Genomic DNA, 72,089 nt, shown 5'->3' with positions numbered 1-72,089 from the left:
CTACATCTTTGCATCTCTCTTAGTTATAAGGAAGTGGCATTTGATCAAATTGGTCAGCACGACATTGGGTAAAATGTAACTATGTTTTGGTCTGACAGTTGAACTGATTTATTACCAAAGAAGTTGATTTTTTTAGTATGTGATATTCTACTATTTTCTATTTATTTAGGGAAACTAAACTGAGACAGCACGAAATTAAAATTTTATTTCAAATGGAAAATGCTTAAACTTTTTTTATAGTAACTAAAGCTAAAAATATTTTTGGATTTTTAAGTTAAAGAGCATCTCAAGTACTTCAATTTACCTTCCCCTGACAGTAGATTACATTTTACCTTATTGCTAAAATGGAGTTTGGCTGTCTTTTTTGGCTGTATTCATCATTTTCATTCTATTTTTTTGTGCAATATTTGCATCATGTATTTCACATTTTAATAGTTGTAGTTCATGTGATGTGATTTTCAAACAATTGTCCTATTTACGTGGCAAGCCATCTGCTTAATCAGCAGTCACTTTATTTTCAGTCTTTTCAAAGTGACTTTGCCCGAGGAGCAAAGAGACAATTCAACCCAGTGTGCCAAGCTGGTCTCCTCCAGTGACCATCTATTCAAATTCACACAGGTGATCTTTTCGTGAAGGAAGGAAGGCGCACTTCAACAGCATTGTCACAGCAATGTGGAACATATATTATAAAATACAAGATGAAACATTGCCTTCAAGAAAAAAAAGTTGATTTTTCTTATTTTGTGTACATGAGTATTTGATGGTTCTAAGGTTGAAAATAAAGAATAAAGTTGGGCCAGGCTCAGTGGCTCACGCCTGTAATCCCAACACTTTGGGAGGCTGAGTGGGTGGACCACAAGTTCAGGAGATCGAGACCATCCTGGCTAACACAGTGAAATCCCGTCTCTACTAAAAAGTGTAAAAAATTAGCCAGGTGTCATGGTGGGTGCCTGTAGTCCCAGCTACTCAGGAGGCTGAGGCAGGAGAATGGCGTGAACCCAGGAGGCAGAGCTTGCAGTGAGCTGAGATTGCACCACTGCTCTCCAGCCTGGGCAACAGAGGGAGACTCCATCTGAAAAAAAAAAAAAAAAAGTAAAGTTAGAGAAAGAAAACGCTTTACATTAGTAGTACCTTTTTGTTTGTCTAAAACATCCTGAATGGTTTTGTCAAGTATTAGGTTGCCATATCCATCATTTGTTAGACTCTGATAATCATTTTCTATCTTACCAGTGTAATTATGCAATTGCCATCATCCGGAGTTCATGTCTTTGATTCTTAGGTTCTCAGACATAAAACTATTAAATTATTATTGATAAAAATATTAGGTTTTATTTGCCTGCTTGTTTTACTACAGAACTTTTGATGCCAGTAAGCTTAAGTCCCTTGAACCTTTGAAAAAAATGCTTTAGCTTTTCCTGTTTGGAAAGTCAAATTTGGTCAAAAGCAAATATAACAATAAACTTGAATATAAATTATTTTTTAATTGAATCCAAAAATTGAATAAAACAATACATTGGATATTTACTTGACTATATGTCAGAAATTTTCAAAAAATTCAAATAGATACAAATTTGTGACTAAGCTGAAACTTGAAAAATATACCTGCTTCCATGACAAATCATTTTGTGATCACATTAATTTTCAGTTTAGCCATGTTTTATAATAGACTTCAGTAAAAGTCAGCTGTGGTCCAAATGTAAACACTGACATATTAGAGAAGAAAATGTTGGTGATAAAGAATACAAAACAAAGCATAATAGTACTTGCCTTGATTTATTTCCAACCAGCAACTCTAAGACCAAGATTTGACTGTTACATCAACGTTGTCCACAGTGGAAAAAGCAGAATTTTAAAATCAAACACATCTGAGCTTGATTTGGGTCATTAGCTGTGTGTCCAGGATAAATTATTCCACAACCTTGAAGGTTTAATTTTTTTTTAGATGGATTCTCACTCTTGTCAACCAGGCTGGAGTGCAATGGTGCAATCTCAGCTCACTGCAACCTCCACCTCCCAGGTTCAAGCAGTTCTGCTGCCTCAGCCTCCCAAGTAGCTGGGATTAAAGATGCCTGCCACCATGCCTGGCTAATTTTTGTATTTTTAGTAGAGACGGGGTTTCACCATGTTGGCCAGGCTGGTCGTGAACTCCTGACCTCAGGTGATCCGCCCACCTTGGCCTCCGAAAGTGCTGGGATAATAGGTGTGAGCCACTGCACCCTGCCTTAATCTTTATTACTAATAGAATTACTATTTTTTCCAGGGCTATTTTAATTCATACATTGTAGCTATAAGTATTTTTCATTAAAAGTCTTGTCTAAATATGGTAAATATTTGAAAATAAGATTATCATGTAAAATATTTTATTGTAATTGTATAGGTTCTGTTATATTTAATGTATTTTTTAAATGCTAATTTTTTATTTGTTGTGGCAAGTCAGGGACCCCAAACAGAGGGACCGGCTGAAGCCATGCCAGAAGAATGTGGATTGTGAAGATTTCATGGACATTTATTAGTTCCCCAAATTAATACTTTTATAATTTCCTATGCCTGTCTTTACTGCAATCTCTAAACACAAATTGTGAAGGTTTCATGGACACTTATCACTTCCCCAATCAATACCCTTGTGATTTCCTATGTCTGTCTTTACTTTAATCTCTTAATCCTGTCAGCTGAGGAGGATGTGTGTTGCCTCAGGACCCTGTGATAATTGCGTTAACTGCACAAATTGTAGAGCATGTGTGTTTGAACAATATGAAATCTGGGCACCTTGAAAAAAGAACAGGATAACAGCAATTGTTCAGGGAATAAGAGAGATAACCTTAAACTCTGACTGCCGGTGAGCTGGTGGAACAGAGCCATATTTCTCTTCTTTCAAAAGCAAATGGGAGAAATATCACTGAATTCTTTTTCTCAGTGAGGAATATCTCTGAGAAAGAGAATGCACCCCTGAGGGTGGGCCTGTAAATGGTCCCTTTGGGTGTGGCCATCTTCTATGGTCAAAACTGTAGGGATGAAATAAACCCCAGTGTCTTGTAGCACTCCCAGGCTTATTAGGAAGAAGAAATTCCTGCCTAATAAATTTTGGTCAGACTGGTTGCTCTCAAACCCTGTCTCCTGATAAGATGTTATCAATGACAATGGTGCCCAGAACTTCATTAGCAATTTTAATTTTGCCCCAAGCCTGTGGTCCTGTGATCTTGCCCTGCCTCCGTTTGCCTTGTGATATTCTATTACCTTGTGAAGTACGTGATCTTTGTGACCCACACCCTATTCATACACTCCCTCCCCTTTTGAAAGTCCCTAATAAAAACTTGCTGGTTTTGTGGCTTGGGGGCCATCATGGAACCTACCGACATGTGCTGTCTCTCCTGGATCCCAGCTTTAAAATTTCTCTCTTTTGTACCCTTTCCCTTTATTTCTCAAACCAGCCAACACTTAGGGAAAATGGAAAAGAACCTACGTGACTATTGGGGCAGGTTCCCTGATATTTATTGGCATAATAAACTAACGGTTTCTGTATTGTGACTTTGGTAATTTTTACAAATGGTTTTTGCCTGGTACCGTTGAAGTTAGGCTGAATTTTGAACCAGTAGATTTGTTGTTTACCTTATGTGATTTTGGATTCATTTGTTCTATATGTATAATGCATATTATTTTGGGGGTAATTTGGCTTTATTTCTACTTTTTTATTTTTACATCTGGGACTGGAGAAATTGCTAGAATTTCAATAAGGTTGATTTGAAATCAGGCAACAGAAAATCCCAGAAAACACTGAAGGTTGTATGTACTGGATAATGCCTTTAGGTGAGGTTTATACCTAAAACAAAATTCAGTAAAATTTATATAATCATTACAAGTTTGTTAAATTTGAGAACAAAATGCCTATGACATATTAGGCACTTGTCTTAATTTGTCTTTGACATCCCTATCTTGCAGAAGCTGATATTACATGAAAGGATATTGCTAATATAATATAATAAGATGTGGAACAAATACTTATGTGCTAGAAAAATTCCCCTTAATAACCCTTGAATACATTTTATTCTGTCTCAATTCCTTTTTTTTTTTTTAATTGATGGAATTTCACTCTTGTTGCCGAGGCTTGAGTGCAATGGCATGACCTCGGCTCACTGCAACCTTTGCCTCTTGGGTTGAAACTATTCTCCTGCCTCAGCCTCCCATGTAGCTGGGATTACAGCACCTGCCACCATGCCCAGCTAATTTTTTGTATTTTTAGTAGAGATGGGGCTTCACTATACTGGCCAGGCCATTCTCAAACTCCTGATCTCAGGTGATCTGCCCACCTCGGCCTCCCAAAGTCCTGGGATTACAGGGGTGAGCCACCACACCTGGCTGGCTCAAATCTTTTGGCACAACTATTTTTGATCCCAGAGGCTTCTTCCCACCAAATTTAAGCCATGGTGTTTTCAAGGTGTATTTTTAGTTTTATTTGCTTGTTTTGTCTTTTACTTTCTTGGAAAAGGGAGTGTGGGCTTACCTCTGTAAAATGAGATCAGCCTATTTGTAGTTTTAACCAGTAAGCTTCATAGTTGACATCATTATATTGAGTTTCCCCAGGCCACCCTGGGCTTCAGAGTTGACCATCCTACCTCATTCCTCTTGGTTTTTCAGGCTCTGATGTGAAGTCCCTGTCACTTCAAATTTGAGCTTTCATCATGCCTCAGTTCAAAAGAAGCAGAAGAATGTGTTGCCATATTTATTTGGGTGAGGATCAAGACTTTACATCCATCATTCACAGTACAAAGCAACACATTTAATAAGACATGTTTCACTCAAATTAAATATAAGCAGTTTTATCAACATGCCAATATAGTCAAAATAAATATCAAGTTAACCAAAATGTTCTGCTTTAGATTTTCCCAGCACGAAGATCAATATGTATGCATTGGTGGATGTTAGGGTTTTTTCAGTGTAGGTTTTTGTTTCTTCGTTTCTATTTTTTACAGATTTCATCCTACTATACATTGATGTAAATTTAACTACCCAAGGCTTATCAGAAGCTTTATTTTACATTATTTCTACCAAAAATTCATATTCTCAAATATTAAAAGTGGCATTCTGTATTACCATTTTTCAAGTAATGTAGTCTGCATTTATTAGTACATTTCAATATTTTTTTTACATGGGGTAAGGTTATAAAAATGCCTTGCAGTTGATTTTCTAGGTAACAATGGAATCTGCTTTCTCAAACAGTAGCATGAGAATTCTTGATATACCACCTTCAGATGTACTGAAAACAACTACATAATTTTGCTGAAATTTGGATTTTTTCATAATTGCTTCAGAGGCTGAGCCATGGCAACATATGACAGCTGAATTTATTCTTCTTGTCTAAATGTTGTGGAGCCATATCCATCTGTGTAAATAACACTAACTGGGTAAAAGCTTTTTTATACTAAGCCAGAAATCATACCTGGTGGTTTTATTTTAAATATATGAACAGTATTCTATAACATTCAAATAAGTAATAGAAATTTAATTCTATATATATGGGAAGAAAAGTTATACAGGCACACTGAGAATAAATTGGAATCTGGAACTGAATGCTGATTAGCATGGCGTATAAAATCAAAAGCAAGTTAATTACTTCTAAGATACAATGAGGGTACCGGCATTGGGTGAGGATGCTCCCATTCCAAAGGCCCCATGCAAGTCCAGAATCCAGCAGGGTAGTCATTGAATTTTAAAGCTCCAAAATAATCTCCTTTGACCCTGTCTCATATTTAGGTCACACTGGTGCAAGAAGTAGGTTCCCATGGTCTTGGGCAGCTCTGCCCCTGTGTCTTTGCAGGGTACAGCCCTATTCGAAGCTGCTTTCATGGGCTGGCATTGAGTGTCTGCAGCTTTGCCAGATGTACAGTGCAAGCTGTTGGTTGATCTTCCATTCTGGGATCTGGAGAACAGTGGCTCTCTTCTCACAGCTCCACTAGGCAGTGCCCCATTGGGGACTGTGTGTGAAGGCTCTGACCTCACATTTCTCTTCTGCACTGCCCTAACAGAGGTTCTCCATGAGGGCTCCACCCCTGCAGCAAACTTCTGCCTGTATATCCAGGCTTTTCCTTACATGCTTTGAAATCTAGGTGGAGGTTCCCAAACCCCAATTCTTGACTTCTGTGCACTCACAGGCTCAATGCCACATGGAAGCCAACAAAGCTTGGGCTTGTACCTACAGAAGCAATGGTCTGAATTGTACCTTGGCCCCTTTTACCCACAGATGTAGTGGCTGGAACACAGGGCACCAAGTACCGAGGCTGCACAAAGGAGCAAGGCCTGGACCGTGCACACAAAGCCACTTTTTCCTCTTAGGCCTCCTGGTCTGTGATGGTCTTCTGTGAAGGTCTCTGACATGCCCTGGAGACATTTTCCCCATTGTCTTGGTGACTAACGTTAGGCTCCCTGTGGCTTATGCAAATTTTTTCAGCTGGCTTGAATTTTTCCACAAATAATGGGTTTTTCTTTTCTATAGCATTATCAGGCTGCAAATTTTTCCAAACTTTTATGCTCTGCTTCCCTTTTAAACATAAGTTTCAATTTCAGATCATCTAAGTTCAAAGTTCCACAGCTCTTTAGGGCAGGGGGAAAATGCTGCCAGTCTCTGCTTAAGCATAGCAAGAGTGACCTTTGCTCTTGTTCCCAATAGGTTTCTCATCTCCATCTCCAGATCCAAATTCGCTTTTACCTTGCTGGGTATCTTTATAGCAATACCCAACTCTACCAGTACCAATTTACTGTATTAGTCCATTCTCACACTGCAATAAAAATCTTCCCAAGACTGGGTAATTTATAAAGCAAAAAGGTTAAAATGACTCACAGTTCCTCATAGCTGGGGAGGCCTCAGGAAACTTACAATCATGGCAAAAGGCAAAGGAGAAGCAAACTGGACCTTCTTACATGGCAGCAGGAGAAAGAACATGTGTGTGTGTGCAGAAAAAACTACCATTTATAAAACCATCAGAACTCATGATAATTCACTCAGTATCACAAAAACAGCATGGGGGAAACCACCCCCCATGATCCAATCACTTCCCACCAGGTGTCTCCCTTAACACCTGGGGGTTACAATTCAAGATGAGATGGGGGCACACAAAGCCTAACCATATCTATCATAAAGACATAGTCCCAATTCCCTGATATCTCTTCTTCCTGACCCCTGTATGAGACAGGCTATATGTGTCCCAGAATAGCCTGTTCCTCTTGATTTGGGGGTGAGTGTATTAAGCACCTTTCAGCAGAATTCACCTTCTCTTTATGAACTAAGTCCTAGGCACAATTCAAAATGCCAGCTCTCAATAAATTTGTTACTGTAATTTGTTTCCAGAAATGATATCAGAGCAGAAACACAAAGCAAAAGAAACCAAAATATAGGTAATGCTGAATGGTTGGAAAGTATATTTATGAAAGAGCTATGCTTCACAAAAGCATCTTTGCTATGATTCAAGGGAGAAATCACTAAACACCAACCCCATCATATCCACATAAATCCAGCAATCTAGAGACTGTTGGTCTTTTTTCTTTTCTGCATTATGTTTCTGCCCTCAGTAAAGCAAGGTTTTAATTGTAATATTGAAGCATTGGAAATTTAACACTGAGATATTTTCAAAACTTATGTGTTTTTTTGTTTGTTTTTGTTGTTGTTTTTTTTTTTTTTTGACAGAGTCTCACTCTGTCACCCAGGCTAGAGTGCAGTGGTGTGATCTCTGCTTGCTGCAAGCTCTGCCTCCCAGGTTCATGCCATTCTCCTGCCTCAGCCTCCTGAGTAGCTGGGACTACAGGTTCCTGCCACCACACCTGGTTAATTTTTGTGTGTGTGTGTTTTTAGTAGAGACAGGGTTTCGCCATGTTAGCCAGGATGGTCTCGACCTCCTGGCCTCATGATCCACCTGCTTTGGCCTCCCTAAGTGCGGGGATTACAGGTGTGAGCCACCACGCCCGGCCAAAGCTAAGTTTTAATTATAATAAGGAAACTAATGTGAGGCCAGAAATTATTGACTTTGTTCACAGAATGCTAATTTTCCCCAGACAAAATATGCAGAGCTATGATTCATTAATATGCAGAGCTATGTTTTATTACCAAAACACACTATTGCCAAATGCACAAAAGGAAAAAATATATTTGTACCCTGTGCTAAAATAGATTCATTTCTGGTATTTAAATGACAAAACTGGAATTATTTCAACCCAGAAATCATTGGTTCCAATTTCCATGGTTAAAGGTTTGCTCAAGCAAATCTTAAAACACAGGTATGTATTTCAGAAGATCAACCAAATTCAAGAGTTTGCATGCCATTTTGGGTACCTTATAAATAGAAACTTCAAAATCTTCCTCAAAAACATCTGCATTTGTTTTCCAGATTCTTGCAACCCAAAACAAAACTTCAAAGAAACTCTGCACAAGAGTTGGTAGACAGCTAAACCTTCTCCAAATTGAGTTATGGACAATAAGGTCTTGATTATAGCAGAACTGGAAGGTCTATTAACAAGTCTGCACACAGTGTTATATAAATTGGCTGCTGGGGCAAGTTGATTGGCAGGGAAAGTCCAGGGAGGCAGCTGAATCCCTGGCATTTTTCAAAGCTTTTTTTCCTAGTTTCATTATTCCTAGAATTTTGAAGCTTATTAAGACATTCCCTATCCTATGTCATACTCTAGAACACTCTAGTCAGAATCCTGATAGAATAAACTCTTTTTCTGGTTTTTTAAAGTGTACATTTCAATGATTTTTAATAATTTTTTCTTATACTTTAAGTTCTAGGGTACATGAGCACAACGTGCAGGTTTGTTACATATGTATACATGGGCCATGCTGGTGTGCTGCACGCATTAACTCGTCATTTACATTAGGTATATCTCCTATTGCTATCCCTCCCCACTTCCCCTACCCCACAACAGGGCCTGGTGTGTGATGTTCCCCTTCCTGTGTCCAAGTGTTCTCATTATTCAATTCCCACCTATGAGTGAGAACATACGGTGTTTGTTTTCTTTTCTTGTGATAGTTTACTGAGAATGATGGTTTCCAGCTTCATACATGTCCTTACAAAGGACATGAACTCATCCTTTTTCACGGCTGCATAGCATTCAATGGTGTATATGTGCCACATTTCCTTAATCCAGTCTATCATTGTGGATTTTTTGGTTGGTTCCAAGTCTTTGCTATTGTGAGTAGTGCCGTAGTAAACATACGTGTGCATGTGCCTTTATAGCAGCATGATTTGTAATCCTTTGGGTATATACCCAGTAATGGGATGGCTGGGTCAAATGGTATTTCTAGTTCTAAATCCTTGATGAATCACCACACTGTCTTCCACAATGGTAGAACTAGTTTACAGTCCCACCAACAGTGTAAAAGTGTTTCTATTTCTCCACATCCTCTCCAGCACCTGTTGTTTCCTGACTTTTTAATGATCGCCATTCTAACTGGTGTGAGATGGTATCTCATCGTGATTTAGATTTGCATTTCTCTGATGACCAGTGATGATGAGCATTTTTTCATGTGTCTGTTGGCTGCATAAATGTCTTCTTTTGAGAAGTGTCTGTTCATATCCTTCACCCACTTTGTGATGGGGTTGTTTGTTTTTTTCTTGTAAATTTGTTTGAGTTCTTTGTAGATTCTGGATATTAGCCCTTTGTCAGATGAGTAGGTTGCAAAAATCTTCTCCCATTCTGTAGGTTGCCTGTTCACTCTGATGGTAGTTTCTTTTGCTGTGCAGAAGCTCTTTAGTTTAATTAGATCCCATTTGTCAATTTTGGCTTTTGTTGCCATTGCTTTTGGTGTTTTAGACATGAAGTCCTTGCCCATGCCTATGTCCTGAATGGTATTGCCTAGGTTTTCTTCTAGGGTTTTTATGGATTTAGGTCTAACATTTAAGTCTTTAATCCATCTTGAATTAATTTTTGTATAAGGTGTGAGAAAGGGATTCAGTTTCAGCTTTCTACATATGGCTAGCCAGTTTTCCCAGCACCATTTATTAAATAGGGAATCCTTCCCCCATTTCTTGTTGTTGTCAGGTTTGTCAAAGATCAGATGGTTGTAAATGTGTGGTATTATTTCTGAGGGCTCTGTTCTGTTCCATTGATCTATATCTCTGTTTTGGTACCAGTCCCATGCTGTTTTGGTTACTGTAGCCTTGTAGTATAGTTTGAAGTCAGGTAGCGTTATGCCTCCAGCTTTGTTCTTTTGGGTTAGGATTGTCTTGGAAATGTGGGCTCTTTTTGGTTCCATATGAACTTTAAAGTAGTTTTTTCCAATTCTCTGAAGAAAGTCATTGATAGCTAAATGGGGATGACATTGAATCTATAAATTACCTTGGGCAATATGGCCATTTTCACGATATTGATTCTTCCTATCCATGAGCATGGAATGTTCTTCCAGTTGTTTGTATCCTCTTTTATTTCATTGAGCAGTGGTTTGTAGTTCTACTTGAAGAGGTCCTTCACATCCCTTGTAAGTTGGATTCCTAGGTATTTTATTCTCTTTGAAGCAATTGTGAATGGGACTTCACTCATGATTTGGCTCTCTGTTTGTCTGTTATTGGTGCATAAATGCCTGTGATTTTTGCACATTGATTTTGTCTCCTGAGACTTTGCTGAAGTTGCTTATCAGCTTAAGAAGATTTTGGGCTGAGACAAGGGGGTTTTCTAGATATACAATCATGTCATCTTCAAACAGGGAGAATTTGACTTCCTCTTTTCCTAAATTGAATAATTTTTATTTCTTTCTCCTGCCTGATTGCCCTGGCCAGAACTTCCAACACTATGTTGAATAGGAATGGTGAGCGAGGACATCCCTGTCTTGTGCCAGATTTCAAAGGGAATGCTTCCAGTTTTTGCCCATTCAGTATGATATTGGCTTTGGGTTTGTCATAAATAGCTCTTATTATTTTGAGATACGTCCCATCAATACCTAATTTATTGAGAGTTTTTAGCGTGGAGCATTGTTGAATTTTGTCAAAGGCCTTTTCTGCATCTATTGAGATAATCATGTGGTTTTTGTCATTGGTTCTGTTTATATGCTGGATTATGTTTATTGATTTGCATATGTTGAACCAGCCTCGCATCCCAGGGATGAAGCCCACTTGATCATGGTGGATAAGCTTTTTGATGTGCTGCTGGATTTGGTTTGCCAGTATTTTATTGAGGATTTTTGCATCAATGTTCATGAGGGATATTGGTCTAAAATTCTCTTTTTTTGTTGTGTCTCTGCCAGGCTTTGGTATCAGGATGATACTGGCCTCATAAAATGGGTTAGGGATGATTCCCTCTTTTTCTATTGATTGGAATAGTTTCAGAAGGAATGGTACCAGCTCCTGTTTGTACCTCTGGTAGAATTCAGCTGTGAATCCATCTGGTCCTGGACTTTTTTTGGTTTATGTCTGATCAAAAATTTATATCCAGAATATATGAAGATTTGTAGGAGATTTTTATATATTCTGGATATAAATTTTTGATTGGATGTAAACATTGCAAATATCTTCTCCCACTTTAACTTGACTTTTCTTTCTCTTAATGGTGACTTCGTTAATACCAATTTCTTAATTTTAATGTAGTTCAACTTATCAGACTTTTTCTGTGTAGTTAATGTTTATTTAGTCTTGCTTAAGAAATTTTTGTCTACCCCATTGTCGTAAACGTATTCTTCTGTGTTACAGAAGTTTTTTTTTGAATTTTTAACCTTTCAGATTGAGCTTTATAACCCACCTATGATTGACTTTTGTTGGTGACATAAGATACGGGTTAAATTCTTTTATTCCCCCATATTTATATGCAAATTATCTACCACCATTTATTGAGAAGATTATTATTTCCTCACTGCACTACAGTTTCACGTTTGTCATAAATCAGGTGATGGTATAAGTATGAGTTTGTTTTTGGTTTCTCTATTTGTATGTCCTGCTAGTACCATCTTATTTTAATTGTAATAAAGTTGGAAACATCTGATGGCATACATTCTTGAGCTCTGTTCTTCTTCAGAACTTTCTTGGTTCTTCTTGTCCTTTTAAGTTTTCAAAAAAATTTTAAATTAGCTTGTCAATTTTCAAATTACCTGAAAGGATTTTGAGTTGGATTGCATTCAACCATAATTTAATGAGCAGAAATGACTTATTTACAATATAACGTCATTCTATTCATAAACATTGTGTGTCTTTTTATGTATACAATATTTATATCTGTTTTAAAAATTTTACTTTAAGTTCTGGGATACATGTGCAGAATGTACAGGTTTGTTACATAGGTATACATGTGCTGTGGTGGTTCGCTCCATCTATCAACCTGTAATCTAAGTTTTAAGCCCCACATGCATGAGGTATTTGTCCTAATGCTCTCCCTCCTCTTCCCCTCAACCCCTGACAGGCCTCTGTGTGTGTTGTTCCCCTCCGTGTGTCCATGTGTTCTCATTGTTCAACTCCCATTTATGAGTGAGAACATGCACTGTTTGGTTTTCTGTTCCTGTGTTAGTTTGCTGAGAATGATGGCTTCTAGTTTCATCCATGTCCCTGCAAAGAACATGAACTCATGCTTTTTTATGGCTATATAACTTTCCATGGTGTACTCTAATTTGTACATGTACAAATTAGAACTCAGGATTAAGAAACTCACTCAAAACCACACAATTACATGGATATTGAACAACCTGCCCCTGAATGACTACTGGGTAAATAACAAAATTAAGGCAGAAATAACAAAGTTGCTTGAAACCAGTGAGAACAAAGAGACAACGTACCAGAATCTCTGAGACACAGCTGAAGTAGTGTTAAGAGGGAAATTTATAGCACTAAATGCCCACAACAGAAAGCTGGAAAGATCTGAAATCGACCCCCTAATATCACAATTAAAAAACCTAGAGAAGAGTAAACAAATTCAGAAGCTACCAGAAGACAAGAAATAACGAAGATCAGAGTAGAACTGAAAGAGATAGAGACACAAAAAAGCCTTCAAAATATTAGTGAATCCAGGAGATTAAATCACGAGGTCAGGAGTTCGAGACCAGCCTGGCCAATATGGTGAAACCCCATCTCTACTAAAAATACAAAAATTTGCTGGGTGTGGTGGTGTATGCCTGTAGTCCCAGCTACTGGGGAGGCTGAGGCAGAAGAATTGCTTGAACCCCAGAGGTGGATGTTGCAGTGAGCCAAGATAACACCACTGCACTCCAGCTTGGGTGACAGTGAGACTCCATCTCAAAAAAAAAAAGAATGATCAAGGAGGTATCACTATTGATCCCACAGAAATACAAATTACCCTCAGAGAATACTATAAACACCTCTCTGCAAATAAACTTGAAAATCTAGAAAATATGGATACATTCCTGGCACATACACCCTCCCATGACAAAATCAGGAAGAATTAGAATCCCTGAATACACCCATAACAAGTTCTGAAATTGAGGCAGTAATTAATAGCATACAAACAAAAAAAGCCTGGGTCAGATGGATTCATAGCTGAATTATACTGGAGACATAAAGAGGAGCTGGTACCATTCCTTCTGAAACTATTCCAAACAAAGATAAAAGAGGGCCTCCTCCCTAACTCATTTTATGAGGCCAGCATCATCCTGATAACAAAACCTGGCAGAGACACAACAAATAAAGAAAATTTCAGGCCAATATCCCTTATGAACATTGACTAGAAAATCCTCAATAAAAGACTGGCAAAATGAATCCAGCAGCACATACAAAAGCTTTTCCACCATGTGCAAAACTTTTTTAAAGGCATGCTTCAATAAAGAAACACTTCCATTTAGTCAGGAGACTATCTCTTTGAGTCTAACATAGATTACATCCTTGGCATGAATAAGATTCTTCTTTTATGTACTCAATAAATGTTTACTTACAGCGTATGTTATGCTGGGTAGTATTATGGGAACTGGAGAGAGAAGGTCTATCTTTATGGAGCTTGCAGTGTAGTGACAGAGATAGAACATAAATGCATAAACAGTTGCACACTAAAGTGATGGGTGTACTAAGCGCTATGAAGAAATATATTAGCCAAGTGTGGTGGTGCTCACCTGTGGTCCCAGCTACTTGGGAGGCTAAGACAGGAGGTCTGCTTGAGCCCCAGAGTTTGAGGCTGCAGTGATCCATGATTGTGCCACTGCACCCCAGCCTTGGTGACAGAGTGAGACCCTGTCTAAATAAAAAGTATAATAATACAAAGAAAATAAGGTAGGGTAATCACATTCAGGGTGTCAGGGACTGCTACTTTAGGTAGGGAGCTCTGGAACAATCTTTTTGAGGAGATGACACTTGAGCAGGTCAGAATGGCATGACAGAGTGAGTTAAGCAAATGTCTAGAGGGCAGAGAGAAGAGACACTGTGCAGAGTCTGAATACAGTCAGTACTTGATGAGCTCACAGATCACTACAAAGACCAGTCAGGCTGCAGGCACTGGGAGGAGGAAAGGAGAATGCACAGTCTGAGGAGCAGATAAACACAGACCATAGTAAAGAGCTTGGATTTCTTTGTTAATTGTGATAGGTAACAACTGGAGGATTCAGGGCTGGGAATGAAATAGTATAAAATATGTTCTTACAGGAATAGTCCAGCTTTGTGGGAGAATAGATTACAGATTACCATAAATAGAATAATAATAAATGCAAAGGCAGCTTAGAAATGATTATATCTGTCCAGGGGTTGATACTGGTGGTGTTAGAAATGTGAGTTCCAGTATGATAGCCACCAGCTGCATTTAGTTTTTACATTTAAATTAATTAAAATACCATAAAGTTTATTCCTACCAGGGACTTGGGAGGAAAGGGAGAATGAGGAATTATTGCTTAATGAGTACAGAGTTTCAGTTTGGGGTGAAAAAAATTTTGGAAATACATAGTTTTGATGATTGCACAACATTCTGAATGTAATTAATGCCTCCAAATTTTATGTTTAAAATGGCAAAGCTTATTACATATGCTTTACTACAATAAAGCATTATAAAATTAATCACAGAACCAAAACTCTAAAACCATTTTTTAAAATTGTATATATTTAAGGAGTGCAAGTGCAATTTTGTTACATGGGTATATTGGGTAGGAGTGAAGTCTGAGTTTTTAGTGTGTTTATCACTGGAACAATGTACACTGTATCCACTAAGTAATTTGTCATCACCCTTCCCCCTCCCACCCTCTTACCCTTCTGAGTCTGCAGTGTCTTATCATTTTACACTGTTTGTTCATGTGTACACATTATTTATTTCCCATTTTTAAGTAAGAACATGCAGTATTTGATTTTATGTTTCTGAATTGCAAAACTATAAAACTCTTAGAATAAAAAATAACAATAAATCTTTATGGCCTTGGATTTGGCAATAGTTTCTTAGATATGGCACCAAAAGCACAGTGATAAAAGAAAATGTACTGGGCTTCATCAAAATTAGAAACATTTGTGTTTCAAAGGATGTAACAAAGAAAATAAAACGACAACCAGAAAAGTGGAGAAAATGTTTGCAACTTATATATTTGATTAGAAATTTGTATCCAAAATGCACAAATAACTTTTACAACTCAACAGTAAAAAGAAAAAATACATAAAAATAGGCAAAATATTTAAATAGACATTTTTGTGAAGAAGATGTGAGTGTCCAATAAGTGCATGAAGAGAAGCCTAACATCACAAGCCATCAAGAAAATGCAAAATCAAAACCACAAGCAGATATCACTTAACAACTACCAGTGTACCTAAAATAAAAAATGACAAATGGTTGGGCGTGGTGTCTCACGCTTGTAATCCCAGCACTTTGGGAGGCTGAGGTGGGCAGATCACGAGGTCAAGAGATCCAGACCATCCTGGCTAACATGGTGAAACCCCGTCTCTACTAAAAAATACAAAAAATTAGCCGGGCGTGGTAGCAGGCGCCTGTAGTCCCAGCTACTCGGGAGGCTGAAGCAGGAGTATGGCGTAAACCCGGGAGGCAGAGCTTGCAGTGAGCTGAGAGTGCGCCACTGCACTCCAGCCTGGTGAGGCCATAGAGAAATTAGATCTTTCGTACATTGCCGGTGAGAAAGTAAAATAGTGCACACTTTGGAAAACTGTGAGGTGATTGCTGAAAAGGTTATGTATAGGTACCTTATGACCCAGCAATTCCATTCCTAGGTACACACCCAATAGAAATGAAAACTTATGCATGAAATATACAAAAGTTTGTACCTAAATATTATAGCAGCATTATCATAATTTTGAATAATACATACTAAATCGAAGGGATATTAAAAGTAATATTGATGAAATAAAATTAGAAATATAAAAATTTTACCAGCGATTGATTGACCTGGTTCAAATTACTTCTTACAGTCTTCAATTCCGTATTTTGTATATTCGGAGAGCAAGTTCAAGTTGCTTCACTTCTAACTTTTTCTTTTGTTGCTCTTCGATTTTTCCTGATTCTTCCCTAATTTTTTCATTTAATATATTGACATTTCTTCTCTTCTCTTCTTGGTTTAAAGTCAATCTGCCACTAAATATACTTATCTTAAAATTCATTTTGTTAGAAAATAGAATTCACTTTGAGATCTACTTCTTCCTATATTCGTTTATTATTCCAATAAAATTCCTATATTATTGAATATATTTTTCCTTTCTAGTTCTGAGGTATTTAATTTATTACTGAACTCTCTTCCAAATGATACACTTACTTGAAAAATAGTGACAAAAGAACATCTTCCAGTTAGACAGGTTCTGTTACTAGTAACTTCAACAACTGTTATGGAAAAGAATACTGGAAGCTATCCAGTAAAGTTATAAGTTGAAAATTATTATTTTAAAAATATAACAGTCAAAATTACTCCTCAATGAGGACAGATCATTTAGAGTTAACTAATTAAAATGACATTACTTTTTATAAACAAGTTTACATATTCAGTAGACATAAATATTCATCTTTATAAAATAAGGCAAGTATCCTTAAAAATAATTATAATATTAAAATCTGAGACTAGGATGAAGAATCTAATATCTGTTATCCCATATATCTTTTGCTTCTTTTTTTAGTAATACTTTGAATGTATCTTGTTGATTATTATATATTTTATCAACAAATTTTAAATCTCTTTTAGAATAAGACAGAATATAATATTTAATTAAAAAATAAAAATAATAAGTATTTTAAATATAGAACTCTGAATTAATTTTATTTATGTAGGAGAGAGAGAGATGTTGAATATACTAGTCATGAATTATTCTATATTTTTCTTTATACTCCATGCATATTAAGATTACAAGTGTATAATTAAAGGAAAATGATTATTGGGGGTAAAGGAATGGCCGTTTCACACTCTCTTTGTTGAACTATAAATGAATATACATTTTCTTGAGAACAATTTAGAAGTAATGAACAAAGAGCTTCTTAAAAACTTCCTATAATTTAACCAAATACTTTTATATTGAAGAATTTATTCCAAGTCAATAATTAGAATGGTAGAAAAAGATTTACATGCAGTTATGCCTTGCAGCACTTATTATAAGACAAAAAAATGAAAAAATTAATTTGTTAAGTAAATAATGGGGTTTCCAAATAATGGCCTTCTATGTAGCCATTAAAATTGTGATTTAAATAAATATGTATTTAATTATCAGGAGATGTATTCACAGTTAAGAACTTGTGTTATTTAAATGAATTTGACACTCTACAAGACAGAGATTTCTTTCTCCAGTTAAACCTCAGAAGGTAAGTCAGCTAGTACAAAAAGTATCCTATATACTAGTATGTCATGCCTCACACTGCAGAGCTCTTGTTCTCTTTTAACTTTTTGATTCCCTATGATTTCATTTCTTTTGCTTCTGATAGTTTGTTTTGTAGTACATGAAGCTTATTGTTCATTTGTTTCATTTTTGCTGTAAGTTGTTCACAGGGATTTTTTTTTCTTTTTTCTTTTTTTTTTGACAGAGTCTCGCTCTGTTGCCTAGGCTGGAGTGCAGTGGCACGATCTCCACACACTGCAAGCTCTGCCTCCTGGGTTCACGCCATTCTCCTGCCTCAGCCTCCCGAGTAGCTGGGACTACAGGCACCCGCCACCACGCCTGGCTAATTTTTTTTTTTTTTGTATTTTTAGTAGAGACGGGGTTTCACTGTGTTGGCCAGGATGGTCTTGATCTCCTGACCTCATGATCTGCCCACCTTGGCCTCCCAAAGTGATGGGATTACAGGTGTGAGCCACAGTGTCTGGCCCACAGGGATATTTTTTAAGTTCCCTTGCTCTTTCACAAGAAAGACTGCATCTGACATTTTTGATAGGCTAGTTGAATCTGTCTCAAGGGAGGAGATAGAAATAAAACATATTAGTACTTTTGGGATATAAAGAACTGCATATTTTAACAATCACTAATTCATACACTGAACAAATATATATTGATTGCCTACCACGTGGAAGGCATTATACTAAGCTCTGCAGATTAAACAGAAAAAAACAAAAACCTCTGCCCTTGTTTAACTTAAAATGTGCTAAAAGACAAAGCCCCAGAAAAGTGACAGTTATAAATTCAGATAGATACTGTAAGAAAACAGATTGCTAAGAATTAGATCTACACTAGGCTCATGGAAAATTCCCCCAAGGAATGTACAGCTACACTGAGGAATGAATAATGAAAAGGAAGCAGTTGAGTGAACAGGGAAGGAAAGTATTTTAGCCAGTCTGTGGCAGGTACTGAAACTCTAGAGTAGTCTGCCTCTAGCCAAGACAGAGCAACAGGTATGATTTTTCTTCTTAGCTAAAATAATTAAAATCAAAACACACAAAATACATTAAACAATTTTTCAGACACTAGACATTAGGCAAAGAAGATAATAATCCCTGAAAAACAGAAAAAAAAAGAAAAAAAAACGAAAGAAAGCAAACCTTATGAATGTTTCAGCTTTCTGCCTTGACAGAGATTCGGAGACATGACACAGGAAGAAAAAACTGAGGTGGGATCTACCAGACTCTCTTGGTTACAATGATGAAGCTTAGAGTCTGGTAAAACCAAAGCAGACAGATATTACAGAAGAAACACTGAGGAGGAGAGAGAGATACAGAAGCAACGGAAAGAAACCCCCTTGTCAGTATTTAGCAAAATTTTGAAAATTGCATGTGAGCTAGAAAACTACCTAAGAACAAACCGGGTGGGGGTGGGGGGTGGTTTATAAAATTAGAGGAAATCACACCTGATGCTCACACAGTGCCAAGAAGAGTGTCTATTTTTATAGATTTGCCTGGGAAAACTCAGACTTCACAGCAAAATGAATATTCAGAAAGGCCTTGCCTCAGGTATGGGGAGTTACCTTATACCATAAAAAGAAAAATGAAAAGGATCAAGCTGTTTATAAGTAACTCAACTCTATTCTACTATAAAAATCAAGAAGATAAGTAAAGCAATAGAAGATACTTTTAAAAACCAAATTGCACTTGTAGAGATACAAGTTACAATGCTGGAGATGAAAGCTGCACTGGGTAGATATGAGCATGGAGTAATTCGCCATCACGAAAGAAAAGATTCACAAATTTGAGACACTAGTGAACTATGAGCAAACTTCCAGCAGGTAATATATAAGTCCCCAAAGAGGTAGGAGGAGAGCCAGAATAAAAAATCTGAGGAAAAATCGGCTAAATATGTTCTAAACTTAGTGAAAGCCATAATCCCACAGATCTAGGCTGGGATCTGGCTGATAGAAAAGAAATGAAAATATGATTGTAATTTCTTATACCATCTATGATATGATATAATATTACTTGAAGGTAGATTGCGATGAGGTAAATTCATACACTATAAATCCTAAAGCAACTACTAAGACAGCAAAGAGTTATACCTAATATCAAATAAACTTATACCAAAAAAGATATGACTAAATCATAAAGAAATATAAAACTAGATTAATTACCAAAAAAGTTATGCATATACAGATATGTAACTAAATCATAAAAATTACTAAACTAGTCTGAAGGAAGCAGAAAAAGGAAAAAAGCAAAGCAAAGAAGATCTGGGACTAATAGAAATCAAACAGTGTGATGACAGACAATTCTAATCATATCAGTAATTATATTATAAATTAAACTGGTCTACAAACCTCTTCTCAAAGGCAGATTGTCAGAATGGATAAAAAAGCAAGTTCTACCTGTATAGTGCGTATAAGAAATAAACTTTAAATATAAAGACAAAAATTGGTTAAAAGATGAAACAAGATATACCACACTAACACTTGACAAAAGAAGGCTGAGGAAGAGTGGTTGTATTAATACCAAAGTACATTTCATAGCAAAAATATTACCAGCAATAAACAAGGTCATTTTATAGTGACAAATTGTTCAATTAATCAAGAAAATGTAACAGTCCTAAATGTTTATGTACATAATAACATAAATGTTTCAAAATACATGATACAACAATTGATAGAACTGCAAAAGAAATAGACAAATTCCCAAGTATAGTGTAAAATTTCTAAACCCCTTACTCAAGTGGTATAATAAGGAGGAAGAAAATTCCGGAAAAATGTTGGCATGTGTACTCACCAGTCTAGACATTTTCCCACTCCATGTGTATGTATGCTGCTTTAGTTACAAAAAGTTAGGTAGGATCTTGGGTGATTTCTTCTTGGATACAAGAAATATCAACCACATCAACAGTATACCTAACAACTCTAAAATAATTCTTTTGAACAGATTACCACTGAAGAAATTGTAAGTTAAACCCAGTAGGCTTTTCAGTAATTTTACTGCTTGAAATTCTCACATTTAAAGGAAATTTGCAACATCACTTTCTCAGACTCCTCTCCTACATTTCTTTAACCACTGCTCAGTCTCCTTTACCAAGTCCTTTGACTCTTGTGAAATGTTGATATTCCCAGGGTTTTGTCAATGGCTTTCTTTTTATTCTACATCTTCTGCCTCATGAATAAGCTCATTGAGATCTATGGCTTTGCCTAATAATTATAATAAAAGTTTTCTAAGCCTGCATCTTCAACCAGAGTTCTATCTCCAGCTAGAAAGGCATATAATCCAATTACCTACCGAAAGTATCCCACATGAATGTTTCATTCAACTCAATATGTAAAGAAAACTGTTGGTCTGTCCCATGACTGTTTGCACTTCTCTGTTAACCTGACAAATTCCTACTCCTTCCCCATGAGCATTGTAAATGCTTGTGCACAATCTGAAAACTTATGAATGACCTGAGATTGTATCTGTCCCCTAGCTTTTTAAACTCAATTATCACTAAGCCATATTAACTGCACCTCTTTTCTGCCTTTGCTTTATCTTTCCAGTGTCACTGGAAATACAAACTTATTTATTTTATGTTTATATTTCCTAGTTAAACATGTCCCCTTAACTGATGGCTTTCACAGGGAAAAAGAAACCCTACAAATTACTGTTCTTATTTTTTAAGATAAAAAATTAATCAAAATAAAATAATGCCAAAGAAGGACCTACGTGTTTAAATGTGTAAATTGAGCTTCTGAACTTGATTCATTTTACCCTTGATGGATCAAACATTCATAATAGATTGATACTAGGCCACAGATTGGTTACAAAAAAAAAAAAAAGACTATCGCATGAACTACCACAAAAGATTCATCTTTAAATCTTTTTATGTGCTTATCCTCCATCTATCTTCTATATGAAGCACCAGAAACTATAGGCCACAGGCCAAATTCAGCTTACTAAATGGTTTTTTATACAAACTTTTATTGGAGAACAATCAAACCTCTTTGCCCATACATGTTATCTATAACTCTTTTCACCCTACAATGGCAGAGTTGAATAGCTGTAATAGAGACCACATGGCCCAGCATATTTGCTATCTGGCACTTTACAGGAAAAGTTTGCCAATCTCTGCTTTATACCATGACCAGAATGACCTGATACTGAAATCTAATCTTATGACTCCCCTGCTCAAACTTTTCCACTAAATTCCTGCAGAAAACATTGCTGGCTTCCTATGCATAGTCATTATTTATTCTTTACTGCTGCAGAAACACAAGTTCATTTAGGTATTTATTATTCCATTACCCCCATCTAATCTTAAAAGAAAAATCATTATTCTAAGCTAATCACAGCAATTACATTTGCTTTCCTAGTGATTGGTATAGAAATAAGCATGTGGTATAATCCAGCCAATAAAATGTTACAGGAAGATTACTGCAAGCTTCCAAGTTTTCTTCCTATTTTTTAAAAAAATGTGAACAAAAGCAGCCCTCCCAGCCTTCAGATATTGTCTTGAGATAGCATGATGATTTGAGCTGTTGCTAATTAGCCAGCCAAGAAAGGAGACATGAACAAAACACTGCCAATATCACAACTAATAATGAGGAGGGGAGTGAGATCCTATAATATCCCTGTACCACCAACACAACTTTGGTTTCTATGGTTTTAGCAATTGTTAGTTGGTTCATCTAATATTTACAGCCAGAAGTATTCTGGGAATTTTTCCAGGACCTACAGAATAAAATCTACTCATTTCTACACTATTAAAATGTGTTGCCTAAGCTTGCATTATCTAGACATTCAAGCCATTCCCGACTAATCCCATACCACACTATTTCCACTAGGGAACCCAAAGTGTCAATAAACTCTACAAAGCTCACTCAAGCATCTTACCATTTGTACTTTCTTTCTTAGCTTTTTTTTTTTTTTTTTTTTTGTAGGACATGTGATCATCTTAGATGTTCCTTCTTCCAAAACTTAAATTTTATTAGATGTTACTCCTGCCACGCATTCAGTCTTTACAGATGTTTCTTCTTCCTCCCGTGTGGTCTTCGTAGGTCTTTCTTGTGGCCATGCAAATTTCTCAGATGTTTCTTTCACAGGCCTTGTAATTTTCCTAGGTGTTTCTCCTGCTGACTGTTCAATCTTTCCAGATATTGCTTTCCCTAAACATTGAACTTCGTCAGATGTTCCCTCCACCAAGCATGCAGCTTCGTGTTGGAAATAACTTTTTGGTGCCACAAAGAAGAGTTAGCACTCCAGCAACAAGTTAACACTCCAGCAAGGCAAATTTACTTCTATAGAAGGGTGAGTCTTGTGGATGGAGCAATGGCAAGAGCACACTGTATAAGAGAGGGGAAAGGGTTCTCATTCCTAATGCAGCTAGTCCCTACTGCTGTGTCTTTCTGCTATTGGCTAGGATTGGACCACACACTCTAAGCTAATTTTGACTGGCTACTTCAAAGAGGACAAGGGTGCAAGCCAGAGTGGTGGGGTGGGTAGTTTCTGCAGGAAACACAGGGCAGGTGACTAAGAATGACTAAGGACAGAGCAGGTGACTAAGAATGACTAAGGACAGAGTAGGTGATAGGGACTAGAAGGGGGTCATTTACTGAAACTAGGGGCAAGGAGGCATAAAGGATGAGGAAGTTAAACTTTAAAATGGAGAACAAAGAACAGAGAAGCTGAACATACTGACATATTGGTTCTTTGAAGAGGAACTCAGAACCCACTGTACTTAACAATCTTCCCTCTCTTGAATTTTAAAGGACATTAACAGGCTATTCACTGTATTCTACAATTCCCTCTTTCAATTTTTATAGCCCTTCCTCTTCAAACCTTTTTAACATGTCTTGGCTTTTTTTTTTCAATTTGATCCTGTAAAAGAAAAAGTCTATCTAAATAAGGTGGAGAACAGCTAAGGGAGGTTTTAGAAAGTGTTGTTTCTATAAGCCTTTGCACTAGCCCATGGATGCATGGTATGACACAACACCCAACAAGAATGAGTACACCCGTTACTGCTGCAAGAGAAGTAAGAATTGAGGCTATGATTTCTTTCCATTTTCTGAACCACCTTTCTAGCCATCTTGAGAAAGGGTTATTGGCTCCAGAAGTTTTAGCTAATTCATTGGATAAAGTGGTAAGTCCTTGTAGGCCCCTTGTTATGCTCCCATTGGGGACAATGTTGTTTGCCCCCAAAGGATAAAGGTACAACACTGAGTTTTAATCATAACACAAACACCACCTTTTTCAGCTAATATCATATCTAGGGCCATTCTGTTTTCTGAGGCCATCTGGCTAGTGGGCCTCAATTGTTCTGCTATTCCTTTGACAACATCCCTGGTGTAATTAATAAACCACTGTTGATTACTGTAGATGTAATTTATCCAATCTACATTTTTGTTGTCATCCAACAAAATATCGAGTCAAATCCTGTAGCTATTTGATCTTGGGCTTAAATGTATCTGGTACTCCTCATGGGATTCCAATAGCATCTAAATAAATGTGGGAGTCAAAAGACCCATAAGGGACTTCCCTTGCTTTACGATGTTGTGTTTTCCCTTTTTCTGGTTGATGAAATGCCAGAGTGAAAAGTATAGCCAACTGGACTAGAGCATGAGGGGTGCTCCAGTTACTTGGCAGAGTGTCCAGTAAATGTCCACCACAATACTACCATACATCTGCTCAGGGGTGTATAAGGGCTGACTGATTGGTAAGTTCTTAGAAAGTCTTAAGCTTACTGCATCCTTTTAGGTCTCCAAGCAATGCTAAGTTTCCTCCTTGTTGTGAGAGACATGAAGTGAACTTAGTGTCAGGAGACAGAAGCTGGATGGCCCTTGGGGGCTGACCTGCAGAGTGTTGAACTTTGGGATATAGCAGAGAGAGAGATTGACACGACTTGTTACCCCAGGCTGTGGAACCCTGGAAAAGAGCTACCATACAGCCCATGCCTGGTTGACTGAAGGACCATCCTAGTGGAAAGGGGACAATCTGGGCCTCTGGTCTGCCGTGCGCACAAGCATAACAATTGCTTTTGTTTAAAGTGCAAACGGAATATTTGATCCATTCCAACCAGGCAATCACATCTTGATATCCTGTCTCAGTTGCCAAAGTTTGTTTTAGGTCTTTAACTTCTACAATAGTTACCTTGGTCTTGCCATTAGATGGAGGAGGAACAACAGTTTCATTGTGAGAGTTTTTGGAAGAAGACTTAGGGAAGCTGTAGGCAGTAGGGGAGCAATGAAGCATATTTCAAAAGATCCAATAGGTCTGTTTCTGAAAACTCAGCCCCCATATCATAAAACCAGCTTAAAGAAGGGAATTGGCTTAGAGAAGGGAAAGAACTTTGAGGGTTTGAAATAATAACCTGTATTGGGTTGCACTAGTTTATCTGAAAGTTAGGGGGAGCTACATCTTTAGCAAAATGAATGTATGGTTTTAGGAATTACAACTACTGGTTGGGGCAGTCCATCCTTGCTCTCACTTGCACGTAGTTGGACCAACTACGTCATAAAAGCTCTGTGTCAAGGGGGCAAGATTCCCAGTTGATACTGGGGGATTCATTGAAACTTTCCCAAACTAAATGATCCAAATTCACTAATGTCCAGTCTGAGGAGAGCCAGGAAGTACAGAGGTACTTTTCTGAAGTGGAGAGCTGTCTTTGACTTGACAACTCTCCACAAGGTATAACAAGGCAAGCATCAAATATAATAGTTTGAGGCAAAATGTGTTCCATTGTCTGAGTCAATGGTTTCTATTAGTGTAAACCTGGGCACTATATTTTCAATTAAGGCCTTAACTACATTATTGGCCATCACATTTGAAAAGGGAATAGCTTTGACCCAGTGAGTAAGGTGATCTACTATCACTGGTAAATATTTTAGATGACCTATTGGAGGCATCTCTGTGTAATCAATCTGGATACTTTAACTCTGGACTCCTTCTCTCAAGGGGTAATCTTTCTATAATTTGTTTATTAGTTTTCTTACATACTAAGCAACTGTCTGTAACCTGTTTGGCCAGAGTATAAATTCCTATACACCTAAAAACTTTCAGAAGTGTGTCACACATGGCTTGGGACCCCCAGTGGGTCCCTTGATACAGTTGGGACAAGTTTCCCCTCATAAGGGGTTTGAACAACATTTCCCTCTGTTCTGGCAATATCCATTTTTCTTCTGAATTCTCTTTAGCACCTATTTTTATTAGTTTCTCTTTTCAGAGGAAGAGAAAATGGAGATTATGGTAGGAGGAAAGAAAGACTTTTCTGGTATCTGGGGACATGGACAATCACTATTTCTTCTGGCAACTGAAGGTTATTCAATAGTTGGGTGATTAGCTCCTTATGAACAAGATCTTGACGTTTCCTATTAAAGAGATCTCGTTCAGTCCAAATTTTTCCAAATGTATGAGCCACTCCAAAGGTGTACTTAGAATTGGTATAGATGGCTCCTTCCTGGTTCTGCAAGTACTTTAAGGCTCAGCTGAGTGCAAACAGCTCACAAGTTTGGGCAGACCAATTCTTAGGCAATTTTCCTGCCTCAATTTATTCAAGAATTTCTCCATCAATTACTGAATACCCATTGCATCTTTTTGCCTCAATCACCTGGGAGGAACCATCTATAAATAAGTGTCATCCCATACAGAAGGCAGTTTCTCCTAGGTCTTGTCAGACCTTTGTATGGTAATCAGTTAAATCTAAATATGTGTGCTATCTCTTTAGATTTGGATCCCCTGTTAGGAAAACTGCTGGGTTAAGGGAATTATCAGTGGTTAACATTAAATCATCTTTTTCTAACAGAATAGTCTCATACTTCAAGATTCTTGAGTCAGTAAGCCACCTACCTGCTTTCTGGTTTACTATAGTTCTAACTTGATGGGGCGTTCTTACTGTCAATTTTCCTCCAAAGGTTAACTTCCTGCTTTCTTTGACCATTAGTGCTGTAGCCACAATGGATTGGATGCACTGAGACCACCCACAAGTAACTGGATCTAAGACTTTTGACAGGAAGGCCACCATAGGCTGCCGAGGGGCTCTGTGTTCTTAAATGAGCACTCCTAAAGCTACCCCATTATCCATGTTGACAAAAATGTGGAATGGTTTTTCTAGGGAAGGTAAGGCTAAGACAGGAGCAGTTATAAGCCTTTTTTTCAGCTCTTCAACCTGATCAACTTCCTCAGAATTCCACAGGAGATGGTCAGTCTTCCCCCGGGCAAGTTTTGGATATAGAAGTTTACTGTTTAGTGCATGTGAGTTAATCCATAAGCAGCAGTATCCAACTAACCCTAAAAATTTCCTGAGTTCTTGTTTAAGTTTGAGGTAAGGGTAGGGATACGATTCCCTCAACTCGTTCAGGCCCTACTCTTCACTTCTCTGCATTTATCAAGTGGTCTAAATATTTAATTTCAGGTTCTACATACTGAAGCTTTCCCTTTGAGACTCATAACCCGTCAAACTGCAGATGGTTTAGAATATGTGTAGAGAAGCCAGCTACCTTCTCTATATCTTCACCAGATATAAGAATATCATCAACATATTGGAGCAGGCATATTTGTTTGGGATGATAACTTTTTCTAATACTTGTTCTAAAATTTGACTGAAAAGGTTAGGGGAGTCTGTGAACCCTTGGGGTAAGACTATCCATCGATATTGTTGTTTCCATCCTGAATGGGGATCCTCCCACTCAAAAGCAAATATATCTTGCCTATCTCCATCCAAGCAACATGCCCAGAAAGCATCCTTCAAATCTATTACAGTAAACCATTGATTATTATATGGAATCTTGCTGAGAATGGTGTAAGAATCAAGGACAATGGGGTGGGTAGTTTGGACTATTTGGTTAATAGCCCTAAGGTCTTGCACCAGCCGGTATGACCCATCTGATTTCTTGAGTGGCAATATTGTGGTGTTATAAGGGTACATACAGGGCTCAAGAAGCCCATCTTTAATAAGAGCTTCAGTTATAGATTTCAACCCTATCCTGCCCTCTAGGGGAATGGGGTATTGTTTCCTCCTTACTACTTCCCTGGGGATTTTTAGCTTGATCTGGTTGGAGGGACTCAGAGTTTCCCTCAGTTTCCTTCTTTGGATCAGACATTAGGATTAATATATTTTTCATCTGCAGTGGTGAGTATTAATGAGGTGAGGAATCCTCTTGGGCTGAGTTGCAGGCCTATGCCTAACTTCAACATTAAATCCCTCCCTAGTAAATTAGTCCCTGCTTTAGGGATTAACAAAAACTGAATATGAGCTGATTGAGCCTGGTATCTGACTTCTGTGTTTTCTAAAATTTTTCCTTTAAATCCTTCTCCCTTTACCCCACAAACCAAAAGTTCCTCTGAAGAGCAGGCAATATTAGATGGGGGGAAAACAAACAGAGGATTGAGCCACTCCTGAATTGACTAAAAAGGCTATAAACTCATGCTTAGGTCCCACTTCTAGACTTATCAAGGGCTCATGGTGGGACTCAAGATAAAAGAGAAAGAACCCCTGACCCCATTATTCTTCCTCAAAAGCCATGAGTGGAAGGGCCTCTTTTTCCTTTTCTAATTTGGGACATTCTCTCTTGAAGTGGCCTGTTCTTCCACATTTGTAGTGCCTAACTTGCCCTTCCCCACTCTCATTTCTGGGATTCTTTGATTTTGCTCCCCCATACTATTTAGAGGGCCTGGTAGACCAGAGCCTTGATCCTCCCAATGGAGACTTGGGTCATTTAAAGGAGGGTTTGGAACCTTTATAGTTTCTGGCCCACTGGAAGCTCTGTTTAAGGGTACATGGGTTTGGAGTCATCTGTTGGAAGGTCAATAACATAAGTTTTGTCTTTTGTTTTTGCTTTTCTTCATCTCTCTTCACAGATACTTTTTGAGTCTCTCTGAGAAGTTCACTTGAGGTCAGTTTTCCCAATCTTCTAATTTTTGTAACTTTTTTGAAATATCTGGACAACGTTGGCCAGGCACGGTGGCTTATGCCTGTAATCCCAGCACTTTGGGAGGCCGAGGTGGGTGGATCACGAGGTCAGGAGATTGAGACCATCCTGGTTAACACGGAGAAACCCCGTCTCTACTAAAAATACAAAAAAAATTGCTGGGCATGGTGGTGGGCACCTGTAGTCCCAGCTACTAGGGAGGCTAAGGCAGGAGAATGGAGCAAACCCAGGAGGTGGAGCTTGCAGTGAATCAAGATCACATCATTGCACTCCAGCCTGTGTGGCAGAGAGAGACTCCATCTCAAAAAATAAAAAGAAATATCTGGACAACTTTTAGTGACAAAATGGAGCTTTAACATTCCCTGTCCCAGGGGATTTTCCAAATTTAGGCCTGCATATTTTCTCATTTGCTCCTTTAGTCTGTCTAAGAATTTCATAGTCCACTCATCTCTCTCCTGTTGTATATCAAATGCTTTAGAGAGATTTTGAGTTTGGGGTACTGATTCCCTAGTTTCTTTCATTATCATTTCCCTTATGTCTTGCATGTTTTCTTGGTGAGCTGCATTATTATTATCCTACCGGGGATCTTGGGCAGGGAATTTTTGGTCTGTGGTAGGAACGTTTTGACAAGGAGGGTGTTCATATTCCCAAATTACCATAGCAGCCCTATGGATCAGATCATGCTTCTTTCCTCCTCTGAAAAGAGGATGGCTAGAATGGACATAAACTCTACCCAAGTGTATAACTGAGGCCCCAAGAATTGATCAACCTGATCTGCCACCTCATAAGGGTCATCTAACAATGGCTTAATTTCCTTTTTCAAACTTCAGACTTCTGAACTGGTCAAGGGAGCATTCTCAAATACAATGGCTCCTCCTCCTTGTGGCATGTCTTTTAAGGGGAAGAGAGTTGGGGCTGACTCCTTAGGTGTGGATGGAAAAGGGAAGTTCTGAATGTCCTTTTTACATTGCTGTACCTCATGTTGGAGTCCCTTTAGGGAGAGGTATTTAGGCTGACAGGGGACAGGCTCATAGGATGATAACTCCCAAGAATTAGAGTTGTAAGGAGGAGGAACAGTGTGAGCAGGAGAAGGATCTGGGGTGGGACCTGGGGTGGCAGCAGCTGCCCGAGGGGAAGGGTCAGAGACACTGAGCAGGGCAAAGTGGTATAGGGGATCCCATGTGCTGGCTTTGGGTGTGGGAGTCAGCTCATCTGACTTTTCAATTTGAGATGCTGGATCGGGTTGTTCCCTAGTTGTCTTTAAGTGAATAAAGACAGGTCCCTGTCTCCAACAAAAAGCATAGTCTAGTTCTTCTTGAGAAACCAGATTTTTATCATTAACATATTGAATTAGAAGTTGACACATTACATTCTCATTCAACCCAAACTTTGGCCAGAAGATTGAGGGATTGAAAATGGGACCTTGGGTCCAAATGAAACAGCAGTATTTTATCTTCTAATGCTTTTTCTTATGTTTAGTCCTCTCATTATCCTTCCAATATTTTAACATGAGACCCAGGGGACTATCAGGGGGCATGTCTTTGTTACTATCCTCTTCTTTTTTGCTCCCTGTCTTACTTGGGGCTTTTCCCATGTTATGTCCTGGTAAGGCTCAATCCCATATGCTAGAGATTTCTTCCCTAGCCTTTAGCCCCACCTGCTGGAGGCTCCTTGCACCCTTCTTTCGCTTCATACACTCTGGCTGCTTCCCTCCCAGGAATTTTAGGTCCCTCTTAGCATTGGCATCATGGTATAAACCCCACAGCAAGATCTGCCCTGAGCCCTATGAGGATACAGTGAATTCCTCTTCAAAGGTTTTTTATTCAAATAAAAAACCGCAGATAGGACCCACTCACTCCTCACAGAAATAATGCTTAGTATCATCCACACAAACAGCACCACAAGCAGTAGTGCTTGTGATCATTCACACACCCGTTCAACCTCCAGAATCCCGACCACCAAGGAAATACTTTGTCACCCCTGTGACATTTCTTACCTCGGTCTGTGCACAGTTACCTGGTCACCACGGTATGTGAAGATTCTTTCCCCAAAGTTACTGGCTTGTTTCTTTCCACATTGCTGAGAGCCTGGTTTATTAATCATTTATTAATTGAGTCTTGATTCCTTACCTTTATGGCCACTGCAACGAGGCAGCGGGGTGTGCCTTCTCACGGGGGAGGACTGGAGCCTCCCCCAGAGGAGAATGGGAATGCTGGGTGGGCCCCTAAATTTGTGGAAAATAAATTTTTGGTGCTGCAAAGAACAGTCAGCACTCCAGCAACAAGTTTTTTCAGCAAGGCAAATTTACTTCTATGGAAGAGTGGTCTTGCAGATGGAGCAATGGCAAGATCACACCTGACAAGGGACGGGAAAGTGTTCTTATTCCTAACGCAGGTAGTCCCTACTGTTGTGTCTTTTCCCTATTGGATAGGGTTGGACTGCACACTCTAAGCTAATTCAGATTGGCTGTTTCAAAGAGGGCAGGGGTATGAGCTGGAGTGGCAGGGTGAGTAGTTTCAGCAGGAAAGACAGTTACAGAGCAGGTGTCTAAGGATGACTAGGACAGAGCAGGTGATTAAGAATGACTAAAGACAAAGCAGGTGTTAGAGGCTAGAAGGGGGTTGTTTAATGAAACTAGGGGCAAGGAGGCATAACGAACGAGGAAGTTAAACTTTAAAACGGAGAACAAAGAACAGAGAAGCTGAACATACTGACATATTTGTTCTTTGATGAGGAACTCAGAACTCATTGTACTTAATCTTACCCCTCTTGAATTTTAAAGGATGTTTACAGGCTAAAATCTTTGAAAAGGAATTGACTGTATCCTATTCGTCAGGTGTTCTTTCCACCAAGCTTTCAGCCGTGTCAGGTGTTCTTTCCGCCAAGGGTGCAGCCTCGTCAGGTGTTCCTTCAGATGTTCCTTCTGCCAAACACACAGTCTGGTTAAATTTTCCTTCTGCTAAATATCATCCTTCTGACTCTTTACCTGGAAAACTTCTACTCATTCAGCTTGCTTTCCTTAAATACTACCAAAATTTGTTTTCTCCTTTTTTTTTTTTTTTTTTTTGAGACAAGAGCCTCGCTCTGTCGCCCAGGCTGGAGTGCAGTGGCACGATCTCAGCAGATCACTGCAACCTCCGCCTCCTGAGTTTATGAAATTCTCCCACCTCAGTCTCCCATGTAGCTGGGATTACATATGCACGCCACCCAGGCCCAGCTAATTTTTTGTATTTAGTAGAGATGGGATTTCACCATGTTAGTCAGGGTGGTCCCAAACTCCTGAGCTCAAGCAATCTGCCTGCCTTGGCCTTCCAAAGTGCTAGGATTATAGGAGTGAGCCACTGCTCCTGGACACTACCAAACTTTTTAAAGCTTTAATTCTTCACATTGAATATAAAATGTCTGACACATACTGAATATGGTAATGACATAATAAGTGATAATTATAAGCTCCCAAAGGGGTTCTGGCACAGAATAAGCACTAAATAAAGTAGTAAATAATAAAAAAGATGATAATAACAAGAAAAATGCTTAGTTCCTTAATAAAGTAGTAAATAATAAAAAAATGACAATGATAATAACAAGAAAGATGCTTGGTACCTTAAAGATACCTGACAGTTATTTGTTAAGTGGACAAGTGGATAAATAAATAAAAAAACATAGTTAGGAAATTCTGTTGGGAAAATGCAGAAACTCAACAGAGACAGCTCTAATGTATTATGAGCACTTTAAAGACCCAGACTATGTGTATTCCATCTTGGTCTCCTGCAACTTGCAAAATCTAACTTAAAGAAGTCCTTTAATAAATATGTAATAAATTAAAGATGTGCTCATACAGTTCATATTGTACAATGTATTATGTCACATTTAGGTATCACAGTAGCACTTTTGTTACTGTGAAAATTTTTTCCACTTTTATTATAATTTGTTGAGCCTAGAGTTGAGCTAGTTGAATATTTATTATGATAATATTTTGGCTAGTAGGAACAGAGTATCTTGTTGTAACAAAATTACTATTAACACACTAATTATCCAGCAGATAGAACAACACATCTTGTTCTAATGAAGTAAATATATCTTATTTGGTTTCAACTTAGAGGGAATGAAGTTGATAATAGTGAGACCTTGTTGGTACAAGACTATGTAACATAACCTGTGCTTCTCAACAAAGAATTGCTTTTCTGACTTCTGCACTCAGTAGGTATCTTTGAAAAATAATCTCCTATTGGTACTGATGCACCCTTGCTAAGTTATGTTAATTCTTATTGACATTCATTTATGGTGCAAGAAAAGTATTATTGAGTTCCAAATTCTAAAGATAGTTACTTTTTTAGTGACACAAGTCACTATGTCACCCAGTTGATCTTTGAATAAGGGTTTTCACTCTAGGAGCCCACTAATAGACAGATTTTTCTTTTCCTTTGCCACTGCAAGATACCAAGACAAATCTCTCCTCTGCCTCCTCCTTATCAGCCTACTCAACATGAAGGCAATGAGAATGAAGTCCTTTATGTATAATAATTCACTTTCATCTAATAAATAGTGAATATATTTCTTCCTCTTTATAACAGTTTCTTTTCTCCAGCTCACTTTATTCTAAGAATACAGTATATAGTACATATAAAATAGAAACTATGGGTTAATTGACTGCTTATGCGTTCACCTTTTTTCAGGCTCCAAGTCAACAGTAGAATATTAGCAGAGTTTTGGAGGAGTCAAAAGAAACAGATTTTCATATAAAGCAGATTTTCAGCTGCATGGGGTATCAGCACCCTAACTCTCATGTTGCTCAAGACTCAACTGTAATTAATTCTAATTTTCTAAATGCAAATCATTTATTGTAAAAATTAAATAAAGTCCAGAAGTTCAAGACCAGCCTGGGCAACATAAGGAGACCATGTCTCTACAATAAAGAAACAAACAAATAAATTATTTATTTGTTTATTTAACAAATAAACATTTTATATATTTGTTTATGTTTAATAAACCAACATAAATATTTGTTTATTTAACAGTTTAACTGTGTTCTTTTATAGGTTATAATATTCAAATGTTGCAGTTTTCTGTTATTAATTCCTACTTTTCATTATTAGATGTTCTATTATTTGTGGCTTGTAATTCAAGGCATCTAAGCTATTTTATAGTTTGTAATAAAATTTATTTATAAATATATTAATTCATTAAATTTGATAAGCTGATAATCCCCTATTACTGAGCTCATCAATCACACCAAGGATTATACATTTTATAACAAGCATAAATTGTTATGACAGTTGAGGAAACATACAATATATAAACTTAAAAATTGTTTTACTTATTTATTCAAAAGTATTATATAGGATATTAGGAACCACGATTAAACAAACATTTCTTCAGATAATATTTTTGAGATTATAAACCAGCTACAACTAAATTCTTAATGAATTCTGAATTATAAGCTAAAAAATTAAATCAAAGCTATGTATATATACAAACACTTACATATAGGTATATATGTAAACACATGCTACTTACACATTGCTTTTTTAATGGCTCTTTTGTGATCAACACTCCTATAATCTTATGGTAGCACCACCAAGAGTAGTTTACTGTCAGAGATCTTACCTGGATTGCTATTTTGAGAATTTTTAGATAGCTTTTGTTTATATTCCAAAAGTTGTTGATGAATGCTATGTATAAAAATGAAATAAATAAAATTACTATTTTAACACTGATATAAAAAACATTTACCAAATTTATTAAGTTCTTAGAGTATTTCAGACAATATTAGAGCTAACATCAGAACATTACTTTTTCCATAGATTTTAAGTTTGTAAGCTCTATGAACTTATTAAGCTTCTAATTAAAGAAGAAAGAAAGATAAAACACTCATGAAGTGAGGGCAGTATAACTCAGTAAATTAACTAGAGTTAGCTTGACATATGGAAAATGTCCTTAACTCAGAATAAGTCCTAGAATGGCTAGCAACAGGTATTTTTCTTGAACAAGTTGCTTCTGTTAGACTCAATGTCTTCTAAAAATGAGGATTTTAGGGCCTTATTTCACTAGGTTATTATAAAGATTTAGCAAGATAACATTTTAAAAATGCTTAAAATAAAAAGTGAAGCAAAAAAAAATTTGTTCTTGAACCTTATTGCTGAAACTATTTAAAAAGTCCCAGTATAACTCAATATATTGGCCTGGTGAAGTGGCTCATGCTTGTGATGCAAGCACTTTGGGATGCTGAGACAGGAAGATTGCTTGAGTCCAGAAGTTCAAGACCAGCCTGGGCAACATAGGGAGACCATGTCTCTACAAAAATTAAATTACAAAAAAAACAAAAACAACAACAAAAAAGCAAATGTGTTTCTTCATAGGTTATAATATTCAAATATTGCAATTTTCTGTTATTCATTCCTACTTTTGGATATTAGATGTTCTATTATTTGTGGCTTGTAATTCAGAGCATCTAAGCTATTTTATATTTTGTAATGAAATTTATTTATAAATATATTAAATCATTAAATCAGATAACCTAATTATACTCTATTACTGAGCTCATCAGTCACACCAAGGACAGAAAATAATAGATGTCAGCATCTGGCTTGGACTACTACTACTCCTTATCTACCTCCTTAAACTCTGAACCAACAAATCTTTGTTAGAATGATGCTTAGTCACTATGTCCATTTCCAGCTGCTGTGGAAGACAAAACCCTACCTTTATTTTTTGTAAGTTCCACGAAGAAGATGCAAGTTGGTATTTTCTCATTTCTGAGATCCCTACTAACAAAATATCGCACACAAGATCTTATGTGTTACCACATCTCATTTCATAGATCACCTTCCATAAATGGTTTTTTTGTATGAAAATCACAATTGCAATACTGGTTGTCACCCATTTTGCTTTGACTCACACCATTTCCTTGGAGCTAGTTAGGAAGTAGTAGCTCCTTTTGGGGACTGCAAGGAATATGTAACACTTTACAGATTTGTATGTCATCCTTGTGCAGGGACCATGCTGATCTTCTCAACGTTGTTTCAATTTTACTATATGTACCACTGAAGCCAGCACAAATCCTTACTTTTATACATGAAGACTGATCAGTGATGGATGAAGCTTAGCTCTGTTAAATCTAACCAACTTACCTGAGATTTAGTGAAGTCTATTGAATGGCTTCATGGTGATGCAGCATTTGAAAATATTTTAAAAACTCGAGGTAGAGATGTAAGTAGCATCGGAGATTTTTACTTTTAGGAAAAAAGAATCACTTGAGGGGAGAACCACAAGTTGGAACCCACTACAACTTGGGGAAGATGACATGGGATTTTAAAGAATAAGATGAGACCTTCCACTACCTACAAAATTGTGCTACACAGGATATAAAGGGCCACGGATATAGATCTGGTAACAAAGAAAAAATGGATCTCGAATTTCTTCCTGTAACATTATTTCAACCTGACTTACAGTTTCAAACTACCACAACTAATACTGGCTAGAGAAAACCGAAAAAAGCCACTCAAAGTATAACTTACTATGAACGTCTAGGCCATGTCCAGGCTAAGATGTGGGTTTCACATCAGGTTTTGTGTGTGAGGAGAAGGGTCAATTTGCTCACTATGTGTGTGGCTAAAGCTAAAAGTTCTAGCTGCCAAAGTGGGGTGCTGGTACTTTGTAAACAATGGCTGAGAATATGTACGTGAACTTTAAGAACATGTAATAACTTCGAAGTCTACACCATGAAGACTGAGGGATCTGTGTTAGTAAGGGCATCCTGGTCACAAAGGTCAATCATTACCAGACTGCAGGAGCAGTTTCAATGGCAACGACGCAGGAACAGAATCCATGGAAACAACAAAATGAAGAGAGAGGCCATTTCCCCCCCAATCCTTCTGACTTGTACAAAAAGAAAGTCTTCCTTGGACTTAGGTTCAGATTCTTATTAAAAAATTCAAGAATGAAGGTAGAGAAGACAGTCCCCAGGGGACACTGTCAGGTTTTCTGCTTCAAGTGGACATTTCGAGACCCAAATAACTAATTAGAAAAACAAAAATTGTGACATTATGTTTGTCCCGTGCATAGGGGTTATACTTCAAATCAAGTAGACAACATTAGCATCCCTAAAGCCCTAAAGTAAGGAATCCTGGAGCCATTACTCCTTCTAACTAGTCTAGCTTTTTGCCTAGTTTCTGGCTGATGAAGTGGACTAACTCACTGTCCTTCAAAAACTACCTAAACAAACTATAAAATCTCACCTAGCCTTTAAATGTAATCACTTACAGATTAAATCCACAAGCAACAGCATAACATTCTGCAGTCATTCCACACGTATCTTCAGCATAGATGTCAACATTTTGCTGAAGAACCATGCCAACTCTCTCTAATGATCCATGACATACAGCAAGCATGAGGCCTGTGCTAAAATAACAAAGAGATAACTTCATTATTAGGAACAGAACTAATTTAATATGTGCCTGTCAGTGTAGAATTAACCGTTTACATGTATTAACAAACGTTAAGTATCTTGAGTGCTCAAGTGTTTATCCTTGTAAATCATGACCAAGGCTAAAAGGAAGGGGCAAAAAGACTCATGTCTCACTGGGATATGGCATAGTAGAATTGGCTAACATATAAAGTCCACTGAGGGGCAAGAAAATATGTTCTGTTCACTAATCTAAAAGAGGCAAAGTTTTAAGTGAAGAATTGTCTATTTCCTCCTTAGTCTGATATAATATTTTGTACTTCAAAATTAGCTAGAAGTCGGACAAGTGAGAGCAATCTGAAGACTTAAAACAATATTAGGAATAATATTGTCCTAAGTAGCTGGGACTACAGGCATGTGCCACCATGCTTGGCTAATTTTTATATTTTTCACAGAGATGGGGTTTTACCATGTTGGCTAGGCTGGTCTCAAACTCCTGGCCTCAAGTGATCTACCCACCTTGGCCTCCCAAAGTGCTGGGATAACAGATGACAGCTACCATGCCCAGCAAATATTGCATTTTTTAAAAGTGTATGAAAAAGAGAAGTTAGAAAAATACTATAAAGATGTTAATCATTCAATATTGAATTATAAAGTCAACTAAAAATTCATACTTCTTAAAACTAATACAGAACCACTTTAGCTAATAGAAGATAATGCAACCAAAAACATCAGATTACAAATAAGAATCAGTCAATATAATAAAAGAAGAAAATCCTACTATATACTGTTCTTTATGTTGACCAGTCCAAATAATTGCTTTTCTTCCTAACTGATAATTTGTGTTGGTATTTTTCTGTAAAATCTAATAATTTTAAGTAAGTGTTATTAATTTAATATTTCTGACTTGAGTGTTATTACTCTAGCACACTACTCAAGTGTTTTTTAATAAAAAAAACTACTATACCATTTAAACTTATCAACTGCATTTGCATTTGCATTTTTTTGTCAGTAAAAATCCCACAGTTTGCTCACTTCTTTTCCCTATGGCCAGTAAAAGTGGTGTGTGGCCAGCCTGTAAAACAGCAAAAACAATTTGTAATTCATGAAATTACATATTTCTCAGCTGAACTGAATACCCTATATAATATCCTATGAACTTAAACAATAGAAAGTAAATCAATAGCAATCCCTTCTTTCTCACTTTTCTGTGCTTTCCCATGCACTGCACCTTCTCTTGTAAACATTCAGCCTCTGCATCACCACATTAACTCTGGTTATCTCCAAAAATCATTACATTGTAATGATTTTATTGTTTCCCATGTAAACCAAGAGCTTCTTGAGGGCAGGGGCTGTATCTTTTACCTCTATATCCTTAAACCCTAAGACATAGTAGTAAATACTTTGTCTTTTACTAAATTAGTAATCTAAATTATTACCTCTAGAACAGTGATTCTTCAACTCTATTCCAAAGAATAATTACCTTACCAGAAGCACTGTACCCCAACAGATTCCACCATCATCTATGTTCAAGAAATGTTATAAAACTGTGAATTAAATGTTCATTATTCAAGAAATGAATTGAATTTTACCTAATCCTTATTTGACAGTATATTTTTGTGGCAAATGTTAACATTTGACAAATTAGAATTTCAGGGATGCAGTTTTGAAAGCTTCCCCCCAAAAATGGAGGTTTCCTCTGGGTGATACAAACTCACTTGATTCTCTTCTATCAATGATCCCAACATTCCAGATGCCAATGTCAGGCACTCCTGCTCTAAATTGGTCACTAAGGAAGTGGCTCTAAATTAAAAGAGATTGGCTTCAAATAAACTTTGATTGCTTATTATTAAATGGTCCATGAGGTTTATCCTATTACCAGACAATAGGATTTTATCTCAGCTATTAGAAATTCCATATAAGAGGCCAGGTGAGGTGGTTCATGCCTGTAATCCCAGCACTTTGAGAGGTCAAGGTGGGCAGATCCCAAGTTCAGGAGATCGAGACCATCCTGGTCAACATGGTGAAACCCCATCTCTGCTAAAAATACAAAAAATTTAGCTGGGCATGGTGGCACATGCCTGCGTCCCAGCTACTCTGGAGGCTGAGGCAGGAGAATCACTTGAACCAGAGAGGCAGAGGTTGCAGTGAGCCAAGATCATGCCACTGCACTCCAGCCTGGTGACAGAGCGAGGCTCCATCTCAAAAAAAAAAGAAAAAAAGAAAAGCAATTCAGTATAAAAGTTTATTCTCAATTATAGTGATACTCCTAGGATCCTAATGCATATCTACTTCTTAAAATGCAATAATCCATTTTTATTCTGGTTTCTATTGTAATTGATACTATTTTTTGGCAAAATATCAGAAGTAAGAATAAAATGGCTTATTAATGAAAGTTCTAACTCATGTATAGGGATTAGCAAAATAGAAGCCACTAAATCACTTGACTTTTAAGGGACAATTCTGTGGAGAAAGATATAATATTTTCTGCAATATGCATAACCTATTCAAATATAACCATGATTAATCTAAAAAGGCTTAAAGGCCTTCTAACAGAAGATGATTATTTATGGTTTATATGAAGAAAAATCATCATTTAAAAAATATTTTAAATTCCAGACGATAACCCCATTATTAATGAATTAATGTAAAATATAAACTATATATTATAAACACCTATAAACTGCCTTCAATAACTTGAAATCTTTACCAAAACATACTATGAGAGAGGAATTGATAACTGAAATATTTACAGAGGCAAAAGAGGTAAGTTGAATAAGTGATGTAACTAGGTTGGCACAGTAGCAAACTGGAAACATGCTTTATGTAAAGCTAGAATGTCTTCATAGCATACCAAACAGTCATATGGGCTCAAGAGACACCAGATTCAATCCTTTAAGAGGAAATCCAGATTTCTGCATGTCTCCTAAATTTTACATGTTGACTCAATTTATGCAGGCAAATTTTACTTTCCTGTAGTTTTACACTAACTGGAAGGAAAAAAAAACTTCAGTGGGAAAGAATATTTGAAAAATTTTACCTTTAACAAACTCAAATATTTATCATAATGCACAGAAAAGCCATACTAATAGTTCTTGTAAAAATATTAATATTTAAAGCAAAATCCTAGACAATTAAGTTTTGTCAAACTATTTTCATAGAAAAATAGGAATGTTTGAGCTTCCAAATATAAAACAATTTACATATGTTAATGTTAAAACAAATGGATTTCACATATTTTGAAAATAACATTGGTTAACGTTTACCTTGTTCTTCTCTTCGACGTCTGCACCACAGGACAGCAATTTTGCCACCACTGACAAATTCTTAGTATAAACAGCATAATGGAGAGCTGTATTGCCATACACATCTACAATATTTGGATCAGCACCAGAATCTATGAGAATATTTTCACAAGCCTCCCTCTGGCATTGCAGAGCCTGTCAATATTAAAGCAAGAAGTAAATTATAAATTATAGGAAATATAAATAAATATTCCACAGGTTTCACAAACTAGTTATATTTCAATGAGATAAATTCATTTTTATTCTATGTATTTAAACCAAATCCATCTCCCACTGAAAGAACTGGCTACCATTTACCTTCATCAGAGGTGTCCTGTTTTTGCCATCAAGGACGTCAAGCTGGCACTTTCTATCTACCAGAAGTGTTACCACTTCTGCATGGCCATTGGCACAGGCCCAGTGTAGAGCAGACCTACAAGAGTGAGAGGACTTTTTAGTGAAGTTTAGTCCACTGTCTCAAAGCATATAATGATTTATGTAATTGCCAACATTAAATACCATGCTCTTTCTCTGTCTTCAAAACAAATATTTAGTATTCTCCTGAAGAAAGTACAACATTCATTCACTCTTATTACTCACTACATTAATGAAAGAGTGACCTATTTGAATAGAAAGAGGTTGGCCTTTGGATTTAGGTCAACTTGGGCTTGAATATTACTTTAAAGTCTTTCACCTTCTAGCTATCACTCAACCTTTCTGTGCCTCAATTTTCTCATCAATAAAGTGAAGATGAATACAGCAGTTATCTCACAGGACATCACTGTGATGCCTCATGAGAATCTGTGCAACGTATTTCCAAGAATTCCTAGCACATGTAACAGCTCAGTAATTGTTAGATATTGTAATTATTTCTACTACTTAACAAAGAAAACACCTTAAGTAAAATGGTACAATTATGCCTACTTTGTGGTATGTTTTAAAGGTTAGAGATAAAACTGTATTTTAATAATTCTAAGATACTCTATTTCTCATATTTTAACATCTATGACATTGAAATTCCACTTATAATTCATTATTTATTACAAGTATATTTTGCAGAAATTTAAACAATCTTTTATTGGTACACAAATAAGGAGGCATCACACAACTCACGATGCCTTCCATGAAGTGGAATATGGTATATACAGCAGGATGATGGCAGTCCTAGTCATAGGATTAACACTTAAAGAAATTTTAGCTTTTAAGAGTGCTACGCAAAAGGAGAGTTGAAATAAAAACAAACTGTTAAAACAAAGTACTTCTTTAATATTTTTAAAACTTCAAGCCAAAGAAAACTTGGGATTCAAGTAGGTATGGCTCATTTTATTCCATATTTAGATTTACAGAATGTATGTAAATTCATATTTAAATTTATAGACTGCACATAAATTAGGTATTTCCAATGATTAATATTACTATTTAAAGCTGTTATAAATTTCCAAAATCGTGGTTGGTAGTTATCTTTTACTAGTTTCTCACTTCAGAAGCATTTTTGTTTTAAAGATGAGAGGAAAATCTTCAACTGAGATTCAGTCCTAGCACTCCAACTTTAAATCTCTCACTTTGCCAAGGCTGAGCAGGTAAATGTGAAATTTTTAAGGATGAAAGGATCTTGAGAGTTAATGTATCTTCTACATAATAGGCATTCAGCTTACATGTGATAAATTGATTAAAAGGATGAATACAGTTGAGAAGTTCAATACCTCAAAAAAACTGCTATAAATAAAGCACTTATATTTTCTATTTTCTTAATAATAAAACCACACTAATTAGTCTATAATTATTGACATATATGTAATAAATCTATATATAATAAAAATATGTGCCTGATAAGATGTATATGTAAATCAACAAGCACAGGTAAAAAGATTGTCTTTTGAAGATACTAAAAGTTCACAGAATATACTAATCCACACACAAAAAAATTAAACTATGGAAAGTGAGAAATTATTTTTATTGGTGCAAAATTATATTTCTGCTCTTCCCCAAAATTATTTCATTAATAATAAACTTTTTCTAATAGCATTGTACATGCTCAATGTGGAAATCAAAGATAATAAAAAGGGAAAACATTTTATATTAAAACAAATGCCCTCAAATAACAAATTTTATCATATTTCATACACAATTTCAGATAACGCAAGACTGTAGTCTGTGTGTATGTATTATCAAACTGAACTTTACCCTCACTTGATACACCAAAATACATTTTCAAATGTCACCTACTTCTCTACATATTTCTACCTTCAGTGGTCACATATTATCCCATGCTGTAAATTCACTGAAATGTATTTATAAAAGCCATTATATGGATTCTTCTTAATAATATGGTACTTACCACCAAATTGTCTATTTGAAAAGTTATCTGCAACTTAAACTTTAAACAGCAGTATAATTGTCACTGCTCTTTATCCTCACAAACTTTGTAGATAGAAAACAGTATTTGATTCCTCTTTTAACTTAAATGCCTTCTCTAACCAGGAACACTAAATATTGTTTTCTGTGTGCATAGGTCTCTTACAGATCTTAAGAAAATACTTTACCCAATTTTAAATTAGAAGCAAAGTACTATTTTTAGATCTGCAATTTAGATCTCTAATTTAAATTGCTCAATTTTAAATTGGAGGGTTTTTGTTGATTTCAGTGAATTATCTATAAAATGATGATTTTTAAATCTAATATGTATACACACACGCACATACATGTGTAGTAAATATTTTACAAGTATGCTGCCTTTTATTTTTTCTCATTACAGGTTAATTTAATTTTGTTTTGCTTAATTATCCTGCAGACTGCTTGCTTCTGAACTTCTCAGAAAGGTGTTGTCAAGGTAAAAATGTACCTGTGTATATAGGCATTTATGTTTTCTTCTGGTGCTTTTATCATTTTGTATATTAAAAAAATTAATCTATATTCCATCAGAAATTTACTTTGTGGTATAAAAATCTAGTTTTCTCCAAAGAGCAGGCATTTCACTTATGAAACTAATTCTTTTCTTACTAGTATAAAGTGTGAGCATTATCAAGTTCTAAATTCTTAGATATTTGGGTGTTTCTGGATTTTCTATTCTGTTGTATTCATTTACCTGTCTTTCCAGCTGTTATCAAAGAATTTGTGATTTATTTATTTATTTTTGAGACAGAGTCTCACTCTGTCGCCCAGGCTGGAGTGCAGCGATGGGATCTCAGCTCACTGCAACCTCCACCTCCCAGTTTCAAGTGATTCTCCCTCCTCAGCGTCCTGAGTAGATGGGATTACAGGCTCCCGACATCGTGCCTGGCTAATTTTTGTATTTTTGTAGAGTCAGGGTTTCACCATATTGGCCAGGCTAGTCTTGAATTCCTGACCTCAGGTGATCCACCTGCCTCGGCCTCTCGAAGTGCTGGGACTACAGGCACGAGCCACCACGCCTGGCCCTTTTTTTTTTTTTTTTTCAAATTTTATTTTATTTATTTATTTATTATTTATTTATTTATTATTATTTTGAGACAGAGTCTCGCTCTGTCACCCAGGCTGGAGTGCAGTGGTGCAATCTCGGCTCACTCCAAGCTCCGCCTTCCGGGTTGACACCATTCTCCTGCCTCAGCCTCCCTAGTAGCTGGGACTACAAGTGCCCACCACCACACTTGGCTAATTTTTTGTATTTTTAGTAGAGACTGTGTTAGCCAGGATGGTCTCTATCTCCTGACCTCGTGATCCACCCACCTTGGCTTCCCAAAGTTCTGGGATTACAGGCATGATCCATCGCGCCTGGCCGTGGCCCATTTTGTGCAAATTAATAGCACATTTTGAAATCTAGAAGGGCAAGACTTTTCTACTCCGTTACAAAATTTTTTAAATGTCATCACAATAGTAAAAGCGTGGGTAATTTTAAAAATGTTAAAACGTTGATAACTTTATTTGGTTTATGTAAAACTGATAAAGAGTTTGCATCTTGAGAAAAATGAGTCTTCTTAAATTCGAAAACATAAACCATCTTCCCACCTCAAAGTTACCTTCTAAGGTCCCTCAGCAAAGAATACATTTACATAGACATTCATTGATATTGAAATGGATACTGGACTTTATCCAAAAAATTTTTAGCCAAGAAGTTAACATATTATGAGAATTATTTCATAATGCACCTTTTCATAATGTATCTAACATTATCTTTTAAAACCTGTACATTAAAAGTAAAACCCTGTATGTACTTAATTTTGTAAGTTAAATCACTTTAAAATTCTCTACACAGTGCTCTGTGAGAGGAAGTGGGAGTGAAGGAGAAAGCAGCTAAAGTTTGGGGTTGATTTTAAGGTGGCCTGGGCCCTCCACCCTGCAGGGCGCCCCCATCCAAGGCCTCGGGGGCCTGCCCGGGAAGAAGGCCAAGACCTCGGGGCCCAGGACGGCCGCCCCGCTGCCCGCCACTCCTCCACCTGCTCCCCTCGTCCCCAGGACCCCCAGCCCCCACTCTGAAGGGGCGATCCTCCCACAGCCGCCTCCTCCTCCTTTAGTCCAGGCTCAGGCAGGGCCTGGTACCTCTTCTTCGCATCTCTTATGTTCAGGTCCATTGTCGTCTTCTTCATCATCCTCTCCAGCTTCCAGGCTTGGCCCCAGGAGGCAGCTTTGTGGATTTTCCTGAGATCCCCATGGTGAATCACGTAAGAGTTGTTGTTGGTGTAGACCAGCTGACTGAAGGGGCTGCGGCGCTCCGGCCCATCTCGCCCTTGACAGCGGCGGCAGAGAGCCTCTCCGTGGCTGCGGCCACCTGCTAGAGAGAGCCCGCGCCTCCCGCTGCTCGCCCTTCCCCAGTCCCCGCCGCTCACCCTCTCCCTTCTTCAGTCCCCGCACCCGCCCTGACACCAGTAGAAATCTCAGTCGGGCCAAGCTTTTGGACACTCCAGCCTCTCCCGGGAGAAAATGGCTGCGCAAAACCGTTAGGCAGCTGAGCAGAACCTTTAGGCAGCTGAGCAGAACCTTTAGGCAGCTGAGCAGTACCTTTAGGCAACAGCGCATGCGCAACTCAGCAGACCGGGGAGACATGCGAGGCGGGAAACCGCCCTGGCTGCACTTCGCCCAGCACCACGTGCAGGTGGCAACTGCCACTGAGGCGCTGTCAGGCTGGCGGGGCTCCCTGGAGCGGAACGTGGGGGGCTCCCTGCCACACGGCCTGCTTGACAGAGCCGCCCCTGGGCCCTCCTCAACCTGAGATCCAGGAGCTGGGCCCCGGCACTGGGCATCGTGCAGCCTCCACGGTGGCTCTGAGCATCAGTTCCCGCCCTCCTGCAGCCAGGGCCCCAACCCCTGACTTAGGCGCCCTGGAGGCTTCTGGCCCAAGTATCCGCGCTGCTGGTGGCGCTGGCAGGATCGGGGTTGCAGCTTCTCCTGCCACGTGCCATGTTCAGGTGGCAGCTGCAGCTGAGCCCATGGTAGAGGCTACAGGGCTGGGCCCAGACTGCTGAGCATGGCCGAGTACATCGCCCTTCCACCCCGGGCTCTGCTCTTCCTCGGCTCGCGCTGGCAGCGCAGGCTTGCGACCACTGGGCCCTGTACAGCTGCGGCGATGAGGCTTTGCGGCAGGTTCCCACTATCCTGCAACTGAGGTCCCACTGCCTGACTTAGGCGCAGTGGCGGTGTCCGACCCTGGGGTTCGCCTGCTGGTGGCGCGGACAGGTTCTGGGGTTGCCACAGCTGCTGCCACCTTCAAATGCCAGCTGCAGCTGAGCCCACGTGGGGTAGAGGCTCCAGAGCTGGGCCCGACGGCCTGAGGGTCGCCATGTGGCACACGCCCTCCCACTCTAGGCCCTGCTCTTCCTTGGCTCGCGCTGAGCGCTGGTTTGCAGGCTCTGGGCACTGTGCAGTCGCCAGGATGGGGCTGAGCAGCAGGTTCAGCGCTGCCTGGGCCCAGAGGGGAAGAGGGGGGTTTGGGGTTGCTTGGCCGTATTTGCCTGTGCGCCAAGTGCAGGTAGCGGCTACAGTTCTGACAGGCACGGATGGCGGGTCCCGTTTAGAGGGCTTCAAGGTTGCTGAGAATGCCCGCTGCCAGGCCTCAGGATCCCTTCCTCGTTGACCAGCATCTGGAGTATGGCAGTGGCGCTAGGTAATCTGCAGCCATCCTGGATGGGGCTGAGCTGCAGTTCTCACCCTTGGACTGAGAGGGAAACTCGGCTGAGTAGAGCAGATGGAGAAACAGTTAAATTGAACTTATCTATAAAGACTTCCAGGCTGGGCGCAGGACCTCATGCCTGTACTTACAGCACTTTGGGAGACTGAGATAGGAGGATCACTTGATCCCAGGAGTTTGAGACCAGCTTAGACAACACAGGGAAACTTCATCTCTATAAAAATAAAACCAATCAGCCAGGCATGATGGTGCATGCCTGTGGCCCTAGCTACTTGGGAGACTGATTGTGGCAGGATCACTTGGGCCCGGGAGTTCGTGGGTAAAGTAAACTGATTGTGCCACAAACAAGGAATGAGAGGTCCTGTTGCTCCTCATCCTTGACAGCATTTGACCTTTTCAGTCTTCTGGATTTTGGTTATTGTTTGATTGTTTGTGCTTCTGCACTCCAAGCCTGGGCAACAGAGACTCTCTCTCAGAATAAATAAATAAAAGACTTCTAGTCACTATATCATATCTATGTCGAATTCTTTTCACATTAAGCTTGAAGAGTTAAAACCCACAGCGCCCTCTGATTATGTGATAAGGATCATGTGATTAAAGTGGGTGACCATGTTCTTGCCTCCAGGGGGCCCAAGTCAAGGGATGGGTCCCCATCTGCAGAAGGGTGGGAATGGATGCTCAGCGCCACCCCGGAGGCTACACAATGCCCAGCCCCAGGGCCTAACTCCTGGATCCCGGGTCATGAACAAAAACCCAAGAATTGAAGACTTGACTCTTAGATATGCTCATTTCTGCTGGGATATCATTGGTTCTAGACCGTCTTAGCTTACAGAGCAAAGAAATAGATGTGTGTATACAAAGCTGTGTATACACATAACTATAAATATTTCTAAATGTAATGTGTGTAAGTGTTAGTTCATACTGATGTCTACGACTCAATTCTTTTATCACATGATCATTCCAGCCTTCTTCCCTTGCCTACATGTAACCTCCCACTTTAATAGTGAGAAACCAGGCTCCTGTCATTTGTCATCTGTTTGCTTAACTGTCTAGTTCCAATATACATTTATTCTCTATCAATATCAGAATCGTTATCCCATTTCCTGTAGGAAACAGCTATACCAACCAGATCACATGAGTTGTTTGCAGTTTCTCTTCCTTTCAGTCTTCAGGCATTTTCTTTGTTTCTTTTTCTTTTTCTTTTTTTTTTTTTAAGATGGAGTTTTGCTCTTCTTGCCCAGGCTGAGGCTGGAGTGCAGTGGTGTGATCTTGGCTCACTGCAACATCTAACTCCCAGGTTCAAGCGATTCTCCTGCCTCAGCCTCCTGAGTAGCTGGGATTACAGGCACCTGCCATCATGCCCAGTTAATTTTTGTCTTTTTGGTAGAGACGGGGTTTCACCATTTTGGCCAAGCTGGTCTCAAACTCCCAGCCTCAGGTGATCCGCCCACCTTGGCCTCCCAAAGTGCATGGATTACAGGTGCGAACCACCACGGGAGGCCCATCCATTTTCTAAGATGCTTATGTCAGCACATTTTTCCCACTCCCTAGAGTGAAGTGGCTTTATACATTTGTAGTACCTTAGATTTTTTATCACATTCTGCATTCCATCCCAGGATCCCCAGAACACCTACTTTGTTGTTGTTGTTGTTTTAAAATTTGCATATATTAAGTGACACTCTTTGTGCTGTGAGATTCTTTGTTTTTCAACAAATGGAGGCCGGGTGCAGTGGCCCACGCGTGTAATCCCAGCACTTTGGGAGGCCAAGGAGGGCAGATCACGAGGTCAGGAGATGGAGACCATCCTTGCTACACGGTGAAACCCCGTCTCTACTAAAAATACAAAAACAAAATTAGCCAGGCATGGTGGCAGGCACCTGTAGTCCCAGCTACTCGGGAGGCTGAGGCGTGAGAATGGCGTGAATCCGGGTTGCGGAGCTTGCAGTGAGCCGAGATCGTGCCACTGCACTCCAGCCTGGGCGACAGAGCAGACTCTGTCTCAAAAAACAGACAAACAAACAAAAAAAACGCAAATGCATACTATCATGATTCCACAGTTGTGGTATCATACAGAATACTTAGACTGGTCCAAATAATGCCCACGTGCTTCACCTATTAAACCTCCTCACTGAATCTTTTGCTAGATCATTTACTTTTTTAGGAAGTAATATTCCCTTATATGATGTATCACAATGGTTTTTTTTTTTTTTCCATTCATCAATTATGAGACCTCTTGGTTTCTTCCAGTTTCAGGAATTATAAACAAAGCTGCTATATATATATTCATGTGCCAGTTTTGGTGTGGACATAGTTTTCAAATAAGGTGGATAAACACCTAAAAACACATTTGCAGCCAGGCACGGTGGCTCACGCCTGTAATCCTAGCACTTTGGGAGGCCGAGGCGGTCGCATTGCCTGAGCTCAGGAGTTGGACACCAGCCTGGGCCACATGGTAAAATTTCCCAAATCAACAGGTTATACTGCCTCTAGTAAAATACACACACACACAAAAAAAAATTAGCCAGGCATGGTGGTAGGTGCCTGTAGTCCCAGCTACTCTGGAGGCTGAGGCAGAAGGGTTGTTTGAACCCAGGAGGTGGAGGTTGCAGTATCCTTCTATTGCACCACTGCACTCCAGCCTGGGTGACAGAGCGAGACTCTATCTCAAAACAAACAAAAGAACCACAATTGCTATATTATATGTAAGACTTTTTTTTTTTACATATAGTATAGCAACTATGGGCATAAGAAATTGCCCATCTGTCTTCCAAAGTGATGGCTTCTTTTGCAAGTGGTGAAATTAAAAAAAACAAAAAACAAATGCTCCTGGTTTTTGGGAAAAAGCATCCCATTCCTCATCATTAAGTATGATAGTTTTAGGGGTTTTGTAGATGTTCTTTGTCAAGTTAAGAAAATTCACCTCAATTCCTAGTTTTCTGAGAGTTTCTCAAATTATAGATGGGTGATAGATTTTGCCATAAGCTTTTTCTACATCAATTGATACAGTGACATGATTTTTCTTCCTTAACCTGTTGATTTAGGAAACTCTGCAGATAATTTTCTAATATTGAGTCAGTCTTGCATACCGTCTTACCTAGAATAAATACATAGTTATATTCAATTGTCTAGTATTTTGTGAAGGATTATTGAATCTTTGTTCATGAGAGATATTGATATATTGATTTTATTTCATGTTATATCTATTGGATTTGGTAAGAGGGTAATATTTACCTCATAGAATGAATCAGGAAGTGTTCTCTCTAATTCCATTTTCTTGAAAAGTCTGTGGAAAATTGGTATAATTTCTCCTTTAAATGCTTGATAGAATTCACCACTAAAGCCATTTGGGCCTGGAACAATGGTGGGGGTGGGGGTGGGTTATTAACTATTTATTCAATTCCTTTTATAGATATAAGAGTACTCATGTTATCTATTTTTTCTTTTGTGAGTATTGGCATATTGTGTCTTTCAAGGTATTTGTCCATTTTATATAGGTTATTGAACTTGTGAGTATAGAGTTTTTAATATAGTAAATATATTATCCTTTTAATGTCCACAAAACCAGTAGTCATAACCCATACCCCTCTTTCACTTCCAATATTTGTAAGTTGTGCATTCTCTCTTTTTTCTTTATTAGTTTGTCTAAATGTTAGCAAGTTTATGGATTTTTTCAAAGAAACAGCTTTCTGTTTCATTGATTTTCTCTATTGTTTTCCTGTTTTCTATTTTACTGATATCTGCTATACTTTATATATTTTGTCCCTTGTTATTTACTTTGGATTTTCTTTTTCTAGTTTCTTAAGGCAGAAGCTTAGGTTATTGAATTTATCTCTTTTTTCATAATAATATGCATGTAATGCTATAAATTTAGGTACTAGTTCTACTGTATCTCATATATTTTAATAAGTTGTGATTTCATTTTCATTTAATTCCAAATATTTTAATTACTCTTTAGTCTTTTTTTGGGATGCATTTAGATGTTTTGTTAAGTCTTCAAATATTTGAAAAATTTTTCAGTTCTTCCTGCTATTTATTTCTACTTTAATTTTATTGTGGTCTGAGTGTGTACTTTGTATGAACTTTATTCTTTGAAAAATTTTAAGATGTTTATGGCCCATAATGCAGTGTGTCTTGTACAAACTAGAGAAGAATGTGTATTCTACTTTCGTTGAAGTAGAATATAAACATTAATTATATTCATTTATTTTTATTTTATTTTGAGATAGAGCCACACTCTGTCTCCCAGGCTGGAGTGCAGTGGTGGTCTTGGCACACTGCAACCTCCACATCCCAGGTTAAAGTGATCCTCCCACCTCAGCCCAGAGTAGCTGGGATTACAGATGTGTGCCACTACACCCGGCTAACTTTTGTATTTTTAATAGAGATGGTGTTTCATCATGTTGTTCAGGCTGGCCTCAGGTGGTCCACCCAACTTGGCATCCCAAAGTGCTGGGATTACTGGCATGCGCCACCGTGCCTGGCCTGCCCTCCTCTTATTTCAATTGAGCATCTTCTATGATTGCATTTTTGTCTCAGCTCTTGGTGTATCTCATCACCTCATGAGATGCGATCTCATCACTTCTTTTAAAAACTTGCGGTGGTTTTCTTAGAATTGATTATATGCATTTTAAGTCTACCTTTAAATTAATTAGAATTGATTATATACATTTTAGGTCTATCTTCAAAGAAAATTGTCACTTCACATGTAGTGTAGGTATCTCATAAAAATACTACCAGATTGTACCTCCTGTACCTTATGACATTGCTATTGTTCATTTCATCCATCCACATTCTATAATTACCCATTTTTTGTTACTAAACAGTTATCTTATGGATCAATAAGAATAAAAAATTTTTAACTTTAATTTATTCTTTTTCATTTATTTCTTTATTGTGTATCTGAATTTCTCACTTGCATCATTTTCTCTCCCCTTGAAGAACTTCCTTTAGTATTTCCTGCAAGACAGGTCAGCTGACAATCAGTTAAATTTTGTTTTTCTGAGAAAGTTTTCTATTTGCTTTCTTTGTTAAAAGAAATTTCAATATATAGAATTGCTTTATCCCCCTAAAGTTGTATGCTGTTGAATATATTTTCAAATACTTATTTGCCATTTTTATATTTCCTTTGGTGATTTATCCATTTATATTGTTTCCCCATTTTTAATTGAATTGTTTGCTTTCTTATGAAATTTGAAGCATTTCTTCTGTATTTTGAATAATAGCCTTTATTACAGATTAGTGGATAAAGAAAATGTGGCATATACATACAATGGAATATTATTCATCCTTAGAAAAGAAGGAAATCCTAAAATTTGTGATAGCATTGATGGACTGAGAGAACATAATGCTAAGTAAAATAAGCGAGACACAGAAAGACAAATATACTGCATAATCTCACTTATCTGTGAAATCTAAAAAATTTAAACTCATTAGATGTTAGGGATTAGAAGGTAGGAAAAATGGGGAGATGCTTTTAGTTAACAGATGAATAAATTCTGGATACCTAACATATATAGCATAGTAGCTACAGCTGATAAGAATGTGTTGTATACTTGAAATTTGCTAACAGGGTAGGTCTTACGTATTTCCTTACAAGCACACATAGACACACACAAAGTGTAACTTTGTAAGTTGTTGAAAATGTTAATTGACTGTGGCTATTACTTCACAATGTATACACACATCACATCATATTATATAACTTAAATATGTACAGTTTGCATTTATCAATCATACTTCAATGAAGCTAGAAAGAAAAATAAGAAAAAACATTTGTACAGCATAATTAATTATGAAAGGGATACATTTTCTAACAATTATGATATCTTTTTCTATGCTTATTTTAGAATATTGTATTGTTATTGGGATTATTGCCACCATTTTCTTCTCTGCACCTGTATTCCTATCTTTATCACAGTGACCAAATCTCCTCTGATAACACTTAATTTTTGCCCATCTGAAATTATATCTTAAATTCCAAAAAGTAAATGTTTTCTGATTTTTAGGGAAAAATAAGTATTTTTTAGATTTCCTAGGTGATGTCTAGAAAAACTGTGGCAATTTTTGCCTTATAAAATGAGTGAGGCTAAAATAAATTGGGCTTCTTTGGTGTGCCCCATATTTCTTCATTAGTTGCACACATCTGCGTGAGTTGCATGAGGTCAATTCTAAAGGGCTCAGCCTTCTCAGTTCATTTTACATAATCTTACATATTAAGATGAATGGTGGCGGGGTCCGGTGGCCCACGCCTGTAATCTCAGCACTTTGGGAGGCTGAGGTGGGCAGATCAGGAAGTCAAGAGATGGAGGCCATCATGGCCAACATCGTGAAACGCCATCTCTACTAAAAATACAAAAACTATGTGGGCATCGTGGTGCATGCCTGTAGTCTCATCTATTCAGGAGGCTGAGGCAGGAGAATCACTTGAACCCAGGAGGCAGAGGTTGTAGTGAGCCAAGATCGCACCACTGCACTCCAGCCTGGTGACACAGGGATACTCTGTCTCACAAAAAAAAAAAAAAAAAAAAAAAAGGAGGTGAATGGTTTAGGAACTGTAGACATTTAACTCATAGATTAGAGACTGTAATAGGAAATTGGAGAGGTATATGCCCCCAGGTGAAACATTGGTCAAGTCTTTATGAGATAGTATTGAACCTAATGCAGAATTTTATTCTTCTCCATTTTTATATTATTGTTTACTATATAAATTAAACAGCCATTTAGTTGAGTCTCTAGATGATTTTTGTTTTCCTCTGACACTTACTTGAATGTTCTCCCATAAAGTACTGAGCATAACAACTTACTTTTAAATCTCATTGTTTTAAGGATTTATCTTTTTGCCTCATTGATAGATAATTTTATCAAAGCAAAAAACTGACTCAACATCCAGTAGAAGGAGTATTAATTACACAGTTTCTGTTTCCATCTCTGATCCTCAATTTTATATACTACACCTTGTAAGTGAAATACATCATTCAAACGCTGTCTAATTTCTATTTTTCTCTGAGAATTCAGAACAATATATTTGTACTTACTCTCCATGCTTGTAGGACAACGTATTATTATTGTAGGACTTTCTCCTTAGTTCAGCTAAAAGCTGCATTCTTGTCCCACAGCCATGAAATATTAGGCTCACAGACGCTTTGAAGGGTGAGAAAAATGGAATTTATTGGCAAAAGGGAAAAAGGGGGAAACAGAGACTGTCAGTAAAGTGAGTCCTGCTTCCCAGCTTCCTGCCTCATAGATTGAATCCCAGCCTCCGCCCTGGAACAGAAGAGGCCAGGCTCCTCCCCGCTGCAAATTTCCCGAGGCTCCACCTCAGTGTGCACTCCTGTCAGTGTGCAAGCTGGTCGGAGTTTCTGCCGGGGAGCCCTTTTTACTTGCTGTCTCATTATTTGCATAGTTTCATCAAGAATCTGTTCTTTTTTCTTGGGATTTAATTGGACATCCAAGGCCATACATGTGTTTATAAGGTACGAAAACACCTGTTAAGGAACAAGATTGTACTTTAAATGTTGAGCCAATACCTACTAAGTCCTCCACCTGTTCTATGGTTCCAGCATCACATTGGTAAGGGAGTGTTTTCAGAAGGCCATGAATCTTACATTTTAGAACCTGGTGGAGGGAAAGCTTCAACTATGTGTTTAACTCCTCTTTCTGAAGCTACATAGATATTCAGGGTCAAATATAGTAAGATAAACTTTTTCTTTTTTTGATTAAGAATAACACTTGGAGGCCAAGCCAGTGGCTCATGCCTGTAATCCCAGCACTTTGGGAGGCTGAGGCGGGCGGATCACGCATTCAGGAGAGCGAGACCATCCTGGCTAACAGGGTGAAACCCCGTCTCTACTAAAAATACAAAAAAATAGCCGGGCGTGGTGGGGGGCACCTGTAGTCCCAGCTACTCTGGAGGCTGAGGCAGGAGAATGGCGTGAACCCGGAGGCGGCGCCTGCAGTGAGCCGAGATCGTACCACTGTACTCCAGCCTGAGAGACAGAGCCAGACTCTGTCTCGCAAAAAAAAAAAAAAAGAATAACACTTGGAGATTATTGACATGAAAATAAGGAACTGAGTTAGTTATGGATTAGCACTCACAGAGGACATATTTGTGATAGGGGACTGCTAAGGAAAAGTATCTAAAACTCTGACATAAGACATGTATTTTTAGTGTAATATTACATTATTAAAAGCTATCATCTAAAAGGCCAACCCAAAGATTACTTCATTTTCTTTTGACTTGGCTATGTATTAGTTGATTTGATCCTAGACGCTATGCGATTATGTGATAACTTCTAGGTTTCTCTCTAGTAGAAAAAGACAATGCCAGACCTTATGGATCTGTTTCCATGAGGGATATTAATCAGTTTTAATTCACAACTGATAGGAGTTCATCAAGCATCAGAAAAACTGCTCTTGAGTGCATTTACTGTACACATTTTTGTGAATTACTGCATTATATCACATTTCCAATTCCCTTTTTCTAATAAGTTTAATAAAGTTTAAATTTTATGCTTAATAACCAAAAATACAGTGCAATTGGGAATACATATTTTTTCTTTTAAATTTCTTTTATAAATTGTGGTAAAATACACATACTGTAAAATTTATCACTTTAATGAATTTTAAATGAACAGTTCAGAGGGCATTACATTCACCAAATTGCACAATCTTTACCACCGTCCATTTCCAGAACTCTTTAATCATCCCATATAGAAACTCTGTACCCATTAAACAATAACTTCTCACCCACACTAGTCCCTGGTAATGATTATTCTTTCTGTCTCTATGATTTGCTTATTCTAAGTACTTCAAGCAAAATTTATCCTTTTGCATCTGGCTTATTTCACTAAGCATAATGTTTTCAAAGTTTACGTATGTTGTAGTTATTGAAATTCTGTTGTGTATATTAGAATTTCATTCCTTAATAAGACTGAATAAGTTTCCATTATGTGAATATTGTGTATTTTGTTTATTCATTCATTTATTGATGAACATTTGAGTTGCTTCCTGCTTTTGGTTACTGTAAATCATGGTACCGTGAACATGTGGTGAATATCTGTTGGAGTATCTATTTGCAATTACTTTGGGCATGTATATAGGCATAGAATTGCTGGATCACATAGTAGTTCTATGTTTAACTTTTGAGGAGCCACCTAACTGTTGTCCACAGAAGCTACACAATTTTACATTCCCACCAGCAATGCACAAGGGTTCCCATTGACTCTAAATCCTCACTAACACTTGTTATTTTCTGGGGTTTCTTTTTTGCAATCATCCTAATGGGTGTGAAATGATATCATTATTTTCATTTGTGTTTTTCTAATGCTAGTGATATTGAGCCTCTTTTCATGTGCTTGTTGGCCATTCATATATCTTCTTTAGATAATTATTCAAGTCCTTTGCTTATTTAAAAAATTGAACCATTTATTATTGTTGTTGAGTTGCTGGAGTTCTTTATTCTATTATACATGTTATATCCACATATACTGATGTCATATCACATATGTGATTTGCAGACATCTTCTCCCATTCTTTGAGTTGTTGTTCCACTGGCTTGAGGGTGACTCTTTTTTTTTTTTTTGAGACGGAGTCTCGCTCTGTCGCCCAGGCTGGAGTGCAGTGGCACAATCTCAGCTCACTGCAATCTCCGCCCCCAGGTTCAAGTGATTCTTTTTCCTCAGCCTCCCAAGTAGCCAGGATTACAGGTGCACACCACCATGCCCAGCTAATTTTTGTATTTTTAGTAGAAATGGGGTTTCACCATATTGGCCTGGCTGGTCTCAAATTCCTGACCTTTTGATCCACCCGCCTCAGCCTCCCAAAGTGCTGGGATTACAGGCATGAGCCACCACACCTGGTCAACGGTGACTTTTAATGCACAGAACTTTTACTTTTAATGAAACTAATTTTTTTTGTTATTTTTTCATTCCCTGTACCTTTGATGTCATATCTAAGAAATCATTGCTAAATCTAACATAAAGAATATTTTCTCCTATGTTTTTTTCTAAGAGTTTAAGGGTTGTAGTTGTTACTTTAAGTCTTTGATCTATTTTAGTTTATTTTTGTATGTTATGTAAGTTAAGGGCCCAAACTTTATATTTTGCCTGTGGATATCCAGTTTTCCCAGTACTGTTTGTTGTTATTAATCAATTTTGCTTCTTTCTTTTTTTTTTTGAGATGGAGTTTCACTCTGTCACCCAGGCTGGAGTGCAGTGGCACAATCTTGGATCACTGCAAGCTCTGCCTCCTGGGTTCACGCCATTCTACTACCTCAGCATCCTGAGTAGCTGGGACTACAGGCCACCACGCCTGGCTAATTTTGGTTTTGTATTTTTAGTAGAGACCGGGTTTCACCATGTTAGTCAGGATGGTCTCGATTTCCTGACTCTGTGATCCACCCACCTCAGCCTCCCAAAGTGCTGGGATTACAGGTGTGAGCCACCGCTCCCAGCCCAGTTTTGCTTCTAACATAGTTGTCTTATTCTAACATTTCTTGTTTTTGGGGAAAAAATCCGTAATTATTTTTTTTTACTTGCTCTTGGAACCAGCTTTCCCACCTACTGATTTCCTCAGGAATAAGTGAAATAAATTTTGACAGAGGTTTATTTTGTATTTGTATGTGAGTTTTATTATTAAGCTCATTATTAAGTTTTACTATTAAGCAGAGAAAATTATACTCTGGCCATGTAAATACCCACAGTGTATTACTTTCAGAATGTCCTGATTTTTTCTCTTGCTATAAAGAAGACTCCAGGAATTTACAATAACACACCTGAGTGTTAGAGTCAGGCAGCCATTGTCAGTTGGTGGGCCAGAACTGTACATAGATTTTGAAACAAACAACAGCTACAATGACAATTTCTTATAGACAGAGAATGTAAACCCATGCTTTATTTACTTCTCTCCCAACAAACATAACTAGGCTTATTTTTTATTCTGAGACTTCTCTAAAGGGGCCTTTCATTTGTTCTATGACAGATAACTTGATGGATAAAGTGGGTTAAAACTAAAATAATAGTGTGAAACACCCAGTTATGTCCTTGTAAGCATTGTATGTTGACATTTGCAGTAGGCTTTCATGAAATGATTTAAGGCTTTGAGACCCTGGAACAAACTTAGAACCACTATATTAATAGTGGGTACAAACTAGTATTAGCCAGAGGGGTTTTGAAAGATTATGTTGATTTCTTAGATATATTTGTGTCAGAGAGGCAGCTGCAAGTTAATCTCTACTCTCAGTGAAAGGCTTAATGTGGACACCTATAAAATCCCTAGTGGTCATAACTTGCAGGAATCTCTCCAGAGGGATAGCATCATACCCAGTAGGGCAACATTAATTTCCTCAGGACAGATCAGCAATTAAAAAAAATACAGAACTAGGCATGTGTCAACTTCTCCCTTAAAATTGTATTTCTCATCTAAATGAAAGCACATTTTTAAGAAAGAAAGATGTGTAAGATACAGAAATATTAAAGTAAGGGCTACAGTACATATAATACAAAGCAAATGAAGAGAGGAGGCTAAATATCAAAGTTGTGGGTGGTGAGTTATACTTAGCTACTTCATTTGACAGTTTAAGAAGTCAGATCTAAGTCAAAAGAAGTAACTTCTATCTCTTTGGAAAAGTGAATTGATAATATGCCATTGTCAATAAGTGAAGATGGTATCAGTGTTCTCTAGATGTTCAAAATATTGTAAGACATTTGTTCATATAAAAATTGTTAATCATCTTGCTTGCTATGGGCTTTTTAAAAAGAATTAAGGGCTACTTCTTTTAATAAACATGTAACTCTCTACACTGAAAAAATCCAGTTGTAAATTGACTTGCTATCCTTTCCTTCAATACAAACATTAGCCTCAAATGCAAAAGTGGCATGGATTCAGAGTAAATTAAGTGAAAATATGAAGGGGTGGCCAGCCCCTCCACACCTGTGGGTACTTCTAGTCGGGTAGGATGAGAGACTGGGAAAAGAAATAAGACACAGAGTCAAAACATAGAGAAAGAAAAGTGGGCCCAGGGGACCGGTGCTCAGCATACCAAGGACCTGCACTGGCACCGGCCTCTGAGTTCCCTCAGTTTTTATTGATTATTATTTTCATTATCTCAGCAAGAGGAATGCGGTAGGACAGCAGGATGATAATAGGGAGAAAGTCAGCAAAAAAACATGTGAGCAGAAAAATCTGTGTCATAATTAAGTTCAAGGGGAGGTACTATGCCTGGATGTGCACATAGGCCACATTTATGTTTGTCTCTGCCCAAACATCTCAGTGGAGTAAAGAACAATAAAGCAGCATTGCTGCCAACATGTCTTGCCTCCCACCATAGGGTGGTTTTTCTCCTATCTCGGAATTGAACAAATGTAAAATCGGGTTTTATACCGAGACAGTCAGTTCCCAGGAGCAGGCAGCAGACAGTGGCCTTCCTCTATCTCAACTGCAAGAGGCTTTCCTCTTTTACTAATCCACCTCAGCACAGACCTTTTATGGGTGTTGGGCTGGGGGATGGTCAGGTCTTTCTTATCCCATGAGGCCATATTTCAGACTATCACATGGGGAGAAACCTTGGACAATACCTGGCTTTCCGGGGCAGAGGTCCCAGCGGCTTTCCCCAGTGCATTGTGCCCCTGGTTTATCGAAACTAGAGAATGGCGATGACTTTTACCAAGCATACTGCTTGTAAACATTTTTTTAACAAGGCACATCCTACACAGCCCTAGATCCCTTAAACCTTGATTCCATACAACACAAGTTTTTGTGAGATCAAGATTGGGGCAAAGAGGTTGGGGCAAAGTGATTGGGGCAAAGTTACAGATTAACAGCATCTCAGGGCAAAGCAATTGTTCAAGGTACAGGTCAAAATGGAATTTCTTACATCTTCCCTTTCTATATAGACACAGTAACAGTCTGATCCCTCTTCCTTTTCCCTACAAAATAGAAATGATCGTTAGCAGCAGAAGAAAACTAAAACGAATAACTTATTTTTTAAAAGTAACATATTGGCTAGGCCTAGTGGCTCATGTCTGTAATTCCAGCATGTTGGCAGGTGGAGGTGAGCAGATCACTTGAGGTCAGGAGTTGGAGATCAGCCTGGCCAACATGGTGAAACCTCACCTCTATTAAAAATACAAAAAATGGGCTGGGCACAGTGGCTCACGCCTATAATTCCAGCACCTTGGGAGGCTGAGTCGGGTGGATCAGGAGGTCAGGAGTTCGAGACCAGCCTGACCAACATGGTGAAATTCTGTCTCTACTAAAAATACAAAAATTAGCCAGGCATGGTGGCACATGCCTGTAATCTCAGCTACTCAAGAGGCTGAGGCAGAAGAATCTCTTGAACCTGGGAGGCAGATAGCCGGCCACGGCGGTGCGTGCCTGTAATCCCAACTACTCAGGAGGCTGAGGCAGAAGAATCACTTGAACCTGGGAAGCAGAGGTTGCAGTGAGCCGAGGTTGTGCCATTGTTCTCCAGCCTGGGCGACAGAGCAAGACTCTGTCTCCAAAAAAAGAAAAAAGACAAAAACAAAAAACAAGCTGGGCATGGCTGGTGCCTGCCTGTGATCTCAGATACTCAGGAGGCTGAGGCAGGAGAATAGCTTGAATCTAGGAGACAGGGGTTGCAGTGAGTCAAGACGGCACCACTGCACTTCAGTCGGGGGAGACAGAGTTAGGCTCTGTTGAAAAAAAAATGCAGCAGCGTATTATGCTTATGCTTAGGATTTAGGCTGAACTACCATTTAAAATGTATTGTATCCTTTCACTCTTCCTTTCCTAAGATTCCACATAGATATGGTAGAGAAGTCCAAACTCAACACCATTTGTTTACATTACTAAGGTCTTTAAAATTTTAAATAGATTTAAGTATTTACCTTAACCAAAACTAAATGCCTAGAGACTTGTCTCCACAGAAAATGAGCTTAATTCATATTTTTCTCGAACACTTGCCAAAACCTTAAACTTAAACCCATTTTCAATGCAAGTAGTGGCTAACTTTTTTTGTGCATATCTTTTTGCCTTTTTGCCATTTCCTTAGCCAGATGTGCCTATTTATTTATTTATTTTTGAGATGGAATTTCGCTTGGTCACCCAGGCTGGAGTGCCATGGCACGTTCTCGTCTCACTGCAACCTCAGCCTCCCGGGTTCAAGTGATTCTCCTGCCTCAGCCTCCTGAGTAGCTGAGACTACAAGTGTGCACCACCATGCCCAGCTAATTTTTGTATTTTTAGTAGAGACAGAGTTTCACCATGTTGGCCAGGATGGTCTCGATATATAGACTTCGTTATCTGCCCACCTCGGCCTCCCAAACTGCTGAGATTACAGACCTGAGCCACTGTGCCCAGCTGTGCCTATATTTTTAAAAGATCAAAGGTTTATCTGAAATAAAAAGAAACTACAGGATTTTGTTCTGAGATTCAGTCAAGACCTGGTAAGACAGATAATTTAGAGCAAGCTTTGATCTTATCAATGTTTATATCAGCTGAAAGAAATACTTGCACACTCAGAGTCTTTCCTAGTGATTAAAGAATTTAATTTTCATTCACAATTCACAGTAAGGAATTTTTGTAAGAAAATCCTGGATTTCAATATAGCATTTTCTCCTTTTTTTGTTGTTTTAATGGCATAATATTCTATGTGTGTGGTCAACATGAGGAGAGACAAAAAGAACAAGTTTATAAATGTGGTTATATTGTCCCCTAACCTAGGAAAAAATGACAATGTCGACATTAAAATTCACATTGTTTGCCTCTGGCTTTCATGGGAATTATTTTGTTTGTTTGTTTTTGTTTGTTTTTTTTGTTTTTGTTTTTTACAATTGGTATGCCATTTTTAATGTTACCTATAACTAGCATTAGAATTGTATGGGAGTTTTTGTTTCTTTTGTTTTGGAGGATGTGATTCTTAAAATGAAATTAATTTTTTTAGAACATAAAATATATCAAGGCAAGGACATTTCTAAGAGTAATACTGGAAAAGAACATTAATCGGTGAATTCACCAGTAAGTTTAAGTCAATTTAAAATTAACTTAGCAAATTATATGTTCATAGCACTCTGTGGACCAGTAGGGAATACAAAAATGAAAAAATCCTGACACTGCTTTATCAGTGAAAAGAGACAGGTCATTAACTTGCTAAAATGTACGGCAGAGTAATGTATGTGCTAAATTATGACATATACAATAAAGGCTGCGGGAACCAAAGGATATGTCAACGAGTTTCAATAAAAGTTCACAGACATCTTCAGAGGGGACAGAACAGTGGAATTTTTTAATTTAAATTTTATGGGGGATGGTAGGAAATTCCAGGTGGCCAGATTGTTTGACTAAATGCATGGTAGTTAGAATTTGTTGGCTCTACTCATGAAACAATGAATTCCCTATGTCTGGGACATTGGGTACTGGTGTGAACATGGAAGAAAATTGTTGGGGGCAAAGGCGAAAAAGAGTAAATGGGAATTTCTGTCTGCATCATGCCAAGCATTATAATTTTACTTTCTAGACCAAGAAGATATTTTATTTTTTTGAGCAGACAAGTGACAAAGTGAGATATTTGTGCTTCAGAAAGGTTAGTTGTATCAAAATGTAGAAAATATTTTAAGAAATAAGAAATAAAGACTGTATGGTAAAGTTTGAGATATTTTAAAAATAGGCTAAATTAAGAGCCTAAACTGGAAAAATATTTTTTCTAAGAGAAATGATGTGTTGGTACTATTAAACATGATAGGGGAAAACTGATGGGAATCAGTGACTAATTAAACATGAGATGTAAGGAAATGAAATAATTTGATAGAATTCTGAGGTTTTAAGCCTGGGTAACTGGGAGAATGGTGATGCATTTTGCAGAGGTACGAAATGAATTAGTTTGATAGAATTCTGAGGTTTTAAGCCTGGGTGACTGGGAGAATGGTGATGCATTTTGCAGAGGTAGGAAATGTTGAAGATACAACTGATTTTTGATGACTAGTAAATTTACGGTCATGCACCATGTAAATACATTTCAGTAAATGGTGGACCACATATTGGTCCTGTAGGATTGTAATGGAGCTGAAAAATTCCTGTTTCCTAGTGATGTCATTGTCAATGTAATATCATTGCACAATTCATTACTCACATTTCTGTGCTGATGCTGGTGTAAACAGACCTATTGTGCTGCCAGGCCTCTAGCACATACAATTACTTACAGAACGTAATACCTGATAACAATAATAAGTGACAATATTACTGGTTTATATATTTACTACTCTATTCTTTTTATCTTTTTTTTTTTTTTTTTTTGAGACGGAGTCTCACTCTGTTGCCCAGGCTGGAGTTGCAATGGTGCGATTTCGGCTCACTGCAACCTCCACCTCCCGGTTTCAAGCTATTATTCTGCCTCAGTCTCCCAAGTAGCTGGGACTACAGGTGCCCACCACTGCACCTGCCTAATTTTTGTATTTTTAGTAGAAACAATGTTTCACCATGTTGGCCAGGCTGCTCTTGAACTCCTGCCCTCAAGTGATCCTCCTGCCTCAGACTCCCAAATTGCTGGTATTATAGGCATGAGCCACCATGCCTGGCCCTTTTTATAAAGAAAACTGAAGAGTAGAGCAATTTCAGGCAGGTCCTTCAGGAGGTATCCAGAAGGAGGGATTGTTATCGTAGGAGATGACAGCTTCATGCATGTTATTGCCCCAAGGAACTTCCACTGAGACAGGATATGAAGGTGTAAGACAATGATGTTGATGATCCTGACCCTGTATAGGCCTAAACTAATGTGTGTGTTTGTGTTTGTTTTTATAAAACAGTTAAAAAGTAACACAAAAATTAAAAATAGGATAAAGCTTATAGACTTAGATATAAAGAAAATAATATTTTTTAGAGCTGTACAATATGTTTATCTTTTAAGCCAAGAGTTGTGACAAAAGAGCCAAAAAGGTTAAAAAAAAGCATATTAAATAAAAAAATTAAAGCAAGCTAAAGCTAATTTATTATTGATAAAAGAAAACAATTTAAAAAATAAATTTGGCATAGCTTTAGTGTACATCCAGTATTGCTAAAGTCTACAACAGTGCCCGTAATATCCTAGGTCTTCATATTCACTCACCACTCACTCACTTACCCAGAGCAACTTCCAGCTGTGCAAGCTCCATTCATGGTAAGTGCCCTCTACAAGTGTACCCTTTTTTTTTTTTACTGCACCTTTGCTATGATAAGATGCAAAAATACCTACCACTGTGTTACAGTTGCCTGCAGTATTTAGTACAGTAACATGCTGTACAGATTTGTAGCCTAGGAGCAGCAGTCTATACCATATGCTCTAGCAGTGCAGTAGGCTATCCCATCTATGTTTGTGTAAGTACACTCTGAGATATTTGCACAATAACAAAACTGCCTAAAGACACATTTCTCCAAATTTATTCCATCATCAAATGATTCATGCCTGTATGCACACATATGCAGGGGCATGAAGAAAGGGCAATTCCTGTGTCCCAGGCACTGCTTTATGCTTGATAAACCTGTTACTCACTCTCACTACAATCTTACCCGGAGACAGGCACCATTATATTCCCCATTTCACAAATAAATAAACCGAACACGGGTAATTTATGTAACTTGCCTAAGATCACATAACTAGAAAAGAGAGAAAAGAAATTTAAGCTGATTATAGAGCTCTTTCTATTAACGATTATGATATACTTTGTAATGTTATTTCTAGCTTTGGTAATTTTATGAAGGAAAATAAAATAGATTAATAAAATTCAAAAATCTTTAACATAAAATTAAAAAAGAACTTGATTCATGTTATAAAGTGAGGGATAGTCCAGGCGAGGTGGCTCATGCCTGTAATCCCAGCTACTCCGGAGGCTGAGGCAGGAAAATGGCTTGAACCTGGGAGGCGGAGGAGGTTGCTGTGAGCCGAGATTGAGCCACTGCACTCTAGCCTGGGCAACAGAGCGAGACTCCATCTCAAAAAAATAAATAAATAAATAATAAAAAATAAAAAATAAAAAAAATAAAAATTAGGAAGACCAATTTAACAATAAGGTAAGTTACAAAGAAAATTTGTAGGCTGGGCGCGGTGGCTTAAGGCTGTATCACAAGACTTTCGGAGGCAGAGGTGGGCAGATCACGAGGTCAGGAGATCCATACCATCCTGCCTAACATGGTGAAATCCCGTCTCTACTAAAAACACAAAAAATTAGCTGGGTGTGGTGGCGGGTGCCTGTAGTCCCAGCTAATCAGGAGGCGGAGGCAGGAGAATGGCGTGAACCCTGGAGGCGGAGCTTGCAGTGAGCCGAGACCGCACCACCGAGTCCAGCCTGGGCGACAGAGCGAGACTCCATCTCAAAAAAAAAAAAAGAAAATTTGTGAATTTGTATGCAGTTGACTTGCCTGACCCATAAATAAACATGAATGAGTAAAATGGAAGCTCAGCTTAATAATGAGTTATTGCACAATAGGAAGAAATAAGTTAGGGATGGATACAAGTTGAAAGAAGCATAAATGCATGCTAACTTCTTATCTTGAACTATAAGTCTAAAAACATCTTAAAAGACCAGATGATTAAAAAATAGTAACTTTAATTGTTAAAAATAATCGTTTATTTTTCCTCAGGTGGTGGTTCAGTGTTCACTCTGAAAAATGAAAAATTGCCCATTTTTGTGAAAAAGTTCTACTGATATGTGAAGCTACCACATTTATTCATTGAATTCTCTTCCTGAGTGAATGACATAGAACCCCTGATAGATAAATTAATATGTTAAAATTAAAAGATTATCTAATAAACAATTTTTCTGTTTTAATAAAATTGTATTTTGATATATTTGAAAGATTTTTATTATAGTGAAAATATATATAAAGTAAAAAATAACAATGTTGGAAAATATCATAAATGATTTCTAAGGTAGAAAGTTGTATTGTTTAGAAAAATATCTTTGAGAGCCTTTTCTCATGAGGCACTAAATTCCTTGGTATAATAGGGTACCCTAGACAAAGTAGCTTGTTTTTTTTTTTTTTTTTTTTTTTTTGTGAGTCTTGCTCTGTCACCCAGGCTGGAGTGCAGTGGCACAAATCTCGGCTTGTTATGACCTCTGCCTCCCAGGTTCAAGTGATTATCTTGCCTCAGCCTCTTGAGTAGCTGGGATTACAGACAAGTGCCATCATGCCCAGCTAATTTTTGTATTTCTAGTAGAGACAGAGTTTTGCCATGTTGGTCAGGAGGTTTTGAACTCCTGACCTCGGGATCTGCCCGCTTTGGCCTCCCAAAGTGCTGAGATTACAGGCATGAATCACTGCACCTGGCCACTTTTAGAATATTTAATACTTCATAAATATGACGTAAAAGAGGGTGAGCTGTAACATTAAGTAGTAACTAAGAGGAGTGCCAAGTTACCACTAGGCAGTTAGCAAGAGGGGGCAAGGCAGCCCCAGGTGTAGAATTAATGTGTGAGAGACTAGAAGTTCCAAGAAAATGGTAGGATGGGGTGGGGAAATTCCTTCTGATGGGAATAAATGAGGAGATTCAGGATAGTGGTGGCAATATATGCATGTATATATGTGTGTGTGTATATGTGTGTATACGTGTATATATGTATGTATGTATATATGCATATATGTATATGTGTGTATATGTGCATATACATGCATATATGTGTATATATATGCATGTTTATGCATTTTGCTGGTCTTCGTGGGATGCAATTCTCCCTTATCTCTTCCACATAGTGGTCTTGAATTAATGGTGCTTGGTGCTAAGGTGGGGGTGAAAGTGGGATGAGTCTCCTCACTAGAGTGAACTGAGTAGAGAAAACATGATCTGCTCTGGAGCACAGGAAGAGGGCAGGCACCAACGGTAAGTGAGGAGAGGCCAAGCCCAACTAACCAAGAAACTGCCAGAAAATATGGAAGACTCTGAATGCTATGAAGCACAGGGGATAAAGGAATCAAGATTTTTTTTTTTTTTGAGATGAAGTCTCACTCTGTTGCCCAAGATGAGTGCAGTGATGTGATCTTGGTTCACTGCAACCTCCGCCTCCTGGGTTCAAGCCATTCTCCTGCCTCAGCCTCCAGAGCAGCTTGGCTAATTTTTTTGCCTGCCACCATGCCTGGCTAATTTTTTTGTGTCTGCGATAATATTTTGTCTTCAGCAAAATTCTATTATTGACCTTAATACATAGAACCTTATTTGTCTGCATGTCTGGTTTGTGAGCAGAGATTATTTTGAGTCCTCAAAACCTAGAGCAGTGCAGTTGTAAAACGCTTTGACTGAAGTCTTAACAAATATTTGCTAAACTGAATTCTGTAGAAATGTTCCAGACTTCAGCATGGAATTTACAATTCACACATTCTTGTTATATTCAAATAATAAACTTTACTGAGTCAGAAGCATTTAATATCAACAAGAAAACAGTGAAATAATGTATGGATTAATTCTGAATTGCAAATTTAACTTTAATATTAAAAGTTTCCATAAGTTATCCCCAAGCCTGGAAATAAATCTGAAATTGGTCGTAGTTATACATATGTAAAATGCATATTCATACAAAGAATGAAACGCATCATCCTATACCTTCCCTTTTTTTTTCTGATTTTGTGACTTGGATTTGTTTTTATCAAAATTCAGGGATTCCCCCCTAATCCCAATGAGAAGAATGTCTTAAATAAATGGAATTAAGAAGCTTCAAAATCCTTTTTTTTTTTTTTTTTTTTTTTGAGATGGAGTCTAACTCTGTTACCCAGGCTGGAGTGGGTGCAATCTCAGCTCATGCAATTTCCACCTCCCCAGTTCAAGCAATTCTCTTGCCTCAGCCTCCCAAGTAGCTGGGACTACAGGTGCATGCCACCATGCCCGGCTAATTTTTTGCATTTTTAGTAGAGACGGGGTTTCACCGTGTTGGCCAGGATGGACTTGATCTCCTGACCTCATGATCCATGTGCCTCAGCCTCCCAAAGTGCTGGGATTACAGGCATGAGCCACCACACCTGGCCCAAAACTCTTTAAAGTACTCAACCTATCATAAGACTAGTAGGTGTTTCTCAACTCTCCTTCTCAAAACATGAGATCATGTGGTATTAACGTCGAAGATGATTGATTATTTTATGTAGAGAACATGGAAGAAATCTGGACTGTGCTATGGCTCAATCAGCTCCACTTCCACACCTCTCAGCAATTCTCAATTCTCACCACCAGAGAGAAGAACGCAGTCCCTACCTGACCATCGCCTGGCCTGGCTACCTTATCTGTCTAAACAGTGCATTGCAGGCATCCCTTTCCTTTCTGTGCTGTTTTATTGTTTCTCCCCCAGCACTATTTTTCTAATTAGAATAATTGAGGAGAAATACAAGATTTTCATGGAATGAAAGCAAACGTCTTCCAAGTATGAGAAAAATAGAACAAAGGCTGTTTATATCCATATTGATTATAGTGGGAAGGTATTATTGTAATAAATGTGATGGTTATTAAAGCAAGTCTTGATTTTAAGGAAATGTTTTATCTTGGGACTGTGACAGAACATTATGTGATGTTCAAGAGATGATCATACTGTCTCTGTCCAGGTCTCTGTAACATGTAGAACACAACCAAGGTAGAGGTTCAGTCCCATTTCATTTACAGAAACAGCTTGTTCCTCAGTAGTATTCTATATACAAAAAGTAAACACACACTATAATTCATAGAGAATACATTCACATGGATTACTAGGAAAACTAAAGTATCCTTTAAAAATAATAAAACAAGAGCCAGGTGCAGTAGCTCACGCCTGTAATCCCAGTACTTTAGGAGGCTGAGGAGGATGGATCACTTGAGGTCAGGAGTTCAAGACCAGCGTAGCCAACATGGTAAAACCCCGTGTTTACTAAAAATACAAAATTAGCCAGGCATGGTGACATGCTACTCTAATCCCACCTGCTCGGGAAGCTGAAGCAGGAGAATCACTTGAACCTGGGAGGCAGAGGTTGCAGTGAGCCAACATCATGCCGCTGCACTCCAGCCTGGGTGACAGAGCAACATGTTGACTCAAAAAAAAAAAAAGAAAGAAAAATAAAAATAATAAAAAAGGCATTCTTCTCAAAAAACTACCTTTCTATTAGATATTTTTTCATCTCAAAACATAAAAGATAAGTTTTGAAATAACTAATAGTTAATAAGAAAAAAATGTAAATAGTACATAACTAGAATTGTTAATTTCTTGAAACTTAAGGTTTGTTTTTATGTTATTTTAGCAGGATATGTAAATCTAATGACATTCAAAAAACATAAAGTGAGAAAAAAAGAGGCTGGTATTGAACATGTATATATTTACTATATTCTAATAATGGTCAAGTTGTTTAATTTCTGCATGAATATCTCGGCTTCATTATAAGTCTTCAGCTAAAATTCTTCCCATTTTGGTGAAGGAACTGTGTGTGGCACATAAGGAGAGCTTAATGTTAGTATTTACCATAGCCTTACTAATATAATCCTATAATATTGCTCTCCATGTTCCCAAAATTAAAAAGTAGTCTAATTCTACATATGAACTCAAAATAAATGTATGCTGTTATGTGTTATGTGGCATAACTCAAAATAATTAGAACTAAACACAGCTCTTATTTTCTCACACATACTGAATATGGAATTACTATTATTTTTGTTTCCTTGATCAGAGTTAGGTGAAACTTGATAATATAGTCACTGACTGAAAGGCATTGTTTTGCCAAACTTCGTTAAGTTAAAAAATATTTTGGATCAATAAATGTCTTTAATTAAAATATTCACCTACATAAAATAAGTATTCAGAATTGCATAGGACATATGAATGCCATCTTTCTTTTGCTGTTCATTTACCCAACATTTTTCTTCTCTTTATATGTGCCAGGTTGAAAATTGCCATCCCATACTGTTTTCAGCTAAGAATATTTCTGTGGTGGGAATATCTTGAATTTCCCTCAAGGATTGATGATATTGCCCACAAAGACTTTAGGCAATTTTGATGGCCAGAATGAAAACAGGCAGCTGAGATATTTATTTTTAAAAGAAAAGAACAGAAAACTTTGCAATCTAATCATGCATCATAGCGTAGGAAGTTTTTTTTTTTTTTTTTTTTTTTTTTTTTTTTTTTTTGAGAGAGGGAGTCTCGTTCTGTAGAGCAGGCTGTAGTGGAGTGGGGTGATCTCGGCTTGCTGTAACTTCCGCCTCCCGGTATCAAGCGATTCTCTTTTCTCAGCCTCTGGGAGTAGCAGGATTACAGACGTGCGCCACCATGCCCAGCTAATTTTTGTAGTTTCAGTAGAGGTGGGGTTTAGCCATGTTGGCCAGCCTTCCTCAAGTGATTCTCTTGCCTCAGCCTCCCAAGTAGCTGGGACCACAGGCGCCCACCACCATGTCCGGCTAGTTGTTTGTATTTTTAATAGAGGCGGGTTTTCACCGTGTTAGCCAGGATGGTCTCGATTTCTTAACCTCATGATGAGCCCACCTCGGCCTCCCAAAGTGTTGGGATTACAGTTGTGAGCCACTCCCCGCTCTGGAAGTAATTATTAATAATGTTGTTTCTCCTTCCGATTCTTCAGTTTGTTAAGCGCAACTGTTGAAAACATTTATTTGTCCCAGGAGATTATAGGAAAAAATTAAGTGAATCTACTTAAACATAAAATTCCCAGTTTTAGAATAGATTCTTTTTTTTTTTTTTTTGGAGACGGTGTTTTGCTCTTGTTGCACAGGCTGGAGTGCAACAGCACAATCTCAGTTCATTGCAACATCTGCCTCCCTGGTTCAAGTGATTCTCCTGCCTCAGCCTCCCAAATAGCTGGGATTACAGGCACCTGCCACCATGCCCAGCTAATTTCTGTATTTTTCTAGTAGACCATGTTGGCCTGGCTGGTCTCAAACTCCTAACCTCAGGTTATCCACCTGTCTTGGCCTCCCAAAGTGCTGGGATTACAGGTGTGAGCCACCGTGCCCGGCCAGATTCAGATTTTTATTAGGGATGTCATTTAGCTAATTTAATGTATTTCTATGCCATAGTTCATATTTTCTGTGCTGTAAGTATTTTCTATATGTCTGATTTATGTTAGAGAATAGTATCTCTTTAGATGCAGGGGCATACTGTGAGCATCTACACCATGGCAAATCACTTTGCATTTTGCACTCTATACCATTGCCAACAAAAGATTTGATTATGCTACTAAAAATCCGACATGAATCAGTGAACACCAAAAGCCAATAATTTTAGAATCTCAAAATAGTGTAATGTTTAGAACTGTGATATTTTCAGTTTATTTTCTCCATCAATTTTCATTAGAAAGCGAGTAAGGAAAGTGGTAGAATTTAAGAGTTAAAAAAATCAAATTAGCTGGCAGGGCATGGTAGCTCACGCCTATAATCCCAGCACTTTGGGAGGCAGAGGCAGGCGGATCATGAGATCAGGAGATAGAGATCACCCTGGCTAACAGGGTGAAACCCTGTCTCCACTAAAAATACAAAAAATTAGCCAGGCATGGTGGCAGGTGCCTGTAATCCCAGCTACTCAGGAGGTTGAGGCAGGAGAATGGCGTGAACCTGGGAGGTGGAGCTTGCAGTGAGCCAAGATCACGCCACTGTACTCCAGCCTGGGCGATAGAGTGAGACTCTGTCTCAAAAAACAACAACAACAAATTAACACCTTGCTTATTATAATAAAGAACTAAAGTAATCCAATACCTGTTACCTAGAATAAGGTTCACATCACTTAAAATGGCATTATATATAAAAGCAAAGATTGATTCTGCTACATACATCAGGCTTATTAAGTCACACTAGACAACTGAGGTTGCCTAAGACGTCATTGTCTTGGACTTGCAATGGCCTCCAACTCCAGTTAAGGTGATAAGAAAAAATGAAAACGAGCAACCTAGCAATTTTCACAGGCCTCAGAAAGCTGGGGTGACATCGAACCCAATCACAGGTTATACCAATTTGATTTATAACAATGAAAGAACCATCTGCTTATACTTGAGTTACAGCACATCCCTTTGCAGACATTCATACAATAGAAAGCCCCAGCAGCTGATTCACAGTAGAACAAAGTGTTTGTGTCAAGCAAGGAAATTCTGCACGTAGATGAAATTTTATCGGCACGTTTAATTAAAAGATGGTGCAGGTAGGCATAAGTAAGAAACCCATAAGCAGACATAGTCAACATACTAGGTAAGTAAAACCAAATCCAGAAGGTTGTATCTAGTAATATTCATTTCAGATTTCCTTGGATAATTGTGGTTTGCCTTACATCTTTTGACTATGACACCGAGATTTTATTAACTTTTTAAAATATCTCCTAGAATGTAGCTTGAGTCAGTCAAACAGGAAAACACATTGCAGCATTCTCTCTTTTACCTCCCCCAAAGCACTGTAATATGGCTTTTGGAAATATTTCCTCATTTTCCTTTAGTTTTTTGAATGATGTCTGAGATACTGCTGTATGTAAATACAATGATATTCCATATTTCTTGTAAGTTTGCCTATTCAGAAAGCTGCATTTACATACATGCTGAAACACAATCGCTGGTGATGTATCAAACAGAAATTTTATGTGTGAGCCTAAAAGGAAGTGTTGAGTCTTTCTCTACTTAAAAAATTAGAAATTAAAAGTGCCTCTTCTGCATTCTACAGTTTATGTAATATTAAAAGAAGGAATTTTGGCAAAGTAACTGAGGTTATCAGTTGAGTTCAATTTATAAATTCAGTGACATCAACTTGTCCCAGCAAAATAATCAG

The 72,089-nt window shown here is 38.0% G+C and overlaps 1 non-coding gene and 1 pseudogene across 1 annotated transcript; both read right to left on the bottom strand.

The window, feature by feature from the left end:
• Positions 1 to 30,770: 30,770 nt before the first annotated feature.
• LOC100431222 (putative ankyrin repeat domain-containing protein 30B-like) lies at positions 30,771 to 59,003 on the bottom strand (annotated as a pseudogene).
• On the bottom strand, positions 35,549 to 35,655 carry LOC129052799 (U6 spliceosomal RNA). Its single transcript, XR_008517945.1, has one exon. It is a non-coding gene; the product is annotated as a U6 spliceosomal RNA (small nuclear RNA).
• Positions 59,004 to 72,089: the final 13,086 nt, after the last annotated feature.

The sequence above is a fragment of the Pongo abelii genome, chromosome 23 (genome assembly GCF_028885655.2).
Source record: "Pongo abelii isolate AG06213 chromosome 23, NHGRI_mPonAbe1-v2.0_pri, whole genome shotgun sequence".
Classification (NCBI taxonomy): Eukaryota; Metazoa; Chordata; class Mammalia; order Primates; family Hominidae; genus Pongo; species Pongo abelii.
This window is presented reverse-complemented; position numbering and strand designations above follow the sequence as displayed.